Below are 70724 nucleotides of genomic sequence, written 5' to 3' on the forward strand. Positions count from 1 at the left end.
GCCTATTTCTGAGCTTGTCACCCTTCTCGCAGAGCTGGGAGAAAAGGTGAAGGCGCTGGAGCGAGACCTGGAGACGACCAAGGCAAACTTCAGCCAGAATGTCAAGGAGCTAGCCAAGTTCCATGAAGAGCGACATGCTCTTGAGGGGGAGCTTGGTCAGATTCACAATGCTGCCCAGTTCGTTGTCTCGGAAGTCTTCAGGTCAGCGCCAAGTACCAGCGTGCCCGCGGTTCAGCTGGCGGGGGTCCCAGACGCGGTCAAGGACCTCGTCAGGAGCAGGCTGTTTTATGGAGCATCGGGGGTGCTGACCTCGGTGGCAATGTACCACCTGAACCTAGACTTTGCCACTATCTGCGGCAGGTATGCTAAAGGTCTGAGCATGGAGGACATCTAGTCAATCGGGGTGAGCCTACTGCCGCACGCGTGGTCGGTGTCCGAGCAAGTCTCCGCTGAGTGGGTGATGGATGTTTGTCGTCAATACATGGCCCAAAGCATGCATGGAGAGGATACCTCTAAGCCTATAGATAGCATGGAGCCTGGCTTAGGGGGGAACGTCGCCTCGGCTCTGATCGAGCCAAACGTCGTGCTACCGGGGAGCGAGTAGCCTGGGCCTTCGTCGGTTGCGCCGTCAGTAGATGCCACTGGGTCGGTTTAATACCTTTTTAAATATAAGTAGTTAGTAAATGTAAGAAGTTTAAGTTCAGGAAGGAACCCCTGTGTAAAACGTTCATGTGTGTTTTTATGATTGCAATCGGTTTTTGTTTTTGTGATGGAGTTGCTCCATTCGGGGAAGCTTGCTCCCTTTCGTTCCTTAGTTCTCCCATAGCATAATTTTGTTTTAAATTTCTTTCCCTCTCGTACATGCCTGTTTGTCCCATGGGCTACAACTTTGTGAGCCCAGGGCATGGCCCATGAGGCTCGGCTGGTCACAGCCATAGGAAAAGGCGGGGTGCGATCAGTCGGAATGTTCTAAAGCAAAGCTACGTAAGGTAAAACAAAGGAACGAACTGCCCTTTTGTTTAGGTAGGAAGGAGTTTCTTCATACAAAAGTAAAAGAGTACTTAAGGTAAAAACAAAAATAGAGGGGTAGTAGAGCCCCCTAGTGGAGCCCCCGAGCAACCCGAGCCGAAAAGTGTTCGGGTCGGGGATCTCTTATAGGAGCGTTCGCTAAGTAAAGGTAAGACTAAAACTTAGGAAAAGAAGAAAAGACTAAAAGGATCAAGATGCCCAAGAGGGGGGTGAATTAGGCTAATTCTAAATTTTCTTGCAATAATTAAATCCTACGGTTAGCCCAATTAACCCCTTGTGCCTAGAAAAGTTTTTCTATTAATCTAATGCACAACAGACTTGCAACCTATGTTCCAAACTTACTCTAGCATGGCAATTCTATGAATGTAAAGACAAGTATTGAATTGCTCAAAGTTAATGCTCAAAGTAAATGCTCAAAGTAAATAGAGAGAGAGGAAGGCGGCGATGTTTTGCTGAGGTATCGGAGAGTCGCCACTCCCCACTAGTCCTCGTTGGAGCACCCGTGCAAGGGTGTAGCTCCCCCTTGATCCATGCAAGGATCAAGTGCTCTCTACGGGTTGATTCTTCGACACTTCGTCGCGGCGAATCACCCAAAGCCGCTCACAACTTGAGTTGGGTCACCCACAAGCTCCGTCGGGTGATCACCAAGCTCCCAATCACCACCAAGCCATCTAGGTGATGGCGATCACCAAGAGTAACAAGCATGAACTCTCACTTGACCACGCGAAGCCTAATGAGAAGATGGATGCACACTTTGCTACTCTTGATTCACTAATGAGGCTACTTTCTTGGATTCTCAAATCTCAATCACCTCACTAGGACCTTGCTCTTCTTAGCACTCACAAACGTGTTTCTCAGCTGTTGGAATGAGCAAAAGTAACTCCACACACGAGTGAAGCTTCTATTTATACGGCAGTCTAAAAATGAACCGTTATGAGCTTCTACGGGGTGACCAGATGCTCCGGTCATGTTGACCGGACACTTCGGTCAGTTTAACCCGCACTCCAGTGATAAAGTGTTGACCGGACGCTGGCAGGGTCCGATCACCACTGACCAGATGCGTCTGGTCGCATTAAACCCTCATTGGATGCTTACTGTACTTGACCGGACGCTGAACCCCCATGGTTCAGTCAGGACTGACCGGACACGTCCGGTCGTAGATTCCCTTCTCTGGAACCTTACTAGAGTCGACCGGACGCTGCCTCTCAGTGTCCGGTCACTTGACCACTCCAGCGTCCGGTCGCACCGAACACAATCACCTTGATCAAATGTACTGACCGGACCCTGCGGCCAGCGTCTGGTCGCACCAGAGCCAGCGTCCGATCAGCATTTGACCCTCCATTCACTTCCAACTCTCGAACATATGTGAATGAAGTTTGCTCCAAAGGATCTTAGGCATTCGTAGGAGCTACCTAGTGCTAGTTTTAACAAGTGTGCACCACACCTAACTCACTAGACTCACCTAGGTCAAGCTACCCGTCCATACCCCCCTTAATAGTACGGCCAAAGGAAAAACAAAGTCCTAAACTACTCTAAGTGCCTCTCCAACTCCAATTGACACTTAGAACTAGTCATCCTTAACCTTGTCGTCCATCCTTTGAAAACCAAAATGATTTCCATCATAGGGGCATGACCACCTCGATTGCCCAATCGATCTCCATTACCATGACCTAACTTAATTACCTCTGCAAAACACACGTTAGTCATACTAATCTTGTATTGACATTAATCACCGAAATCCAACTAGGGGCCTAGATGCTTTCAAAGACATAGTTGTTCCAAGGTCATCGGAGAGAGCGTCGTCGTCGTTGTCCTTCAGTCGGTAGGCTTCCAGTCGGATCACTTCAGTCATCTGGATCCTTGTCTGTTGTGCCCCCTTCTTCGGTCGCTACCTCCTTGCCTTTTTCTTCCTTTGGCCTGCCGGCCTACCTTAGCATGCGCTTGAGGAGCTAGCAGTCCTTGTAGAGATGGTTGACGGGATAGTTGTGGTTGGTGCATGGGCTCTCCATGAGATCATGGAAGTGGCTCGGACGGTCTTGCTGGGGCTGCGTGCCCGCACGATCGGCCACAGCGACCGACGTGAAGTTAGCCGGTTGGCGGCGATCCTTTCTATCCTTTTTTCCCCTCTATGTGGAGGGGCCCTCGTCTTGATCCTGGCACTTGGCCTTACCTTTGTCGCGGCCCCCGTTGAAGCACGGTGGAAAAGGCACTTGCTGGGGGTGTTGGACAAAGGTCTGTGGTTCTAGGCTGTCAGGGCTGGGACTCCGGTCGACGCTGTGCGCGTCTTGGTTTGGCTTGAGCTGCGCATAGATAGGCGGTCGGCACGGGGTGGTCATCAAGCCAAGACGAGGAGCGGTTGTGGCTTCTTGTGCCGTAATCGGTGGTTGAGACGATGATAGGGTGTAGTGCCCCATGTGTTGTGTCCCTGTTCCCTGGACAGGGAGCGAGGTCGCGAGTCGGTGTCGTGATATGGAGTACTCCACCTGTTGAACAGCGGCGGTCTCCAACAGTGCCTAGAGGTTCTGGTGGATTGCCCGTCCGTGAGGGTCGTTCGGCTCGGGCAAGTCACGCAGGAGCATTGCCATGGTGGCAATGTTCTGACTGGCCTAAGCGAACTATGGAGGGTCGGTTCCCCGAACCGGAGCATTGCGCTGGGGCTAACAAGCATGACCCCAAGCACCGCTCACTAGTCTATGCGCACGGGGCACAGTGTGGTGCGCCGAGCGTGTTGGTGTAGTTGGTGGCTGATGCGGCCACTGTCGTCGTAGATCCTCCCCATGCTCATGTGTGAGCTTGGGGGTCTCCACATGAGGGCCCGGCAGGGCATGGGTCCGGAAGGACTCCATTACCCTTAGCGATTTTTCCACAGAGTCCGCCATAGCATACTCCCAGGATCGATGGTGGCTAGGCGCCACGTCGCCGATGCTGGAGCCGTCGCTCCTGACGTCGTCATCCATGATGTCGAGGAAATAGGTGGGAGCATAGCTCGCCATCCCCACAAACTCGGATGTGAGAGGGTGCGGCGCTAGCACCTTTTGGAGTCCCCGGGCGTATGCGTCCGTGGAGGACGTGAGGCCATAGGGGAACCGGCCGTATGGCGGCTACGACGGGGACAACGGTAACCCACCGGGTATTTGGCAGAAGATAGAGCGTAGTAAGTAAATAACAGCATGTATATTACTCACAGCGGGGTTTGAGCAGAGAGTTTGCTCAGAATGAAGCGCAGATGTCGCGTCATCAAAGTCGTGCGTCCTAGAGTCGATGGAGGATGTCCCTCCGATGGGTGCCAGGTCGCGAGCCTCCTCATGGAGGTGGAGTATGCCAAGCTGATCAACGACGAAGTCTAGGCTCCCAAAGCGGAAGGCCTGGGATGGCTCGAAGATGGGTGGAACCCGCATCCCGGTGGGCGAGAGTGTGGGGAACTCCGGCGAGCCAAAACGAATTGTATCGCCTGAGCCCGCCACGGCGGGGGTGGCAAAGAAATGGGACATCTGATTACCAAAAAAGTGTTGAACATACAGCGTCCTCCCCATAGACGGCACCAACTGTCGGTACAGAATGTGACCAACTTAGTAAATATTTGTAGTTTTGTTGTACGTTGTGATCGGAGGTGGCCTAGCACTCAATGACACATGATTTATACTGGTTCAGGCAACGTGCCCTACATCTAGTGTGGGTCGGTCGGGGACTTTATTCCTGAGCCCAGGTGCTCAAAGTCTATAGTGGGGTTACAAACGAGAAGGAGAAAGGAGGGGGTGTATAAGAGGTTTGGTTGGCTCCGACCAGAAGGGTCATGGTCGGAACTGGGTGGTCCTACGGTTGGGAGTGTTGATGTCGATCTAGTGAGTCTGAACTTGAAGAAGTCAATTTCCCCTTGTTGGAGGGAGCGCATCCCCTTTTATAGATGAAGGGGATGGCTTTATAGGTGAGAGGGAGAGAGTACGGATGTTTCTAAGCCTTGCTGCCTACGGTGATGGAAACTGAATAATGGTTAACGCTCCCCAATACTGTTGATGTCGCTGTAGGATGTCAGATGTGCACGGGAGGTCGAGCTATCTTCTTCAGGAAGGATGACGCCGGTACCTACAAAATACTTCTTGATGCCTGGTGGCATGTGAGGAGCCACGCTATGTTCACCCGGTATGGCAAATCCTGGAGCCCATACTGCGATCGATGTCTAGAGACACATGGGGGGCTTACCATATGGGAGTTTCTAGCGGCCCCTACAATACTTTGTGTCAGGGTGGCTACAGAGCACTGTTTTGTGCAGGGCATGGTCCCTAGTGTCGTGGTTTGACTTGCGAGCCCCATCTTGCCTTCCTTCATACGCCTTTTAGTTCTTTTCGAGTGGGCGTCCCTAGTCGGATGATCCCTAGTCGGTTCTGGCACGCCAATCGGAGAATAGCGATGAGCAGGGTTTTCTATGAACCCTGGTCAGAGACATGGGGTCGAAGTCGGAGGTGGTCCATGGGTCAGGCTTTTTGAGTAGAGGCCGTGTGAAGGCGGCCAGGGCCTAACGCTAGCGCTCCAATCAGAGAGGCCATTCAGAGTTGGCATGAGCCTGAGGTGCTCTGGTTGGAAAGATGGGCCGAAGGTGGCCAGGGCCTAAAGCGAGTGCTCTGGTCTGTTGAGTTCAGACTCTTGGGCCGGTCCAGAAGAAGAAAAGGCCATCCTTCTGGGCCAAGCCTTGGCATGGAAGCCGGTCCTCAAGGGACCCCAGGTTTATGAACCCGACACATGTTATGTTGCCCCCTGATCAGTTGAAGAATAAGAAGTTCTGCAAGTTTCATAATGCTACATCTCATTCTACTAATGAATGCAGAGTTTTTTGGTAGCATATACATAGGTGCAAAGGAACAGGAATGGTTGCAAGTGTAGATGTGTTCGAGGCTAGAGCCCTCAGTTGGTATTTGAAGCCACGGAGCGAGGAGGTGGATGCCGCGGGACATGCAAAAGGCAACCGCAATTAATAGAAGGTGAAGCGCCACCTCACTAATACCAAAGAGAATACGGCGCTGGATGACTAAGGATAGAAGATCGAGGGGTTCTCTTGATAATAAAGGTCGTGTTTTCAGACTTAATTGGATTAAGGTTAGAAGTCTGGAATCGGCTATTTTCAAATTGACTCTTTAGCCAAAAGCAAGAAGTACAATTAGGCGATAAAAGTGTGGTTACCATTGATTCTACACAAGATATATGATACACGAATTACAAGTCTAGAACATCTTGGATTGCTTTCAACACTTCTAGCCGGATAGCATCAACTTCTGTGATTTGTTGCTTGTCCTCTTCGGTTGATCCAGGAATGCTCTTGAGGCTACTTCAGATGGCTCTGTCTTCTTTAACTTTGGCCAGTAGTTCTTGTTTCTTTTGTTGGATGGCATCGGGTATTTGAGTCAGGGTGGACTTATGACGATCAATGGCAGCCTTCATGTTTTCCAGCTCCTTCTCAAGTTTTGCATGCCTGACTTCTAGTTGAGACAACTCTGGGTCGATACTGAGGGAGGAATTCTTCAAATGATCAATCAACTATGTTAGCTCTTTAGGCTCTTGCCTGTTGGAGTTCCCCTTGGCCAATAAAGTTTCACGATTGAACATATTCCTCTAAGCCTATTTCACCTTTAGGACCTGATCTTCAAAAATAGATAAAGGAGACAAGACTCTAGAGAGAGCTGGGAATGGATTACCCTTAATGGCCAAGAACACTCTATGCATTGAATCAGTGTCTTGGACCCAATCGGCTATATTCTTCTTAAACATTGGCAAAACATCTCTTAGCTGATTTTTGGTCTCTTCTGACAAAGCTTCCTAAGAGGAGGTGGCTGATGATCTAATTTCATCTTCATCAAGATACTCCTTAAGATGGGAAGAGTAACTCAAGGCTGGAAGATTGAGTGTGTGTGAATAGGAAAATCTTGATTAGGAGGTTTAAATCAGTTTATAACCAATGGATGGTAAAGAGGATATAGTACCTTCTATGTAGTAGCCTCTATCTAAGGAGAAGGAATAGCTGATGATGCATCAATAACATCTGGTTGAATTAGCTTTGAGCTTTTAGCATTGGTATCTGCAATATCAAGGGAAATTTTTAGTTCATAATTGTTGCAGAAGAATAAAAGGAACATATAACTTCCTTACCATCAGTTGTATGCCAAACTAGGGAATCAACAGTCTGAGTGTTGACGGCAACAGGGTCATCTTCGACGCCGACAGGATCATTAAGTGGACTGTCAGGCTTCTACTCTTGCATAGGTGTTTCCTCAGGGAGTATCTGGCATGGTAAGAAGCCAGAGGAAGGATGAAAACTGGGTAAATCAAGAAGTTAAAGAAAATACTCTGACAAGCACCAAGGATAAAACTCATATTTTCTGCTGTTATGGAAGCATCGGCTATTTCAACCGAAATCAGCTCCATTTGAGGATCAGCCGATGGGGGTTCAGTTGGTGCTGAGTCAAATGTCTAGGATAGCAGTTTTGCACCTAGAGCAGACTGGGATGCAATACTCAATAACTATGAAGGAACGGGATCAGCAGTTGAATATCATTTTAAGAAGGAGATGAATTGTTTACCTAAGCAGCTGATGGTCTTGTTCTGTGGAGTCTCTTCCTAGTAGTGATTTTCTTGGTTGTCCCTTAAGCTACCTTGCGCTTTGAAGATTGGTATGTCACAATCATGGGGGCAGCATTAGTTTTCATCAACTTCTTCAGTGAAGGTGCGGCCGATCCTATTCTTGAAACTGGGCATGATGGTTGATAATCTATAGGACACCCCTTCCTATCCAAGCTTGGAGGATCAAATTTAGCATCCTAAAAAGGTTGGTTAGAATAGTTGGCAAGAGAATTCATCGAATAATTTTCTTAAAAGGAGATGGCAAGTTACCGCTCTGTCAGAAGCAAATTCCCCATCTAGGTCTATACACAAAGGGTGGACCAACCCATAGAAAAGATGGCAATGCCATTCTTGCCACCAGGAGTCAAAAAGAGTGGAAGAGAAGCTGACTCTGATCCAATCATACAAGCAAAGGGAAGAAAGATCTAATCCTAGTTGGAAAACTCTAGAGGCTTCTAGTACTTCATTGATGTCTTCTCTTGGCCTCAGTATATCCTTAAAGAAGAGTCGAGGAGGTAATTGGCCAAGACCAAACCGATGAGCTATGAAAGAAGGGTTGTAAAACTCATAAGTTGGAAGGTTGCCTAGGAGAAAGGAGCCTATAGCCATTTTACCACGACCATGACGAAATTCGGCTGGAAGGACATAGGGCTTAATAAAGGAATTAAAGATTACAGCCGCCGTCTTGTCCAAACAGCCAGATTCAAATCAAAATTTGAATGGGAAAATCAACTCATTGTTCTCATCCTCATCATATGGTAGCCAAGTTAGAATGTCTACATCAAACCCTCTGTAAAACTTTTTGAAGAAATGACCAACATCAATATGAATTGTTATGGCCGATGCAGCCTCACCATAGCTTGTACCCTAACGGGTTCTTCCTTCTTCGCCTCTATATTCCTCATCAAAGTTAAAGGAAGGGAAACTTAGGTTTCTAAGATCAGGCCTTACAATCTTGTGCATGTACAGGTTAAGCCACAGTTGTATCAGCCACCAAGGACCACTGATAGTATGCACTGGTTCATTCTTCAGCAATTGGGCAGCTACCTGGTACATCCAGTGTTCGCCTAAACAGATTAAACGGCCGTTTAAATGGCCAGTAAATGGTAAATGGTGGTAAATTGTTATGTTTAGGGGGTAAACGGAAATTAAACGGTCAAAAATGAGAAAAATGTCCTAAACGACCCAAACAGAATAGAGATAAACATCATTAAACGGGCTAAACGGCTGTTTAAACGGCTGTTTAGGCGAACCCGAGGTAAATCTAGTTCAGTTTTATATGGATAAATTTGTATACTTAAGTTTATTATATTTATAAATATGTACACTTGATATGTTACATGCATAAATAGCTATATTTGGTTCTTTTCACATGCATAAATATATATACATACCAAAATAATTGATTTTTACTCGGATAAATATGTATAAATACTAGAATACTTGATTTTTTACATGCACATATATAATTATATGTATTTTTTTAAGTATAAAACCGTTTAGACCGTTTAACTTCGTTTAAATACCGTGTAAACAGCCTAAACGTTAAACGAAGGGCGGCCGTGTAAAGACCATTTACCGTTTAGAAAAAACATTGGGTACATCAAATGATAAGCAGCTCCTAGCAGATACTTTCTAAGTGGGATGTCCTTGCCTAATACTAAATGCTCTGTCATGAGTTTATGATTGTAAATCAAACCATAAGATGACCCATAGAAAATGAATCTTTCTAACCACATGTTCAGAAAGGCCATATATTCTCTTTCGCTGACAGCTAATCCATCTCCAATGTGGTTTAGAATGTAACTGGCCCATCCGGTGCAGTCTAAAATTTTGGCTAATTTATTGGAACCGGCACTCAAGTACTCATAAGGCTGCATTGATCTAGTAATTCTAAGGCTGGTCAACATGTAAACATCGGCCAGAGTGATGGTCATTGGACCGTGACCAAATACAAAGGCATTCAGAGCATTGGACTAGAAATAAGATGCAAAAATAAGGAGTGAATCATTCCTCTCCATCCCAGACAATGAGGGTGTCAAGCATTGATTCAAATCATTAAGCTCCCTATCTCCACCCTTTTTCTTAGACACCCTATGGAACCAATTTCTCCATCCCTTAGACATTTTGGGTCAATTTCTGAAGGAAGTTTTGGTATTCCAAGAGGACAAATCCATTGTAAGACTGTTTGAAGGGGATTTGATTGGTTTCTTGACGGATAAAATCAGATGGATCAGGATCACCCATAGGCCTAAGAAAATAAATATTTGAAGCAATAGCTGATGGAATCAAGATTTCATTCCTCATTTCCTAGAAATCAAATAAAATAAATTTGAGGACAAAGAAAATATAGGGTAGCGACCGACACTTTGAGACTGGGAACTTGAAAGCATACCTCAACGACATGGTCGCTGGTCACCATTACCGCCGAGACAGATTTGAATCTAAGGAAGACCGCTTGAATAAAAGCTTGATGGGGTGGAATATTTGCTAGGGTTGAGGCTTTGGCGATGGCGGCATCGGGTGTTAAGGTTTGCTCAAGAAAAAAAGGGGAAAGCAAACAAGCTGAGTGAATCAGAAAATATATTATTAGGACATTATATAAGGCTTGGCCCGGAAAGTCAGGAGTCACGCGTATCTCAGAGCAAAACGGTTGCGGCATGGTAAACAGACAAATAGGAATTTTAGAATAAAATTATTTTTATCCCAAAATTGGGGGGCATGTGTTTACACCAAAATTTGGAGAGAAGAATGCAGGAGCTCGAAGCTTCCAAAATTGTGTCGATCAAGGACTTGATTGCATGAAGATTGATATCAGCTGATTCAAAAAAGACACAAGAATTGGCTCTCTCTGAATGACGTCAGCAGGGAACAATAATGGGCTACGTTTGGCATCGGCAGATGCATACCAGACTATACAAAAAGGGAAAGATTAGAGTCCAAGTTATCTTAAGATTAGGAATGTTCTCTTTTATACCAAAGTTTGTAATGAGTCGTACTCGAGTAGGATTTATGTTTAGGCTCCGGGTATAAATATTGGACTCCGGCTATTGTAAAAAACAACAATCAATTAAATACAAGTTACTTACTTTTTTGGCTCCGGCCACCCCTTAGGAGTAGGAGTAGGAGTAGAGTAGATCTCGGTGAGTTCTTCAATGAGTAGGGCTACATCAGTTCGGTCGACCTCTGGCTTGTCTATACGTTCTGTCTTGGCTTATACTTCTGTTCGTATGGCTGCATCGATCCAATCGACCTCCACTGTGACTCTGGTATAAGCTAGTTATTGATTCTTGTCTAGTTCAAGTACGGCTGCATCGATTCAGTCAACCTCCACTACTCGAACTAGATTAAGGTCAAGTTATCGGCTCTATCTAAGGGTGGCGTCCATCGGGTAGATTCATTAAGTTACCGATCTTGCTGATGTTTTCATTGTTATTAGTTTACAGCAACATCAATCCGCTCAGTCAAGATCAAATTAGATCAGCCTCATATCCTTTAGATCCGTCGTTCGTCTCGTTACAACACGATGTTATCTACCCTGAACGACGATTTATGCTTCATCGGCTATTTTTACTTCGATCTTGATCGTGCATAGTATGCGGTTGAGGCATGAACAATCTTGAAGAGGTTTGCTGGCTAGTTGAATCTGGTTTATAGTTCACCATTATGGCTGTAACGATCTAATCGATCCCCACTGATGGCACTATAGATTGGGGGATGCTAGTTAGTAGATCTGTTCCTGGTTAGGCGTGACCTTAGTTGTTTGATATGCTTGCATCAGCTAAATAGTCGATCGCCTGTGCATTAATGCCTACGGTGTGCGTCCATGATTCTGTTAAGCGTGAATAGATCTGTGTGCTTTGAGGGCTTGATTCATCATCTTTTTCATGGCTGCATCAATCCGATCGAACCCCACTGTTAGGGTTAGCGGGTTGAGTCTAAGGAGTCCACAGGTTTGTTCGTGTGAAATAGTCAATTGTTCACACGCTGTAGTCCCTTTCACCTGAATCAGCTATTTTAGTTGATTCATCCGAGCCTACACGAATAGCATGTCTTTTGGAAAGCCTGTCAAAGTATGGATGTGTTTGTGGATTCTTCGGTTTTAGTTTGTTACTATCATTATAGCTGTCATCGATCCGATCAAACCTCGCTGTTGGTAGTAACAGATTAGATTCAGAGCATTTGTAGATTCATTCATATCAGATAGTCGATTTGTTTGTGTGTTATATCTTTTCCTGAATAGATTCATCGGCTTAATGGTTTACACTAGCAATATCAGTCTAGCTCATGATCTTATTTACATATACATGTACTATACCTGTCAATATAAAATTAATCGTTACTCATAAGCTTTACAGTCTGTAACAGCCAATTTCTGTGCGGATTGGCTATTCAGTCGCTCTTACCGTATGGCTGCTCCCAATGCAGCACACTTAGAATTATCTGGGCATAGACCGGCATGTTCCACCTTAAATTACTGATAAACTTTCTCTCCTTGTCAATTGCAGGGTCAAATTAATTGGCACGTCTCGGGAGGAGTACGTAGGATCGATCATCCCTGCGTTGAAGCCAGGCGAATCTCTAGCTTCATCGAGTAGACTCTTCTGGCTTGCTCGTGTGCCCAGCACAAGATGAATTTTCGTGCCAACACTATCCCAAAGAATGTTATATTGCAGCTCAAGTCCTTTACGCTTTTCATCTAAGTCACAATACTTTTTCTTGAGAGCAATATTTTCTTTCTTTGTGATAGCATGGCCCCCTTGCTCTTTGGCCAAAGCCTTGTGCAAGGATTCCACCTCGCTTCTTTCTAATGCAAAAGCTTCCTTACTAGTAATGTAGAGATCCTCTTATTGGATAAGAGTTTCCTCTCTAGATTCTTGCTCAGCTTGGACACTCTAAATCCTCCATTAGCTTAGTGATGAATAATTTGGTCTTTTTATCCAAATTTTTAGTTATCATGTTTATTTCTTCATCACTAGAGCTATCACTAATATCACTACTAGAGATATCACTAGGAGATGGAGGTGGAGGTTTGGCCTTGGATTTAGATTTTACCTTCTCACCCTTTGCCATAAGACAAATGTGAGGAGAGTAGTAGTCATCATCGAACATGTTGTTGAAGAGCCTTGGTGTAGAAGATGGCTTGTGGATAGCTACGGTTGCAACTTTCTCATCTTCTTCACTTGAGCTCTCAATAGTTGAATCCCATTCATGCCCAATGTGAGCTTCTCCCATATATTTCTTGCTCTTTCTATGATCGGCCTTGTCCTCATTTTTATCTTTCTTGTACTTGTTGTCCTTTATCTCATGTGGGCACTTGGCAATAAAGTGGTCGGTGCTAGCACAATTGTAGCATGTCCTTTTCTTCTTGTTTGGAAATTTTCTCTTCACCACCTTGTAGCATTGCTTCTTTAGCCCTTTGTGAAACTTCTTCAAAAAGAGAGCAACATCATCAACCTTCTCATATTGATCATCACCATTTTCACTCTCACTTGAGGATGATGTAGTCTCTACTCTTTCTTGAACTTGCTTGGTTGCTTTGGGCTTGCTTGTTGATCTTGGACTTGCTAGTAGAGCCTTGCTTGATTGATTTGTTGGCCTTGAGTGCAACATCCTTGTTCTTGATGCCTTCTAGCTTTGCTTGCAAATCTCCAAGCTTCTTCCTCTCATTTGCTTCTTCTCTTTGCATGTCAAAGGTCAAGATTCTCCCAAGTACATCATTTGGTGTGAAGTACTCAAACTTCTTCTTGTCTCTAATTAGAGTCACTACGGTCTCATTTCTTGGTGAATAAGCCTCTAACGTAATCTTGATGACTTTGTGATCATCTAGCTCATTACAACCATAACCTCTAATCTTGCCAACCATAGTCATCAATCTATCGAACATCTCTTGTGGTCCTTCTCCATCCAAGATAACAAACTGGTTGAGCTTGGACATCATCAAATCAATTCTTGCCTTTCTCACTTTGTCAACCCCTTCATGTGCAAGGTGCAAAGTATCCCATATTTGCTTGGCAACATCAACACCAATCACTCTATTGTACTCATCACCATCCAAAGCACTAAGTAGCACACTAGTGGCTTGACCATTGAGGTGAATGATTCTCATTTCTTTCATTGTTGGATTCTTGGGATCAATTGGTGGCTCAAACCCATTGCAAACAACTTCCCATTGAGGTGAAAGATTAGCTCAAACACTTAGAAAATTTCTAAGCTTGTGGATAGCTAGATGATTCTATGTTTAGCAATTTATTTGGAGAGATTAGGTTAAGGAGTGGTGTAGTTCTATGATTCAATTTAGTAGTTTCATATGCCATCTTGAGTGTGGTGAAACCAGTTTAGGTTTAGGAGCAACGGTTTGGTCATGATCAGCGCTTTAAAATTTGGGCACGTCATAGCTTTGTGTTGTCTGGTGCCATGCGCGTGGTCACCACATGTGGCCGACCCATGTCACCGCACGGTTGTGCCATGTGCGCACATGTGGCCATGCACCGACTAGCCGTGGCCGCCATGGCCTTACCGTGGCTTGGCCACTCTGACTGCACCGCTAGGCCGCCGGTCCGCTCTGCACCCGACCGCCCCTACCACCGTGGCTGCCGCTGGTGCTGCTGCTACCTCCGCACCCACACCGTGTCAACACCACTGCCGCTACCATCGCATCGCCATGCTGCGCACTTGCCGCTGCGCTGCATCGCTGGCCCACCTTGACGCTATGGGCACAAAGCCATGTCGCCATCACCTTGCCATTTATGGCACTATGGCATGCGGGCCATGTCAGCAGCGAGTGCGTGGCCGTCGGCTAGCGCATGGTCGTGGTCCACCCCAGTCGTGCCAATTGCATCCTGCCAAGCACGCACATGTTGAGCCTCTGACCGAGTCCCCACCACCTCCCATCCACTCGCTTCTCTCCTGTCCGCCTCTCTACTGTCGCCGCCGCTACACCGCGCCAGAGTGCCTTCCATTTTTTGTTGCGCCCACCGCTCCACCCTCATGTCCGCTCTCTAACCATCCCCACCCCGCTTTGATTGTGGCCCAGCCGAGCCTCAATTTTGGAGCTTCGCCCCACCACCGCGCCGTTAAGACTCGTCACCCACCCACGCCATGGCCAGTCCTCCCCACTTAGTCCCGCGTCGAATTGGCAGCACCAATAGCTCCGCCTTGAGCCCCTCTATGCCATGCGCATGCTAGTCGCAGCTCTAGTGCCACCTCCTCGCCGCTGATGTGGTCGTGCCTTTGCAGTCCACCGTTCACCTTGCAACGCGCACATGGCCAGCCTCACTCGGGTCATCTACGGCCGAGCCGGCACCTCGGTTAGGTCACTGGTGAGTTGTCATTCCTTACCCGCTACACCTACTACCTTGTTGTTGCTGTAGCTCACTAGAATGTCGTTGCCATTGTTGTAGGCTGCCCGTCGTCATGGAGAGGTCCTTCTATGGTGTCTCGACTCATGCAACCGCTGCCCATCGCCTCTCGTCGACCCCTTTGGTGAGATTCGGCCTCTTAGCTAGGTTAGCAAGGGTCCTGGGTGGCCGGCGCTATCTCTAGTGCCATCGCTCGCCGTGCCAGAGCACGCGGGGGAGGCTAGGGACCATGCCGTTGTAAAGAGGAGAGAGTGCAAAGGCCTTTTTGCATAGGTGCTGTCTTTAGGAATAGTAACGTGGATTGCGGGTTGTTTTGTTCAGAGTCCAGGGGAGCTAATATGACAGGGCGCACATGGGCTCCTCGCCGTGGGCCACGCCTCGCGTGGGCCGCGTTGGGATTCGGTTATCTTTTTCGTGGAAAATAGAAATAGCTTTTCATTTTTATTTCTGAGCTAAACTTTGATAATTAATATAAAATGATATAGATGTCCAAAAATTATGAAACTAATTTTGTTGGGTTCCTAAAAATATCGTCTACCTGATTATAGTTAGTTCATACATATCTATGTGGATGCTAAGGAGTATTAAAATAGTTGAGATGCTTAGTATTATTTCGATTAATAATTATAAGAATTCTTGTGGTAGATTGATGATAGCAAAAATTCTAAAATTTTTATAGTAGCTTCATTGTATTATTATGTGCTCACTGTAATTTTTGTAGCCCTAGAATAGATTACTTAATAGGTAGCTAAATACCCATTAAGGCTAAAGGAATAATGGCATGATATTGATTTATAAAAGTTAATCACTTGTAGGGCGAGCTTGAAATCTATTTGGTAGAGATAATGATTAGCTTAGTATGTTAGTCATTAGAGCTAGCTTAGTAGCTTAGCATGTGTATTCTTATTTTAAGAGTTGTTGTTGCTAAAATACTAAGTGTTGCATCATCATTGCATGCATGTAGAGAACGAGTTGGTGGAGTTCGTGACCACCGGAGAGCAGGAGTATGAGGAGGTGATCGAGGAGTATGAGGAGGAGGTCCTCGTACAAGAGGAAGCCCCACAGCCATTGACGACTGACATAGCTGACAATCTGCCTGCCCAAGGCAAGCCTCGGTGCATAACCTATATTTTTTATAATCACTGAATATATATATGTGATGTGCATTTATGTTACAGGAATTTTATAAAAACCACATGCATAAATATATCTGTCCTAAGAGTCTTACTAGTGCAGGTTCGAGTAGATGTTATGCTTAGGTTTTCAGTAGCGTGAGTAACCTGCCGTTACTCACAATAGATGATTATTATAATTACTCTCATGATAAAATGATGAAAGGAAAAATAGAGACTGGGCAGATATATGGTATGGGTATTGGTGGGTGTAACAGGTTGTGTTCTCACGGCCAACGGGGCTTAGCTTGGTTACACTATTTTCCCTGTTCGTGTCTATTAAGGACCGTCCATTGCTGTGGATGGTAGTTAGGTCATAGACTTATTATCCTGAGCGCATATTTGCTTATAGGAGTGGGAAGGCTCATTACGCTCTTGTCATGGGTTCCGGCTCTTTTCGGACCAACTGATTGGAGGCAAGGAAAGGTAGAGGTCTAAGCACCATACTGAGATCGGGTCTCAAGTGTGGGGGCCTGGAGTCCAAGTTTGGACAAGGACCTAGACCCCGTGATAGGAGTGGAATGGGTTGGTATTGTTTGTGCTTCCACTTGGCAAAGTTAGTCCCATCGAAATGAGGTAACTTGCCCATAGGCATATTGATGAAAGACTTATGATCATAGTTAGTCATAGACATAGAGGAATAGTTAAAGGATATGGCGGCATATTTGTTGTTGTCGTCATCCTTGCCCTTTCCTTTCTTGTCCTTCCTTCTATTCTTGATCACTTGATAGGACTTATCATCATCTCCATCTTCGGAACTACTTGATAGCTCACTTGAAGATGCATTGGTTGCTTTTGCTCCTTCTTCTCTTTCTTCTTCCTTGCTTCTCTTCTCTTTCTTCTTGCTTCTCTCTTGAACTTTCTTTCTTCTTTTCTTTGCTTCTTGTCTTTTAACTGTTGCTGCTCCTTCTTCTTCTTCTCTCTAGCTTCTCTTTTGAGCTTTCTAGCTTCCTTTCTCTTTCTTCTCTCATCTTCATTGAGAGCTCTTTTGGCATCGGTAGCCTCAAGATGCAGGAGTGTGGTGTTGCTTGCTGTCGACATGCTTATCTCGCTGTTGTCGGTGTCATGCAGATCAACCCACTTCGGATCAACATCTACCGGCTTCACGCCACTAGTTCCTCCTTCAGGCTCCATACCTCCCACGATGAAGCGTACACGAGGTAACCTGCTCTGATACCACTTGTAGGATCTCTGGTTAGCCTAGAGGGGGTGAATAGGCCTATTAAAACAAAACTCAAGCAGATGTCAAATTTCACCTACGGCACTGTCGCTCTGACCTCGTAGCACTACCGGGCTAGAACAGCGGCACTGCTGCACCTACTGACAACTTTGAGTTATAGTTCAAAATCAGTGAATGGAAACTTAGATCGAAGAAATTCCTTAGCTTCCTATAGGTAGGGAATTCATAGATTGAGAGCTAGAAGTGGTAGGAACACCACACACAAGTAGATCGACCACAAACTCTAGAAACCACCTCAACAACAATATGAAATGCAAGTGAAGTAAATCAAGCTCAAGGTGACACAATGATTTATCCCGTGGTTTAGCTCGCCACTAAGGCTTGCCTAAGTCCACGTTGTTGAGGTTAGCCACTAAGGCTTAGGGCATTCTAACCCTTCCTCGTTCTCAAGTCAAGAGACTTAACTCTTGAGATGAGGGGTGAGTTTACTAGGTTTAAGAGTTGGTTACAAACCTTCCGAGGCTGCCACATAAGTTGGCAAGCTCCACGGGCGATGCTTTAGCCGGCTAGGAGCCAAGCTCCAAGAGTAATAAACACAACCGTCGACCAAAACGTGAACCAAGTGCTCTTTAAAGTTTGGGAATTAGTGGATCTGTGCTCTAATCGAGTTTGGCACCTTTTTCTCTCAAGGATTGATGGAAAAATCAATGGAGAAGCTTGGGAGCTCAAGATCACCAATGGAGGAGAGAGAGATGAGCACCTTTCTGTTTTCTCACGAACTGAACGGTTAGATAGAGTAGAAGCGACGTTGGGGAGGAAGGGGAAAGGTATAAATACCCCTGTCCCCAACGGTCACTTAAGTCGCGGTAGTGCCATGGCTTAAGTGCAGCAGTGCCGCTGTAGGGTAGTGCCTCTCTCCAGGTGCAGCACTGCCGCACCAGGCAAGATAGCAAGGGTAAAAGTGAAGTGCTAGTTGTCTTAGTTGTGAAACTAAGGATGTATGTGATACATTAAGCACTTGATAGCACATATTGGCTTAAGCATTATGTCCTCCTTTATAGTATGGCTTTTCCTATACTCAAATTTAAAATATAAAAGAATTTAAACCTCCTTTGAGTTTGAAGCCTTCAATATTTGTAATTAGGGGCTCCTCCTTTTCGTATAACATCCTTGAACATAGATTTCTTGTTTGTCATTGCGATAAATCTCATTAGTTCTCTAATTGTGCGGTCATCATCACTAAAACCCATAATTAGGGCTTGATTGCACTTTCATCCTCGCCTGAGTCGGAGTTTCATGTGCCCATGCGAGGCCCACGCCACCCGCGCTGCCAGACCACGTGCGAGGACTGCTCGCGTCCCCTCCACTTCTCACATGCATTGCAACATGTGAAACACCCAGTCTGGTTTTGAAATATTCAGATGCAACACTTACAATATTCATCTGAAGATAAATGAAACACTTGAAACATGCGTATGAAACACTTGCAAAAACACATAAAAACACTTGAAACCATTACAAACATACACAACATCTAGATAAAATACTTGCAACATATGCGTGAACAATTTGCAACATCCGAATAAACACACTTGTAACATGCATCTGGAAAAAACGCAGATGAAACATTGGGAACAGAAACTTGCAACATACATGTACAATCATTGCAACATGTGTAACATCTTGATCTCCTTTTACAACATCCGTATGAAAACAATTACAACATACCTTTGTAACAATTGAATCGTACGCTTAGAACATGCGCTTTCAGTGTAATATTTTCTTGTTGTTCCGGAATAGAGGATAGTCGGCGTGTGGAGTTCACTAGTGTAGAGCTCACTGGTGGCACAGAGCTTGCCGCTCCGGTGGAGAAGGCCGCTGTGGGTCCACACGCTCTAGAAGGCCGCGACGGATAACCAACTCCACGCGAAAGCCACTCTCGCATCCCTCCCGCGCGGCGGCGCGGGTCTCCGTCACTATGCTCGTCTCCCGCACGTCGTTCGCCCCCGCTTGCACATAGGCCTCCAGAGTCACCGTTTCCTCCCACCACGATGCCCTCGGAGCTGTCGCTGCCTTGCTCTCGCGCCGGCAGCCGAACGTGGGAAGAGTAGTGGTCGTCGAAGATGCGGGCCGCAAGAGTGTAGAAGGGCCACAAGACGGTAGCCAGACGTCGGAAGCGCAGTGGTTGCCTAAGGGCGGGCCGCCAGATCCCTACCGTCATGGTGCTTGGGAACGGAGATGCGCTGTCGTGTGCGAGGTGGATGCCATTGCCTTTGTGGCTGCATCGCTGACCCCACACCACCGCCATCGCATCTCGCCTACCTCCTGGCTCAGTGAATAACGGATGAGGCTAGCTTTCTCGAATGGATAAGGCCACACCGGTCACCGCTTTAGCTTGGTTTTTTTAGAGGTGGTCGTTGGGCTAGCGTGAGCGGCCCGGTCAAAACAAGTACTTTTGTTTGGGGCAAGGAGTAGGGGCTAGCTTGTAAGCCACGACTTAGTACTACGAGGATTCTGGCGGAGAAATGCGCAGCGGAAAAAGTGAGAAATGTTCTTTCCAATGAAGAAGGCTGCTAAGGTCAAAGAAAACATACACGCCAAGGTTCGCTTCTATAGATGTTCCTGCCTACAAATAATCGTTTTTTATTTAAGGGTGGCCGGTCAATCTCCATCTCTTTTATGGCAGATTCTTTTTTCGAGGACCTGGCGACAACTCTCTCTCTGGACGGTAGGGGAACCCCAGTGAAATCAGTAATCAACGCACTCCCACTCCTCTTGCTCCAATTCCCTCTCTTCCTGCTAAAGCTCCAACTTATCCAGACTGGTCAACAATTCTTCCTTTGTTCTTCTAATCTCTCTATTCACATTTGCACTCCACCCCTAAAACACTTTCTCACCATTGGGAGCGTTCGGATGAACGCACTATACCCAGAATTACCGCTACACAAAGCGAATATTTCATCTTCGAAAACAAGGACATGTTTGGATAATCTTTTGCAACTTTAATTTGGAAACTTGTGAAGTTTGTAAGACACGGAGTAGTAAGAGTTAAACAAAATCACGTTACTGGGCCTATGGCGTAGACGCGTACAGTACTATGATTCGCATTTCGAAACGCATTATTGTTTCAGGGTGCCAGTACAACATTCCAAACATAAACGAGCATGGCCATTGGTCACTCATTTGTGTTTTGGAGAAAATATCGCTCCAAAAGCAACGTGACACACAAACAGCACGTGAAGCGTGTTGGCTATTGTCGTTGAGGCACCAAGCGGACCCACCCCACCCCCAACTGCCTACTGCCCAGCGCGGCGGCGCCCGCAGGCCGCAGGTGCGGCCGCCCGTGCCTCACACCCTTCAATAATTCACGATCACCAATCACATTCGCAAATCGCACGCAGGCCGCGGGTGCGGCCGCCCGTGCCTCACGCCCTTCAATAATTCACGATCACCAATCACATTGGCAAATCGCAACGAGCCTTTTTCTGATGTGCTATTATAAAAGATGCCCCATTTCTACGTGTTATTAAAAAGATTAGATAGATTCTAGTGTCATGACACTAAACTATTTTGTCCAACACGTCATTCCGTCTTCATTCTGTTTGGTTTTGACCGTTTGGCAGCTCTTACATGTGGGACCGGACAAGAAAAATATCCATGTTGTCCTTAAGGGCATCTCAACTTGCGTGTCTTTTCTTTTCCTCTTTTCTTTTCCTCCCCACTTGCGTGCAGGCAGGCAACTTCCACGACCACACCACTCGCATGCCTTTTCTATTCATCCCACGAGTGGGCCCACCCCCACCCTTCACTCCACCTCTATGGGCCCATCGGTTAAAAACATTTGCTCTCTCCCCCCACCTCCAGTCCACCACCAGCATCCCCGTCATGATGGCAACGCCCTCCTCCCCGCCCCCCTCCCGCTCCCCGTCCTCCTCCTACTGGTGCTACCGGTGCGACCGCTTCGTGCGCGCTGCCGCCGCTCTCGCCTCCCCATCCCCCGCCGGCCCTTCCTGCGGCGGGGGCTTCCTCGAGGAGATGGGCGCGCCACCACCACGCACAGCCTACCTCCACCGCCCCTGCGCGCACCACCACCACCACGCCCACCACCATGTCGTCGCTGACCTCCGCCCCCGCCGCGCCCGTCGCGGAACTAGCAGCGTCAACGACTCCCATGCCTCGTCGTTCAACCCCGTCATCGTGCTCCGCCGCTCCCCTCCCACCGCCACCACCGACGCCGCAGACGGCTCCTCCTCCCCCATCGTCGTCGCCAACACCGGTGGGAGCAGCTTCAAGCTGTTCTACGACGATGAAGCGGGGTCGGGCCTGCGCCCGCTGCTCGACAGCGACGCCGATGCCCGCTCCCGTCCCCAAGGCGCACCAACCGCGAGCGTCCCCCCCCCCCCCCCCCCCGCGACCACCTCAACTCCGATGCGGAAGCTGACGCCGACGCCGGCACCGCCCGCCGCGCCCTTCCCCGAGGTGTCGCGACGAACGTTCCCCAAGCTTCCACTCCGACTCGGACGCTGACGCCACCGGCCGCTCTCCGTCCCTGAGGCGCAGCCGCGAGCGCACCCCTCGCCTCCACTCCTACTCCGACTTCGACAACTCCGCCGCGGCCGCCGCCTCCGATGACGACGGCGTTGGCGCCTTTGCCTAGCCTCTCAAGCCTAAGGGCATCTAAGTCATTTGGCTGCGCCGTTGCCCACCGTTAGAAGCAAAACTGGACAGAATGGTATGTTTGAACAAAAGAGTTTAGTGTTACGGTACCGGGATCCGTTTAAACTTTTTTGGTGACATATAATAGAGCAATCTCTCGTAATGGCACCTGTGGAATAGAAAATGGGAATTTTGCCATCATCAACCTCTGGGCTTCGCTTGTTTGCCATTATGTAAAAGGGATTCGTCAGAATGCCATTATCAAACCGGGTGCACACGCTGAAATGCCATTTTGCTGATTTCACTCCAATTTTATTATTATTTTTATTTCAACCAAACTTTAATTCCTGTTTTACCCTGCCCCAAAACTCAAAACCTTATCTCTTTCATCCTGTTCATCTCCCTTACACGCACACACACCAGCAGGCCGTTGTCGCCCCAATGCACACTGTGCCGCCCCGACACCAGCACGCGCGGCGCTACTCATGGCCATCCCACCGCCGCTGCCCTTCCCTAGGCCGCCGCCCGCCCCAATGCCAGCCCCACCGCCGCACTGCCACCACCCCGCTGCCGCGGCTGTCCAACGCTGCGCCGCCGCCGGCTGACGCCGGCTCGCCGCCTCCGAGTAGGCACGCGCCATCGTCCATGACTGAGTAGACGTCCGCCCCCAGCTCGAGCCGTCCCATCACGGACCTCCACTGCACGACATCGCCGACCTCCACCTGAGCACATCAAGCACAATCGGGGCGATGCTCTTCGTGGCGTTGGCATGCGGCCACCCGTGCAAGAGCAGCGGTGACGGGCTGGCGTGCGTGTGGTGTTGCGGTAGGCTCGCGTTGGGGTGGTGCGGTGGCTGGTCCCCGTGAGAATGAGATTGGTGCGGCTGCTGGCCGGCATGCGTGCGTGTGTGAGGAGAGAGGAGCAGAGGGAGATGTGCGTGCGAATTGTGAGGAAGAAGTAAAGTCGGCAACGGTATGTCAGTTCCATTGTCTGAGTTTCCTAATAGCATTGGTTTACAGTTTAAACATGTATGTCAGTTCTTTGGTTTTCAATATCTTTGGGTGTTACTGTTCCTTTCATGTCTTCAATTGTTTACATGAGTTATATTGTTCTGTTGTTTTCTTCCTTTTTTATCATAGAGATTTTGAACTTTGGATCAGTTTTCTGGAAATGATTGCTAACTGTCTGATCTATTATCCAGGATACAAGTGAACAGATTGTGTCAGAAGACATTGCATTTCCAGCCAAAGTGCCCCCCTTAGCACCTCCATTGTCTGAGTTTGTTCATTCCTTTTTTGCGAAAGCGCCTTCACTTTCCCAATTTCATGAGAAAAGAGACGGAGTGACAGAGGAAAAGTTGGTCGACAAGGATCAAATTTTAGAATCTTTTGGTTCGTTGATCATACAAGAAATGGCAGGCACACTGACAAATGCTGGAAAACCAATCCAGTCAGACAAGCAGGATCCAGTTGATGCAAAGCTGCAGAAGAAACTAGGCTTGTTAGATTCTGCTCACCCTTTGCATTTCAAAGATGATGTGTTCCCTGACAAAGAAATTCCACAATGGAATGGTGCTAAAAAAGTTATTGGAGTGATTATATTTGTATGCTCCATATGAATGTCTTTTCGTTTTAGTATCGCATCTGACATGACCAATCTTTATGCTGGACAGTGTAATAACCAAGAATCAGGTAGTGCTGGACAAGGTATGAAAGCCTGGACCATGGTGGCTAATACAGACAGTCTTCTTGATGACGAATCTAGGAAGGCTATTATGCTGTTAAGAGGCCTAAAAGGAACTCATCTGTTCATACCGAGGATTGGTAAGTTCAGAGCAAATACAACTGTTGTAAATGTTTCAAATTTATTCTGTTATGCTCCCGTCACCAAATGTTTTGAAATTTGAACAAATGTCTGCTTGCATGCATCATTCATTTTGTTGCCTATGATACTCTATACAATACTCCATCTCAACAAGTCAACCTATGCTTATAATGTCAGCAATTTAAGGGCTGTTAGCTTCTGCATTTTTTACATCTTAACTGTCCTTTCAGGCTGTTAAGTGATGCTTCACGGGCTTTGATTGTTATTTCCTCCCATTTTACGAATTGGTTTAATCCATCTTGCCTGTGATATCTGCATTGCGTGCCCCTGTTTGATTGTGGCAGAGATCTACTTGCACTTGCCCACTGAATTACTACTAGTGTGTGCTACTTGCAGTTGCTAACTGAAGTACTACGCTTCTCTTTACTGTCTCCACAGTGATTAGGGAGTTAGATTCCATGAAGCAGCGGGAGGGCACGGTCAACAAAGGCGACCACCATCGACTGCGCCCTCGTCTTCAGCAGGCTCCGGAGCGACGAGAAGGTTGTCGTCCTGTCCAACAGCGTCACGCTAAGATCAAAGCCATGGCAGAGGTACGGTACCACCACTGTGAACCATCATCACTTGCATTCAGTCATTCAAATGACCAATGTCCGCTCTCTGTCTCTGCTGGGCATTGGAACTGAAACTGCTTGGTTGCACGCGCAGGGCTTGCCTTGCGAGGGAGCGAAGGAGTTCCGCGAGTCGCTGATGGACCCGTCGTCTAGGCGGTTCATGTGGGCGGCCAGCGCACCGCGGGGGTCGACGTGGTCGTGCCTGGACGCGTCTGCCCTGGCGGAGAACTACTACAACAGCCACCACCACCACGCGATGAAGCGGAGGGTGGTCCCGGCGAGGCCGCCCAGGCCGCCAAGGGCCTGAACCCAAGAAGAAATGATGGATGAGGCAGGTGGGGCAGGGGTAAAACAGGAATAAAAATTTAGTTGGAATAAAAAAATAATTAAATTAGAGAGAAACAGAGAGAATGGCATTCCGGCTAGCGTTTCCAGTTTCATAATGACATCCTTAGCGAATCCTATTTATACGATGGTAAACCAGCAAAGCCCAAATCTGATGACGGCAAAATTGTCTTTTTCTCCCTGTGGAAAAGCCCCAATCGCACTCGCCGTCACGCGGCATCAATCTACTGGCGCTAACACTATACTATAGCGAACTCCCGATCGGAGCAGAGCATATCAGAGCAGAGTCGCAGAAGGGGGATCGATTTCGAGCACGAGCAGGCCCTGATGGCAGCGACGACGGCGACGAACCGGCGGGTGATCCTCAAGGAGTACGTGGAGGGGTACCCACGCGAGGAGCACATGGAGCTGCTCCGGGGCGCCGAGGTGCCGCTCCGCCTGACGGGGACCGAGCCGGCGGGGTCCGTCCTCGTCCGGAACCTCTACCTCTCCTGCGACCCCTACATGCGGCCCAAGATGTCGCGCCCGCTGCGGGAGTCGTACACGGCCGCGTTCGTCCCGGGCGACGCCATCACGGGCTACGGCGTCGCGCGCGTGCTCGACTCCTCCGACCCGCGCCTCGCGCCCGGGGACCTCGTCTGGGGCATCACCGGCTGGGAGGACTACAGCGTCGTCACGCCGCCCGTCACCAAGTTCCTCGCCAAGATCTCCCACCACGGCGAGGGCGTGCCGCTGTCCTACTACACCGGCATCCTCGGCATGCCGGGGCTCACCGCGTACGTGGGCTTCCACGAGATCTGCGCGCCGAAGAAGGGCGAGACGGTGTTCGTGTCCGCGGCCTCCGGCGCCGTCGGCCAGCTGGTGGGCCAGTTCGCGCGGCTGGCCGGGTGCCACGTCGTCGGCAGCGCCGGGTCGAAGGAGAAAGTCGAGCTCCTGAAGACCAAGTTCGGCTTCCACGACGCCTTCAACTACAAGGAGGAGCCCGACCTCGGCGCCGCGCTGAAGCGCTGCTTCCCGGACGGCATCGACATCTACTTCGAGAACGTCGGGGGCGCCATGCTCGACGCCGTCCTGCTCAACATGCGCGTGCACGGCCGGATCGCCGTCTGTGGGCTCATCTCGCAGTACAACCTGGCGGACGAGGAGAAGGACGCCGTGCGCAACCTCGGCGCCGTCATCGCCAAGCGCCTCCGCCTGCAGGGGTTCATCGAGCCCGACCACAAGCACCTCTACCCGCAGTACGAGGCGTGGGTGCTGCCCTACATCAGGGACGGCACGCTCGCCTACGTCGAGGACGTCGCCGAGGGGCTCGAGAGCGCGCCCAAGGCGCTCATCGGGCTCTTCCACGGACGCAACGTCGGCAAGCAGCTCGTCCGCGTCGCCGACGACTAGTCGGCGGCGTGAAACCGGCGGCTCAATTCAATTGGACCAGTCGATCGATGTGTCACTACTGCTCTGTTTCAATTTCCCCCCTTTTTTCATGAATGAAATAATTAATTGTGGCAATCGATGATTTTGTTTGGAAAAAAATACGTGCCGCATTTGGACAATTTGGGGGGGAGATAATTGCAGGGAAAGATGGGGATTTGGCAGTGGGGTTTTGATAGATGAGCCGAGTACGCAGAGTCGGAGATTGCTGGCGCGGTTGGCGTGGTGCAGCTGGTACAGAGGTTTTCGGAGTCAGATTCCATTCAAAAACGTTTATAAAAAACAAGTGCTCTCCAGTTCCACGGTTGTGCATGATGGAGTGTGATGATCATCGTTTTGAATTGATCGAAAAAATAGAGTGCACCTTCAGCTATTGTAACCCATAGTAAACCTTGAGTCCTTGGCAAAAGGAAAATTAAGCTCCTAATTCTGAGCAAAGTTGTTCTCTTATGTGATGCATATTACAGTCAATTAATCCTTAGTGTTTCTAACTCATATGAGAAGTAAAAGCCAGAAAATTATGCTCAATCACACTAAAAACTCCCTTTCATACAAACATTTCTTTTGTCAATGGTTGCCGGATAATAAAAATGGATGAATTTAAGACAATTGGATCCTACCGAAGGAGATTTGTTCATTATTATTTTTTTAGATGAATACCAATGCAGGAACAAACTTCATAGAAAAAAACCCATCTCTCTTACTCTCTTTGTTCTAAATTGTAAGTCGTTTTTGCTATGCATCTAGATATACTATATATCTAGAAAAGCCAAAATAACTTACAATTTGGAATGAATGGAGTATATTGATTTTTCCATGATGTATCATCAAATTGGTGCCCAGTTTCAGCATAGCAACCAAATGGGGTAATTGGTAATGCTTCCAAACAATTTATGCATTTTCTTGTTCTCGTTGGATTTTCAGTAACAATTCCGTTAGATATGATTCTGACATCTGAATAGGCCGAGAGCCCAAGGTCCATAGTGTCAGCATCCGAGAAATCCGAGAAATACGAAATGGATTATACACCCGTTGATGCTTTATGCAACTATGTATAACTTGACAACGATATCATGGGCTCATGGGCTCATGGCCTCATCCTTCTCTGTGTTCTTTTTTTTTTTTATAAACCGACGAGAAGCGGATCCGGGAAAAACAAAACAGAAATAGCAAAAAAAATTAGCTTAACGTATAAGGACTTTTGTGAAAGAAACGCAGAAAGGTACCCCTGATGAAGACAGGGGAAGTAATAAAAGGTGAAAACAGGAGCAAATGAAGCTTTTTTTTTAAAAGAAAAGGTTTGAACAGCTGGGACCTTATCCTTTGCGAAAACATGTGCAGCGGAATGGAGCTCTGAAAGGGCTCATGGGTTTAGTCGAAATAAGGATATCTCATCGACTCATCGTAAAAGGAAAACATATGGATCAAGTTTATATGTACAATTACCAACTGCTGAATAATTTGAATTCTGAAACGGCCATGAATTTGCTGACAAACAGTCGTCTCCTCTCCATTTTTTCGATTCCAGTAGAAGATACGAGCTGGCATGGGGCCCACCGGCCTGTCCTGGGGATATTTGTTCCCGGCCGGTCGCTAGCCCAAAGGGCCATTTGACTTGACCCCATAACGAAACACTGCAGCCACTCGGCCCACTCCGCCACTCCTCGCTTCAGCGATCCGCCCCCTGTGCAGGGGAGGAGGCTACCACCACTACCCGTCTAGTAGCCCCCGAAGCCGCAAGTCACGCGCACCTTTACCGCACGCCGAGAAGGATGGCGTCGTGGTCGTCGCCCTCAGCCGCCGCCGCCGCCGCCGCCTCGGGCGCCCGATTCGGCCCCTTCCCGAGCCGAGCGCAGCGGCTCGTGCCGTATCCCTCGCTCGCCCGCGGAGCCCCCGCCTCGACGCTCGTCCTCAGGCCCCAGCCCCACCCGGACGGCCGTGGCCATGGCCTCCTCGCGCACACCGGCTCCTCTCCCTCCTCGCGGTGCCGCGCCGTCGCCGCCGAGGTCGAGGGCCTCAACATCGCCGACAACGTCACCCAGGTCACACACACTCTCGGACGCGTGCCCTACCGTTGGTTCATGGTTCATTAATTCCTTCGTTTCCCTATGATAAATATTTGCTTCACTCAGGTAGCTGCTTAGGTGTTGGGATTACATGTGTTAGGACTTATAGTAAGAGCAGGCAGTGCAACTGCGAGGATCCTGCTTTCTCGCTGATGGCGCTGCTTCGATCAATAGATGCCATACACCTAGTAGCAATAAAAGGGGGGGTGCATCAACATTTTGTTCTGATGATTGACTGTCCAATCGCAGCTCATCGGCAAGACACCAATGGTGTATCTCAACAACGTTGTCAAGGGCTCCGTCGCCAATGTTGCTGCTAAGCTCGAGATTATGGAGCCCTGTTGTAGCGTCAAGGACAGGTATCCTTTGTCTTCCTCTCCTTTTATTGGAAGGGAGATTGGCCTTTTGGTTATAGCTAAACACTTCCAAACCCGTTTGGTTTCAGGATAGGGTACAGTATGATAAACGATGCTGAAGAGAAGGGCTTGATTACTCCTGGAAAGGTGATTTGTATGCATAGGCACATTTTGGCTTCATTCACATATTTCCTTGCTTATTAGTTATCCTGATATGAGTACAATTGTCGAAATCATTTATACTCATCACTGAAACAAGAGTACTGACCAAATGTGAGGACACGTGTCCAATGTGAGATTAGTGTATAGAGGTAGCCACAGGTGCCTTAGTGATGTTTCTGACCAGTGTTGAAAATAAAATCATGATAACAGCCTCTTCTTCTGCCTTTCCTTGTACCCTGGATGACTTGTTTCCCTGTCCCATGTTTCTGCTCAGAGTGTTTTGGTGGAAGCAACAAGTGGAAATACAGGCATTGGTCTTGCCTTCATTGCTGCATCCAAAGGATATAAGTTGATATTAACAATGCCTTCATCAATGAGCATGGAGAGAAGAGTCCTACTCAGAGCTTTTGGTGCTGAACTTGTCCTTACTGATGCTGCAAAAGGGATGAAAGGGGCCTTAGATAAGGCTACAGAGATTTTAAATAAGACACCCAATTCTTACATGCTTCAACAGTTTGATAACCCTGCCAACCCTAAGGTAATGGAGAGAACGAACCGTGTGGCTCTACCTATATGTGCACTCTGTTTCTAACCTGCTGCCCACTGTTTGTCTTCATTTTTTTTCGAACAGGTACATTATGAGACTACTGGTCCAGAGATCTGGGATGATTCAAAGGGGAAGGTGGATATATTCATTGGTGGAATTGGAACAGGGGGGACAATATCTGGTGCTGGTCGTTTCCTAAAGGAGAAAAATCCTGGAATTAAGGTTTCTTTACATTTCGCTCAGCAAAATCTCCTCTGTTATATGTGCTTTGTAGTCCTTATCGTTATTATGGTCACCTGTATTTAGGTTATTGGTATTGAGCCTTCTGAAAGTAACATACTCTCCGGTGGAAAACCTGGTATGTTTGTGAGTGTTGCCTTTTGTACCTGTCAAACTTTTGGTTCTTTCCTTACAAGTTGTAACTGTTATCCACTTTTGTAGGTCCACATAAGATTCAGGGAATTGGCGCAGGATTTGTTCCAAGGAACTTGGATAGTGATATTCTGGATGAAGTAATTGAGGTGTGAGCTTAAACCAGTGTTATATATTTGTTGAGTATAATCCGACATTTTTTTCTTTTCTGTTCTTTTTTTTTCCTTTTTTTCTTTTCTTTTCCTTTTTTTTTCTCGAACGGTTTTTTTAACACAAGGGAATGAAACAAAGTCAATTGTCTTGTCAAAATCATCTTATTTGTTTTTGTTATTGCACTATATCTGCATATGCCATAGAACATTATTTACAGAAGTATATCCGCCTAAGCGACTAAGCTACATAACTACATTGGTATAGTTCTTCCCTTGGGGTAGGGTAACAATCCTATCCTTTCACTGCCTTGTACAGAAGAGTTGTGTGGATTGTTACAGGGTTATGTTTGTTCCTCTTTACTTCTAGTTGTTTATACCTTACTGTTTATGTTGCAGATATCAAGTGATGAAGCTGTTGAGACAGCAAAACAGTTGGCTGTTCAGGAAGGATTACTGGTATCATAATTTTGAAATGCTGCTTCTTTTTGTCTTGTGCCTAGGACATTGTTTTGACATATCGTTGTTTTTTGAGACATCGTCCCTGATTTGCAAGCATTCATATTTTTAGCACAGGCAAATCATGAGGCAAGACAGGCCTGCTAATGTCCTCCTTTTTTCCCCATTGTGTTGCTATTTAAGTGCATGCACTCGCTTCTCAAATATGTGTATAGAATCAATTTATGGGCACCAATTTTTAGCCTTACCTTATGTATTTATTAAAAATTAGTATGTTTAGTGGCTAACTTGTTCAAACCTGATATTTTGTTCTTAAGACCATAGGATTCTCCTGTCAATTTTCACTGTTATATTAAAAGTAAACACAAAGTAGAACAGTTGGAATTGGCTAGCAAGATCTGTGACAGTATATGAACTTAGGAACTAACAAAGCCATCTTCTAGTAATGTTGCACTTGGTAGTTTGTTTGATCTACAGCCAAGAGCATCAATTTTTCTTTTGAAATGAAACTGAGAATTCTTGTGCCATATAAAGATGAGTGGATACTGTGTAGGTTGGAATCTCCTCTGGAGCAGCTGCCGCCGCTGCCATAAAGGTTGCGAAAAGACCAGAAAATGCTGGAAAGTTGATAGTGGCAAGTGCAGAAATGCCATCTCTTCTATAGCCCTTTTGTGAATACTGTTACATTACATGAAGTATGGATGTTGAGTGCACCTAGATTATTGATTTATATTCTCATATTGTTTTGGTTCAGGTTGTGTTTCCGAGCTTTGGCGAGAGGTACCTTTCAACTGTCCTCTATCAGTCCGTAAGAGAAGAATGCGAGAACATGCAGCCTGAGCCATGAGGGAGCCGTCACTTTAAACAGCATAATAAATGTTTCTGAAATAGGATGCGTGGCCAGCATCGGTGTGCTCCACTTGGTATCATTTGGCCATGCTCACGCTATCCTTTTGGCTCTATGACCAGAACGAAACAGGCGTGTGAGAAATGTCCATGACTCTCCCAACTGCCACACTTCTTAATTGTCTATACGATTCAAGCTGATTTGATTGGTAATTGTAAACAATTTGTCTTTGAATCTTTGAAGTCAAACAGAGTCAGTTGGCTGAATCAGCTGGATTTGTTATATACGTTTTTTGTTGTGTGTGTGTGTCGCTATCACAGCATTATGCATCTCAAACAGGTGTCAAATGATGGAATAAGGAGGATGTATCGCAGCGTTATGCACCTGAATGTTGGCGTATGGCAAGCACGACAAAGCGTGACAGAAGGGAACAGCTAGTGTGCAATCGTGTGCATGTCCATTTGTGCGCAGTTTTTCCCCCTTGCGATAATGATGACATGGAGGTTGAAGTGTCGTTTCTTCTGTTGAATGATGTAACGTGAAAAAAAAATCAGAATGTAATGTGAAGTCTTTTATGTGAGCTTGGAAATATGTCCGATCCGCAGGGTGCTTGGATTTCTGTTGTTTCCCCATGTATATATTAATATATATGGATATAAATAGTCCATTGAATTTTGCTTTGCACATACATTCATGTTCATGGCATGGGTCAAAAGTCAAAATCCGAGTAGTATCTGACTATTGCTGGCTCACCAATCACCAAGCGTTTTTGGTGGTCAATTTGATGTGTGTATAGTCATGTGCCCATGGCAAACTGTAGGAGAGAACAGACGGATTAACGCGCTAAGAACGTGCAGCTTGTTATTAACACATTAGCAACCAAAAAATTACCACATAAAGTCGGAATTGAGCGCGTCCGGCAGACAATTGCAAAGCATATATGATTAGGCCAGTCTCAGGGAAGGTGTTATGGACATAAATAGAGTGACACTCCATCAAAAATAGTTAACTTGCAACAATATTAATAAAGAGGGAGAAGATAAGAGTTTCGTGGAGATGAAAACGAACCAACTATGTTCTCATGGAAAAGTAGATAACACTTCGTTTGCCATGATCCAACGCAGCTTGTGGCTACTATTCGCACATTTCGTATTTATTTGTTGATGTGGAATTTCAAATATAAAAGATGACCATATATGATAAAAAATATTTTTTTTGTCTTTATGACTATGTTTTAATATGCTAATACGTAGAATAACATAAAATGGTTATATAGTTTACATTTCATGTTTAATCACAACACATCAAAGGATTAAATGTGGCATTATTCTATGAAAACAGTAAAACTATGGCCCCATTTGTTTCAGCCTGTCAAGGGCTCCGGCTCCGGCATGCAACTACTCAGCTACACTGCACAACACTGTAGCTAGCAAAAAACAATGTGGAAAAGAAGAGGAGCCGTCAGAGCCATCACCATGTTCGCTCGATTGTATCAGCCATGATATAGTGTTTTTCTCTCACAACAAAACAGCATCAGCCGACTTATAAGCCACAGAAACGATCAAGCGAACAGGGTGCATGGTTTTGGGGCTCCGCTGAGCAGGAGCCGGCCGAAGCCCCTCCAGACATGGCCTAGAGTCATGTTTCATTTCTAATGCTCCCATCGAAAGACCTACTTTTTGCTACAACCTCTAGCCGCAAAGTGTTTTGCTATTAGTGTGGTTGTTGATGTTTTGTAGCTGCTAGTGCCCTGACGTCCATGGCTGCTCTCCGTTTCTTGCTTCTGCACCATGCCGTGCACCCTGCCTGCTCGGATTCCGTGTTGCCTGGATGACTTGGCCCACCCGCGTTGCCCGCCCACATGCAAGGTTGTTCGTGCCCCTCCGTTACCTTGCTGAGCTTGAACTAACGCGGCGAGATGGAGGGAAGGGAAGGGAATGGAGAGGAGGGGGAGGAGAGGAGAGTGTGAGGCGCACCGCGCGAGAAAGGCGCCAGGCAGGAGCCGAAGCCTAGCAACAGGCCGCTATTCACCAGGCATTGGCGTTCTTGCAACATGTGCAACACCCGGTCTACTTTTGAAACATCCAGATGAAATATTTGCAACGTACGTCTGAAGACAGATGAAACACTTGAAACATGTTTCTGAAACACTTGCAAAAACACCTGAAAACACTTGAAAACCCATTGCAAAACATATGCAACATCCAGATAAAACACTTGCAACATATGTGTGAAGCATATGCAACATCCAAATAAATACACTTATAACGTACGTCTAAAAAACAGATGAAACATTTGAAGCAGACTCTTGCAACATAGGTGTATAGCCATTGCAACATATGCAACATCCCAGTCTACTTTTGCTACATCCATATGAAACACTTACAACATACCTCAGGAACATCTGAAACTCTTGAAACAGACTCTTACAACATAGGTGTATAGGCAATGCACCATATGCAACATCTCGATCTACTTTTTGCAACATTCATATAAAAGCACTTGCAATATACCTCCAAAACAAACACTTGAAACATGTGTTTTTCACCATTCTTCTTCTTTTGTACGACGCAGAGCAGAGCCAGGAACGGCCGGTTCCGGCCAGCTTGAAAGGTCCTAATGGCTAAAGGGGGATGAATAGCCTATTAAAAATTTCTACAACAACACTTAACAAACCGGTTAGACAATTATGAGGCGAAGCAAGTGTTGCGCTAGCCTACTAAAAATATAAGCCACCTATCACAATTCTAGTTTATATATTTTTTATCCACACAATGGCTATGTCACTATACTAAGTTAGTGCGCTCTCAAATGCTAACTAAAGAGTCACACTAACCAAACTAGCAAGCTCTCATAACTAGCTACACTAAAGAGCTTGACAACTAGTTTGCGGTAATGTAAAGAGAGTGAGCAAGATGGTTATACCGTCGTGTCGAGGAAGGAGCCAATCAATCACAAGAATGAATACCAATGAAGACCAATCACCTCGGAATCAAATGATGACACAAAGATTTTTTACCGAGGTTCACTTGCATGCCGGTAAACTAGTCCTCGTTGTGGCGATTCACTCACTTGGATGTTCACGCGCTAATTGGCATCACACGTCAAACCCTCAATAGGGTGCCGCACAACCAACATAAGATGATGATCACATAAGACACGAGCAATTCACTAGAGTACTTTTTGACTCTCCGCAGGAGAAAGGTCAAGAACCTCTCACAATCACCACGATCGGAGCCGGAGACAATCACCAACCTCCGCTCGACGATCCTCACTGCTCCAAGCCGTCTAGGTGTGCGGCAACCACCAAGAGTAACAAGCGAATCCTGCAGCGGAACACGAACACCAAGTGCTTCTAGATGCAAACACTCAAGCAATGCATTTGGATTCTCTCCCAATCTCACAAAGATATTAAATCTATGATAGAGATGAGTGGGAGGTCTTTGGCTAAGCTTACAAGGTTGCTATGTCAATGCAAATGGCCAAGAGAGTGAGCTTGAGCCGACCATGGAGCTTAAATAGAAGCCCTCACGAAATAGAGCTGTTGTCCTCCTTCACTGGGCACAACACGGGGTGACCGGACGCTCCGGTCGGATCAACTGGACGCAGGACCCCAGCGTCCGGTCGCCCGATGCTTGCCACGCGTCATCGCCTTTAAACGCTGATCGCCCAATCTTAACGGTCATCAGTATATTTAAGTAGTGACCGGACGCGCTGCTCAAAGTGACCGGACGCACCAACACTAGCGTCCGGTCGTTTCCAGTAAGGTACTAGAAGCGAAAAATCACGACTAGACTCATGAAAGGACCTAGGATGCCGCCTAGAGGGGGGTGAATAGGCGTTTCTGAAAATTAACACCTTTAAATGCGGAAATAATTAGAAAGGGGAGTTTCCAAAATGGAAACTCCAAATCAAGAGTACTACCACCCCTCACAAGTTAGCCACAAAGTAAACAAGGTATAAAGAATATATCTAGAAGCTACAACCCTACAACACCAAGTTAGAACAGAGAATAAATATTTTCAGTGCAGGCAGGAAATACCGGACGTGTCCGGTATACACGATTTCTGCAGATCAGCCCCGAACTTGCTCCTTTCGATTTCTATCTTCAAACCAAACTGCAGGCACCTAATGGAGATGACAATATACACAGAGAACCTGCAGCACAGCTAGAGCAACACAAATATCAAATGGAATGCGAATTAAGACACGATATTTGTTTTACCGAAGTTCGGACTCGTTCGAGTCCTACTCTCCATTGAGGGGGCTGCGGGCGACCCAGCGAAGGTCAGCCCTAGAGGGTACCACGAAGGTCACTCTAGCCGGAGTCTTTTCCAACTCCTTTTCCTCCTTCCACTAAATGATTCCGAGGCGGCAGAATCGACCGTTACAAACTTTCCGAAGCAACCACAATCTCTCGGTTGCTCTCCGGCAACGCCTAACCGTCTAGGACCGAAGAGTCCAAGAGTAACAAATGCGAATCATGAGATTGACAATATGCACAAGTGCTCAAGTGGTGTCTTGCTCTCTTTTTCAAATTCTTTCTCAACCCACAAATTGATTTTGCAATTTGGATCACACACTCACTAAGAGAGGGTTTAGGAGAGTTGGCAAGGCTCAAAAACGTGTGCCTATCTCAGCAGAATCAGCAGCCTCCAAAGGTGGAGGCTTGGGGGTATTTATAGCCCCCTTGAAAAACTAGCCGTTTTATAGCCGTTGCAATACCGGACATGTTCGGTATGCATACCGGACACGTCCGGTATGACTCACACTTCGCCAACGGTAACTAAGTTACAGTGAAGTTGTGAGGTGTTGGAACTCCCGATGAATGTCGGGACTCCCGACCGTCGGAACTCCCGACTCACGTCGGAACTCCCGATCCTCAGCATATTTGAAAAACATGTAACTAAGTTAAGGTTAGTGAGATGTCAGAACTCCCGACGCATGTCGGAACTCCCGACCCTCACCACTTTTGAAAACTAGCCGTTGGCCTCTGGTCATCCATACCGGACACGTCCGGTATGAATACCGGACACGTCCGGTATGACCAGGACAGTGAACCCTCCAAGTCAGTTGAAGTGCGAGACGTCGGAACTCCCGACCCATGCCGGGACTCCAGATCGTCGGAACTCCCGACCTACGTCGGAACTCCCGACGAACCAACCCGAGAACAACAGTTTTACTGCTGCTGGACAAATACCGGACACAAGCTTCTGAGTAAGTTAGGGATATATAAAAAAATGTATGGATCGAATACTCAGTTGAAACACAATTAGTGTTCTGGTCCAAGCAATACCGGACATGTCCGGTAGAATACCGGACACGTCCGGAATACACAGAACAGAAACACTAACTGTCTGTCCCTGGCCATACCGGACACGTCCGGAAGTAATACCGGACACGTCCGATAGGTTGAGGACAGAACCAATTAATTCACTGTTTGTAATTTTAGCTCTAGTATTTATTGTAAACTTGTATCTCAATAAATGAATTGCTTTACTAGAGAGCCGTTAAAAGCATCATATGGCAAACATGATAAATCTCAAGTGAAATTAATTAGCCACTTTCATTATTTCATAAATGTACCTATTTGTGAACTATATAGAACATGAAATGAACAAGGTGGCTATACTAAAAGGTTTAGGTACTTGTTACCAATGGTGAGGATGAAATATATGAGATGTTCATTGAATTATCTTCGGGTCAACCATATAAGGGATTAAGATAAGAATTGGTTGATAGATTGAGTGAATATAGTCAAATTGATTGCTCAACCACCCCGAAGTTTTCATCTCACCACCAAGTACCTACATTATCAACCTAAGCACATTTTGGTACCCAACTCTTGTTGGGTCCTTTTGGGTTAGTCAACAAGTGCTTAGGCACCCAAATGGCCTTAGTACTAGTTTGTGATGAACACATCACCTTGCTAGTGCTAATTCCATTTGTGGTCTTCCTAAGCATATCATGATAAATAAATGTGTTTGGCTTAGGTGAGTTACCATTTGGGCATTCATAGCTTAGATGCCCCTTTCTTTTACAAGCATAGCATATGCGGCCTTTGTTTGCTCTATGCTTGTTTTGCTTGTATGGACATCTATCAACCTTGTGGCCCATCTCATTGCACCCATAGCATCTTCTAGTTGCAACTTGGGTTTCCTTTCTTGCCTCTTTGTACATTGGGCATTTCTTGGTAGAAGCCTTTTGATTGGCGGCTTCAACCTTGTCGGCCCAACTCTTGTGTGGACACATAGCCCACTCATGTCCATACAATCCACAACCATAGCACATCCTTTTTCCATGTTTCTTGCTCTTGGTTGTGTTGGCCTTGCTTGAGATGTGATTCTTTTGTTGGGCTTTGGAGGAAGCAAGGTTTGAACCCTTCTCAAGCTTCTTCACCATGTTATCATGGTTATCTTGAGAAGGTTGTGCTTTCTCCTTACCCTTCAACCGAATCACATCTTTCTTTAATCTTTGCACTTCTTCTTTGAGCTCTATGTTTTCTATAAGATTTAGCTCAATCAAAGATTGGCTTGCTTGAGGAGCACATTCATTAGTACAAGAAATATTTAATTGAGATGGTGTACTAGTGAGCGAATGTGTGAGAGGTTGAGAGAATTTTACCGATGTAATCACAACCTCATGAGCCACCTCAAGCATGATGCTTGATTCTACTACTTCCTCATGAGAGCACTTTAGATGAACATAATTTGCTTGTAGCTCATTATACTTGCTTGATAGTTCATCTAGCCTTGCTTTGAGCTCGAAGTTTTCCTTCTCTAGTTGTGAAACACTAGAAGATGAGTTAGTAACTAAAGCATGCTCAATTGACAATTTTTCATACCTCTCATTTATTGCCTTTAGCTCTTGCAATTTGGAGATGAGAAACTTTTCTTGATTTTGAAGCGATTGCTCTTGCTTCTCAATCTCTTCTTCAAGCTCATCATTCTTTTCAACTATCTTCATGATGATGAACTTGTCTTTATGGTTGAGATGATCAAGGTTGTAGTTGTCTTCAACTTCAACATCACTCTTATCTTGATCATCTACTTGTGCTTTCTCCTTTTCTTGATCTTTCTTGTTATTCTTCTTCTTGCTTTTCTTGGCCATGAGACACAAGTGATGAGTATCATGAGATACTGAGGTTGACTCATCACTTGGTCGCCATCGGGCTTGAGCATCGCTGCAAACAGCTGGTTGCTGGTCTGCTGCCTCGGCAATACCGGACACATCCGGTAGGCATACCGGACACGTCCGGTACATGCAGGCAGACAGCAGGTCATGCGCTGCTTGCGCTTCTAGCTCCGGCTCGGCACTCTTGAGGTCTAGTAAGGCTTCTTCGCTGTATGAAGACACAATGGACATACTTTCCATTGACTCGATCTCAAGTGCATCATCACATTTGGATTTTCCATATAAATCAAAAAGTCTAGTCCAAATGAGATGAGCACTCTCCGGAGGTGGTTGTCCATTGAATATTGCCTCATCTTGAACCTCTACACTTAATGTACTCAAAATGACATTAATAGCTTGAGCATTGAGTTTCACGCATATCTCTTCCTCTTTTGACAAATTTTTGTAGTTGCTCCAATCAACTATAGGAAGAGGTATGCTTGCATCCACAATATGCTCAACAAGAGGACTAATATCTCTAAAAGCATTGAGTACATTAATTGACCAAGGTAGAAAGTTTGAACCATTATTTTGGAGAAGCACCGGCTCCAACTCGATAGGCGTCGACATCCTTTTCTCACGGCGGTGAAGCTTTAGGTGAGAACCTTTCTCTGATACCAATTGAAATGACCTAAGATGCCGCCTAGAGGGGGGTGAATAGGCGTTTTTGAAAATTAACACCTTTAAATGCGGAAATAATTAGAAAGAGGAGTTTCCAAAATGGAAACTCCAAATCAAGAGTACTACCACCCCTCACAAGTTAGCCACAAAGTAAACAAGGTATAAAGAATATATCTAGAAGCTACAACCCTGCAACACCAAGTTAGAACAGAGAATAAATATTTTCAGTGCAGGCAGGAAATACCGGACATGTCCGGTATGAATACCGGACGTGTCCGGTATACACGATTTCTACAGATTAGCCCTGAACTTGCTCCTTTCGATTTCTATCTTCAAACCAAACTGCAGGCACCTAATGGAGATGACAATATACACAGAGAACCTGCAGCACAGCTAGAGCAACACAAATATCAAATGGAATGTGAATTAAGACACGATATTTGTTTTACCGAAGTTCGGACTCGTTCGAGTCCTACTCTCCATTGAGGGGGCTGCGGGCGACCCAGCGAAGGTCAGCCCTAGAGGGTACCACGAAGGTCACTCTAGCCGGAGTCTTTTCCAACTCCTTTTCCTCCTTCCACTAAATGATTCCGAGGCGGTGGAATCGACCATTACAAACTTTCCGAAGCAACCACAATCTCTCGGTTGCTCTCCGGCGACGCCTAGCCGTCTAGGACCGAAGAGTCCAAGAGTAACAAATGCGAATCACGAGATTGACAATATGCACAAGTGCTCAAGTGGTGTCTTGCTCTCTTTTTCAAATTCTTTCTCAACCCACAAATTGATTTTGCAATTTGGATCACACACTCACTAAGAGAGGGTTTAGGAGAGTTGGCAAGGCTTAAAAACATGTGCCTATCTCAGCAGAATCAGCAGCCTCCAAAGGTGGAGGCTTGGGGGTATTTATAGCCCCCTTGAAAAACTAGCTGTTTTATAGCCGTTGCAATACCGGACATATCCGGTATGCATACCGGACACATCCGGTATGACTCACACTTCGCCAACGGTAACTAAGTTACAGTGAAGTTGTGAGGTGTCGGAACTCCCGATGAATGTCGGGACTCCCGACCGTCGGAACTCCCGACTCACGTCGGAACTCCCGATCCTCAGCATATTTGAAAAACATGTAACTAAGTTAAGGTTAGTGAGATGTCGGAACTCCCGACGCATGTCGGAACTCCCGACCCTCACCACTTTTGAAAACTAGCCGTTGGCCTCTGGTCATCCATACCGGACACGTCCGGTATGAATACCGGACACGTCCGGTATGACCAGGACAGTGAACCCTCCAAGTCAGTTGAAGTGCGAGACGTCGGAACTCCCGACCCATGCCGGGACTCCCGACCGTCGGAACTCCCGACCTACGTCGGAACTCCCGACGAACCAACCCGAGAACAACAGTTTTACTGCTGCTGGACAAATACCGGACACGTCCGGTATGAATACCGGACACGTCCGGTATTGTCAGACCAGCAAAAAAAAACAGTTAGCACTTTTGTCGCTCAAATACTCAAAACTCACATGGGTTGGCTTGAGCACTTATGAAACATTATCTATCAACATGATGCATCCCTCTTAATAGTACGGCATACCTATTAAACTCAAGATAAACGGAAATATGAAATTGTACCACTTGAGTTGTTCTTTTTGAATTGATGCCGTCCCTTCCAATCTTCATCAAGTAAGGGTGCTAACATGTTGATGTTGATCTTTTCACTTGAGCACAGCCATCTTGAGCATGTGACTTGATTCCATTCATCAAGTTTGAATAATCCCAAATGTATCAAGTCACTTCCATCAAATACTTCATTATAGATTTGATCCTTCATATCAATATGATCATCTTAGCTTGATTAGTACCTCAACTAAATGCAAGTACTTTCTTCTTCACCCTAGCTAGGTTCTTCGGCCGCCAAGCCGTCGCTTGTCCTTCACCCTTGCTTAGTACCTCGAAGCCTTTCCTTGCTATCTTCACCATCTCAAGCCATCAAGTCACATCTTGTGTTGAATCATCCATTCATGTATTGTTATCATTTTCATTTCAATCTAGCAAGCTTCAAATATGAGACCAATTCATATGCAATCCCTCATGTCTCATTAACTAATAATCACGAGCTTGCTTTCACATAGTACATGGAAATCCCACAATAATTAAGCCTTAGCATGAATTCCATTTGCATTGTTGTCTTGTGCTTGAACTAGATTGTTTATACAACAACACACTATTTTGGCTTTCATTAAGTACCTGTGAGATAACCTATTACCTGTTCATACTTAGCAAACGGGTTAGTCCTTTAATCACGTTGTCATTCAATCAACCAAAATCCACTAAAGGGCTAGATGCACTTTCAACTCACCCAGCGTCCGGTCACTCAACGTCTCCCCTGTGCGCTGCATATGTCGTCATACGTCGTACTGACCGGACTCAGGCCCTGAGCGTCCGGTCATGAGACCGAAACCGCACGCTCACTGCTGTCACTGACCGGACGCGCCGGTCCTACCGAGACCAGCGTCTGGTCACTTACAGTGACCTCCATTCACTTGGGTTTAGCCACCGGATACATCCGTTGTGCTCTGTAAAACCCTATCTTTTCTGTATAGTGCGCCGGTGAAACTTTCTTACCCTTGCTCAAATGTGCCAACCACCAAGTGTATCATCTTGTGCATATGTGTGTTAGCATATTTTCATAAACATTTTTAAGGGTGTTAGCACTCCACTAGATCCTAAATGCATATGCAATGAGTTAGAGCATCTAGTGGCACTTTGATAACCGTATTTCGATGTGAGTTTCACCCCTCTTAATATTACGGCTATCAAACCTAAATGTGATCACACTCGCTAAGTGTCTTGATCACCAAAATAAAATGGCTCCTACCACTTATACCTTTGCCTTGAGCCTTTCGTTTTTCTCTTTCTTCCTTTTAAGTCCAAGCACTTGATCATCACCATGAAAACACCATCATCATGTCATGATCTTCATTTGCTTCACCACTTGGAGTAGTGCTACCTATCTCACAATCACTTTGATAAACTAGGTTAGCACTTAGGGTTTCACCGATTCACCAAAACCAAACTAGAGCTTTCACATCCGGCGCCCGAGGATGGTGGCGTGGCCTGGTAGCGGCCAGTTGCGCCTACACCTAGCCTGGGCCCCTCCAGCGACGACACCTCTCGTGGCAGTCTGGCCACATGCAGCGGCCGATCGCTGCGCGGTTGCTGCTGGGTTGGCCCAGCCAGCCAGCAGCAACCGCGAGCGGCCAGACCCCAGTGGCAGCAGGCGGATGCCGTAGCGCAGGCGAGCGGCGTTGTGGAGCACGGAGTGATGGAGGTGGGCGACACGGTGGAGGTGAAGCGTAGTAGAAAGACGGGAGCACGACGCGGTAGCAAGTGCGGGGAGCTGCGTCCGTCAGTCCGGATTACGGTAGCTAATATTATTAGAGTAGCTAGCTTAACTGATCAAAGTGTAAGGTCCTATTTGGTGCCATTTTGGCTTCGGCCTCGCCGGCAGCTCTGTCAGCGTGCCTGGGAGAGCCGCACCAAACACGGACACGAGGGAAAACATTTCTGGGTGTCGAGTAGAGGAGCCGGAACTATTTTAGATGTACGGAGGTGGAGGTACGTTTTAGTGCTCCGGCCTTCGGCTTGTGAAGGTGCACGGTCGCGTCTTTGAAAACAAAAATAAACCTCCCAGCGACAGCGAGAAGTCCCCAGCGAGAATGGCAAGTGAACCACGCGCTCGGACCAGCCAGACCAAACTGGCCGAACCGTACCATACGTGCTGTGTGGATCTGTTCGTCATGACATAAACCCCCCTACACCCACTGACCTACACCGTTGTTATGTCGTGGACCTAGGGACAAAACCGGAATTCTGCAACTCCGAGGGGACTCAGTCGACTTGGGTTTTTCCCCCTCCGTCTTCTCTCTCATCTCTTGCCCCCCCGCGATTCTATTCTACACCGCTATAATCAGTCGTGCGGCATCGTCGGCGACCTTGCCGCCGGCGACGCGGTTACACAACTAACCCGGGCTTTGAGCTACAGCCTTCTCTTGTGGCTTGTGGGGAGGCATCCCCGTCCTCTTCTTCGTCGTCGCCGCCCTCTGCTGCGACTGGACTGGCGTGGAGTGGAGATCCATCCACCCGCACTTGCCACGATCTCTTCCTTACCGTGCCGGTAACGCCCCCCCGAGGTTGCTTGGACGGATTGCTCTGGGGACTGGCTTTCTCGCAGCCTAATCTAAATCTTCCTCTCTCACCATTCAGTTGGTTGCGGATTTGCTTGCTTTGGTGCGTGCGCCGCCCGGCAACCCAATCCTGGTTGGGTTCGATTTGGTTCGCCTCGTCTTTAGCGCTCAAGATCAGTTCAGCCGAGGTGCTGGCGCGGTTTGGTTGTCCGGAGGCTTTTAGAGTTCAAGTGGAACCCCCATGGCCCAAGTGAAGTCCGGCTACGATGGCGCCGGCGGGGACTACATTAAGTGGATGTGCGGCGCCGCCGGCGGCCGCCCGGGCGGCGCCATGGCCAACCTCCAGCGCGGCGTCGGCTCCCTCGTTCGTGACATCGGCGACCCCTGCCTCAACCCCTCCCCAGTTAAGGTTGCTATTGGCCTTTATAGTAAATCACGTCTGCTGTTTAATACTGCTATGGATTGCTTGATAGGTATTGATACTCCATGCCGGTGCCCATGCGAATGTATCTGTTGCTCCCTTGTCAGTAACATTGGCTGACACCCCAACCGGTGCCACTACACCCCTTGTGTGATGATCATTCTCGGCAAGGAATGGACTGATGACATTACCTTAGTGGCACTAATCACATTTGGCATAGTGATAGCTCAATGCTAGTACTATTTGGTAATCACTGTGCATGGTATAGACGGCGCCTAGAGTAGTAGTATTTACAGTCTTCCTTTTGTTCTTGAGTTAATGCGTGTATTGCCTATATTTAGTATTTTTCCATGACACTATTGAGACAGCATGTACTATAGCATTTGTGCAGCTTGTAGAGCCACCGATCACTTATAAAGTTTATTGCGGCATAAGATCCATGGCAGGGTAAAATCTTTCCTAAATTCTCATTGCTATTTAGGATGCTATAAATGTTCTCCCATTCATCTGTAACCCCAAATAGACTGTTGTGGCGGTGTGGCCACAATGATGCACTCCCTTCGTCCCTTTATTAAATGTCATAATTTAATATGAATTGCAATTTTTCAAGGAGGGCACATCCTGAGCACAACTACTAATCTGGAATCAGAAAGCTGAGGATGACAACACTATTCACCATCCAATTTATAACCTAGTGAACCATAATGAAAGAATGGTCGCATCAATTTGGCTACAAGAGTACATGAAACTATTAGCAAGTAGCAACACATGTCACTTCATATTAACTTCTCTCCTGCACTATTGACAACATTTTCTTCTATCTGCAACCGTACAGGGAAACAGAATGCTCAAACCAGAAAGATGGCACGCATGTTTTGACAGTGATGGGAAGGCTATATGTTTTCGTAAAGCCCTTAAATTCATTGTCTTAGGAGTGAGTTAACTATATACTTGTTATTTCAGGAACTTACCTTTTCATGTTCTTTTTGTTGTTTTCTGCCTTCAAGCTTTAGACTCAGGTCACTCAGCACATACTAGTATCAGTTCTGTTATAGCTAGGGTCATTTTTTTTTTGTTTTCTCTGACTCATTGGGTCAACTCAACTAATTTGATTGAACTAATCTGGATTTAAAGGCAAGGAAATGGGAATATGGGATATAATTGAACTAATAAATTGACTCAAATCTACCCATCGGTGTTGCCACTTGCATCAGCGGATTTTTGTTATGAGCAAAAGGATGAATTATGAAAAATGCATGAAAATGGCCATGTAATAAGTTCTATCTCCATTAATGATGTGCAGGGTGTGGATCCTTCTGTTCGAGCGGAGGTTTGGGAATTTCTTATTGGCTGCTATGCCTTAAGTAGCACGTCGGAATATAGGGGAAAACTAAGAGCTGCTCGAAGGTTTGTAGTTTTTCTTTTCTTTTTTCATAATACAATGTTTGCATTTTATTTTCTAAAAAGAATCTTGTGGTAGGCATCAGTTTGGTTACTTTTATATTGGTAAATAAATTGCTTTAGCCAAAATTCCCTAGCCTTTTCATTTTTATGTTCACCTATATATGAAACATAAGCTTTAGTGCCAAATTAGTGTTCACCTTACATTTACAGCTAGCACAGAACATAGGAAACTGTTGTAAAAATGATGTGTCACCATGCTTGCGTGGTCTCTGGATTGTCTTGACCCTTTGAACTGGTTTCCAAGATAGTCCCTTTTTGCACATATTTCTCCTTCCATTTTCCTTAATACTACCTTCTGTGCACACTCTTTGGGGGATAAAGTGGTTTTGTCAATGCACCCTATTTGTTTTCTTGAAACTGTATGACTTCTCTGACCCATTTGATGTAACTCCCTTAACTCTATTTTATTCATATTCTTTGCTATTTTCCAAATGTTTTCGGAACACCTCCCTTTCTCTGGGCTCCATTTTTTATTAGCATTATTAATTTTAAACCTTGGAGACTAGTGTTTTCCTTTGTGGTTCTACACGTGCATTATTGGAAATCTTGAAGGCTCTAACTTTATGCCTTTTTCCCCTTCCTATCTAGGGAGAAATATCGTTATTTAATTAAGCAATGCCAAAGCATGCATACAAGCATTGGTACAGGTGAGCTTGCATACGCTGTTGGATCAAAGCTGATGGATGTCAGGACCTTGCCCAAAGAAACTGAATGTGGAGAAGTCAGCACAAGTCAGCAAGCTGCACATCAAGCGCCTTGCAGTTTAGCAGAAAATTCAAATTTGATTTATGGTTCTGATGGCACAACTCAGCCTCAGAAAAGGAAAATTTGTAGTAAATCAGCTGAAACAGTTGGTTTCAATGAACATAATGATAGCTCTAGATGTTCTGGAGATTATGATGACATTGGTGAACCAAGGTATGACAGTGAGGCCTTCATCGATTTCCCTTCCCTAACTGGTACAAACTTGTTCGCAAATGGTGATGGGGATAGCAATGGAGTTGAAGAAAATCATTGCAGTTTCTTGGTTCCTGAAGATAGGGTAAGGCCCCGTGATGAACGCATGCACAGCTTCCAGATCAATAATAACATAGATCTCATAATAGAGTCAAATACATTCTCCAATGATATATTTCGACCTAGCAGCAGTGACTCAGCCATCTTTCTGTCGGACGCGTACAAGCAGGATAGATGGTTAGGCGATACTGGCTATAGTAAAGAAATTATAGATTCCTTGAGGATATCTGATGCACCAGAAGCAGATTTAGTTGATGAAACCAAATCAAATGGTTCTATAGCTGACAAAGATAGAGTCTCTGAATGGCTTTGGACACTGCATCGAATTGGTATGTTTATATTCTTAATTCACACAATTGCAGTGGTCTCTTCTGACTGTATTCTAATTAGGGATAAAAAAAAAACTTCTGATGCAGTGGTTGATGTGGTGAGAACAGATAGCCACCTTGATTTCTATGGAGAATCAAGGAATATGGCTAGAATGTCTGATATACTTGCTGTTTATGCATGGGTTGATCCTTCCACTGGATACTGTCAAGGTTTGCATGTTTCGAGGAGCCTTATTTTGTACTATCATTTTATTATTCTTGATGTATCTAAAATTCTAAATACATAAATGAATTAGGTATGAGTGATCTGCTGTCACCTTTTGTTGTCATATACGAGGATGATGCGGATGCCTTTTGGTGCTTTGAGATGCTACTGAGAAGGATGGTAACTTGCATCTGACATGAATTACAGTATAATGTCCATTTATTTGGTCTTTACATTAGTAATCATGATGGATAATGTAAATCTCTGCTGCTCAGCGTGAAAATTTCCAGATGGAGGGACCAACAGGAGTTATGAAGCAATTGCAAGCATTGTGGAAGATCATGGAACTGACAGATGTTGAATTATTTGAACATTTGTCAGCAATTGGTGCTGAAAGCCTTCATTTTGCTTTTCGGATGCTGCTAGTGCTTTTTCGTCGAGAGCTGTCTTTTGAGGAATCACTTTTGATGTGGGAGGTCTGGATCTTCAAGATATCTGTCTTATTTTGGACATTTTGTGCTCAACTAGTTGTTGCATGAAGTTGACATGAATATTCTTTGAAACAGACATAGGTGAAATACGGTGAATCTTTAATTGTAGTTTTGTACTTAAAATCTTCAAGAGGCCTAAATAGTTCACAAAGAAGATAGTTAGCTTTATAGCAATATAGCTACAGTAATTTACTTGAACTACATAATGTGAAGATATTGTATGTGATATTTGGTACCACACATAGCCATAATGAAATGTCCTTTTAAAATGGTTACTTTATTTCAATGCTTATATTATTGAATCAATAATATAACGCATTGCACAGGCGAGGGTAAGGCTTGCCACTAACACCCTTCCCCAGACCCCGCACAGAGCGGGAGCTCTCTGCACTGGGTACGCCCTTATATTATTGAATCAGAATCTTGTTATGTTAGACAACTGGTGTTCTTGTCTTCAGATGATGTGGGCTGCTGATTTTGATGAAGAAGCAGTCAGGCGTTTAGAAGAGAACTGTCTAGAACCACTGCTAGTGGATCTGAGCAATGGCTTATCATGTGAAGTCAAAGAAGTGCATCGGACCAACAGTTCCACAAGAAGAAAACCCAAGACCAGGAAATCCCATCGTAGAAATGGTGAAATCTGTGGAGCTTGCCACCCTGGAATGAAATCCAGTACGAGAAATAATCTCTGTGGCTTGTCAGGTGCTACAATATGGGCAAGGCCTCAGCAGATGCCACATCCAAGTGCAAATGTGCCAGCAAAGAGTGGAGATTATGAACTGCCTATATTCTGTGTGGCGGCAATCTTAATAATCAATCGCAACAAGATAATAAGAGGGACTCGCTCAATAGATGATGCGATCAAGGCAAGTTCCAACTGCTAATTTATTCCATTTTATTTAAATTATTGCCTCTATGTAATGGTTAGTTATAGTTATTTATTTTCGTGGGTTTTCTTTAGATGTTCAATGATAATGTGCTCAAAATAAATGTCAAAAGATGCGTACGCTTGGCCATCAAGCTGAGGAAGAAGTACTTGCACAAGGTAATTTTTTTTATTATATATACACATTTAGTAGCTTTTCATTTGTTTAGTTCTTTCTTCTAAACATCTGCGCTGTCCGTTTTAAGGTTGGTTTCTGAGTGTTCTACCTTTATCTTTGAAGCGCAGTCATTGAAAGGAGGCTCTAGTGATGATAAAGAAAGTTGAAGAGCCTGCATTTCCCTTGTACAAAAAAAAAAACCCTAGATATTTCTCCATCATGCATTGCTATCTAGGTGTGGTGGAGCAGTATTGACCTGAAGTCTGGTACATCTCCAAGATCCGGCATTATTCAGGATTGCAAGGTATGCTGTGCATCCTCTCACTTTGTGCGTCAATTTGCTGGCAGACTGGCTGGCCAGGCAATGGTTCTGCTATACATCTTATCTTATAGGTGGGAGTATATGGCAGATGGTTGACGTATCTGTTGTTGCCTTGTTTCAGGAAATCTGTACATATTATACTTGAAAACAACAGACGAAGCTGTGGAAGTAAAGAAAAGAGATCAGTCCACCCGAATGTCTGTATTTCTGGTGTTGTCATTGTTTTTATTGTTCCCATTTGGCAGGGTCCCATGTCCTCTATGATTGTATTTATCGATCTCGAGGTTTGAGTGGGGTGTAGCCTGTTCATGGCATGCCAACCACACCTAATAAGAATGAAAAGAAAGAGGTAGAATTGTACACAGTATGAACGGAGCAATGCATTCTTTGGAGCAAGTGCGCCATTGGTGACCTTGACTTGGCCGCCCCTGTTGCAACGCATCATTGCTTTGTAGCAGACACGAGCGTTGAAACGATGATGCCTTTGCAAACTTTTGAACTCTAATGCGAAAAATGAGCCATTTTCATGTGGCATGCTATCCTTTCGATGTTTTAAAAACAACTGCCTGCCCTTTGTGTTAGTGTCTTCCCTTTGTGGTGTTAGTGTCAGCTCAGTTGCGAACTACGATTTTGACTGAGGGAGATGTGCACAAAAGTGGTCTAACTGCGAAACTGATGCCGGAACATAAGTAGCGAAGTGACTGTCTCGAGCTCAGCCATCCACAGAATTTGTTATGCGGTCTTTGGGCCCAAGGCCCAAAGCCTTTCTATTACACCAAGGCCCAAAACCTGATGTCGGCTCGCTCGCGCTCTTTCCCACTTCTGTTCTGCAGACACCGCCGCCGCCGCCACAAAAACTCCTTCGGCGAACTCACAGCCGTCGCCATCGACTGGGTTGCCTCACTTGAGGGAGGCGGCGGCCGGCACAGGAGACTCCACCGAGCAGCCCGACGACCGCTCGCCCTCCTCGCCAAGGTGAGCCCCAACCCCAACCGTAACTCACCTCGAGGCTCGAGCGGAGCGCGTCGACGCGGGCGAGCGCGTCCGGGAAGGGAGCGCGGACTGCGGGACGAACGCGTCTGGCGCGGGCGAGCGCGTCCGGCAAGGGAGCGCGGCGGCCCCGGCGCGGACGAACGCGGCAGTGCGGGTGAGCATTGCCGTCGCGGGCCAGTGCGGTGGCGCGGATGAGCGCACGCGGGCCCTGCTGGTTTCCTTTCCCCCCAAGGCCAAAATCATCGCTTCTTCGTGCCTCGATTCAATTTCGTTTGCTCGGTTTTCTCTATTTTTCCTCACCTTTCTCATTAATTAGCGCCCTGTTCGCTTGAACCAACAAATCAGTGACTTATCAGACGCAGAAATCATAGGGCGAACAGGACTGCAAAGTTGACAAGTCATTTAATTAAGGTAGAAACCACGATTAATTCCCAATCTTACTTAGGTCTCCGACTCTCCCCTGCGGGCCGCGGCACGTGTAGCAGCCGCCCACGGCCCACCTGCCTTCGCACCTGCGACGAGATCCGGTGCCGCCGGTGAGCCCCAGCACCGGCGACGAGCTCCGACAGGCAGTAGCTGCCGGCGACGCACGCCACCCTCGCCATACACGTCCCGGGGGCGCGGGGAGTGGTTTGCACACCCGCACGAGAGCGAAAGTGCGAAACAGCCCGGGGCGAGCCCAAGAAAAGTCAATTACCCCTCTTCGGTTTAGCCCAGCTGCGGCCCAAACGAAAGAGGTCTCCTTCAGCCCAGCCCGACCCGGCCGTTCCACCCTAACAGAGGCAGGCATCACAGCGCGCTCCCTTCTGGACTCCCGACTCCGGAGCGAGTAGCGACGACGGCGCCTGCGCAGCTGCGCCGCGCCTCCGTCTTCCGTGGCGGCGCCCCTACCCCTCGAACCCGTCCGGCCGACCTCGCCTCCTCGGCTAGCCACCTATCCCCCGTGCCCGCCAGCAGGCGCCCAGCCCCCAAGAGGTCGCAGTGCCCCCTCCAGGCTGCGGTCTAGCCCTTCTGCCCTTGCCCGGTTTCCCCCTGCTGCTGCACAGTGAGCCAGACAGTGAGTATTTTTTTAATGATTCGTGATTATTATCATTGCATCAACACATCCTGTTTTAATTGATGACTGCCAATTGTTATTTTCTAAAATTTGCATTGTAATATTTCATACCGTAAGTTATATGATCTCTTGGCTTCTTTATTTGGTCCACAAATGTTGTTCTACATGTTGCTAACATTTTCAATCGATGCCACTAATTGTTCTCTTCATTAATCGTCCTCGGATAAATCAATTGCTAGAGTTGTCTTAAGTATTTTTTTTTAAATGACCCGAGTTTATAGAGAAGAGCGCTAAGATTTATGAAACCAAATTAAAAAAAAGGGCGTACCCAATGCAGAGAGCTCCCGCTCTGTGCGGCGTCTTGGGAAGGGTGTCAGTGGCCTAAGTAGCACGGATACGGATACGCGTATCGGTATCGGAAGGATACGGATACGCGGATACGGCAATTTCTTAAACAACCCGATACGCGGATACATTTTAACTATTTTATTAATAAATAGATAACAATGCATATTAAATTGCAAAATAGATGTTCAAGTTCAACATAGAGACATTTAAGGTCTATTACACTCAGAATAACATGATCCCACAGCGGAGCCTTGATATCAGTTGTTTCTCTGGACCCAGATCCCACACTACCACTAGCAGTAGCACTAGCACTACCTGCACTACTCAAATTTGGAGATGCCATACTGGACAATGAACATTGGACAAAATAAAAAAGGCTCTAATCAGTAATCAGGAAGGGGTAATGGCCTTTGGCCTAATGGGGCATGGCGCACTGGCTCAGCTCTAAATTGGATTGGGGAGGGAGAGGAACTCACCTAAGCATGGGGCTCCTTGTCGCCGGCGAGGGCGGAGGCTGGTCGGGGATGCCCTTGTCGCCTGTTCAACGGAAGGCCCGCCCGGACCGTCTTCTCTTGGAACGCGCTCGTCGGGGCATACTCGTCCTGGAGCGCTGGCGAGGCCTTGCGGGTCTACGGTGCCATGCGGGCGTCAGCGGCCCCGGGATCGGCGCCCGACGGGTGCACGCTCGCGTCCGTCCTCAAGGCGTGCGTGGCGGAAGGGGACGGGCGCTGCGGGGACAAACTGCACGGGCTGGCGGTGAGGGTGGAGGCTGGTCGCCGGCGAGGGCGGAGGCGGACTGGCGGCCGGCGGGAGGCGGACCTGTGCGAGGCGGAGGCGGCTGCGCGTGGGAGACTGGGAGGGGTCGGGAGACGGGAGTAGGGCAAAGGTGGGATGGTGGTAAGCTATTGGGCCGGCTGGGCCGTATCGACTGGGCCGAAACGTTTCCAATCGTTAGTTTCCAGCCCAAATAAGCTGGGATACGCGGATACGCCGCGGATACGTATCCCGGCCGTATCCCAGGCGTATCCGTATCGGATACGTATCCGATACGGGATACGCCCCTTCCCAGCCGTGTCCGTGCTTCTGAGTCAGTGGCAAGTCTTACCCTCTCATGTGCAATGCGAGGAGATTGCGACTCGAACCCAGGGTGTCAGTGGCAAGTCTTACCCTCGCATGTGCAATGCGAGGAGATTGCGACTCGAACCTGGGACCTTCCGGTCACAGGCGGTAAGACTCTACCGCTTGCACCAGGCCCGCCCTTCTTATGAAACCAAATTAGTATCATTAATATATTTTTTGTAATGTGCTCATTTGGTGCCATAAACATTTGTGCTCTTTAGTATAAATTCGGTGAAACATAAGAAAAAGGTTTTAACTTAAGACGACTCTAGGAATTGATTTATTCAGAGACGAAAGTAGTATATTTTAGTTTGACTGTAGTAAGACTAGATTTCTAGCCTTTAATTATTTAATTGAACGTCCCTTCCCTCATTTCTGGGTCCACCGCTGCCTGCCCACAGTAAATCGACGGTGAGTCGGCTGCAAGTCTGCGTCGAGTTTCTTCCCTATTCCTTCTGTCGTAGTCAAATCGTTTGGTCACTTGGTCTGATTGTGAAGGGGGAGCCAGCAGCACTACAGCAGGTGGCCTGACCTTGGCTGTCCGAGTGTTTAGCTTATTGGAAATCTGGAAAAGAAGAGCAAAACAGCACAGTTTCAAGAATGGACGACAATTTTAATGTTCTTGCTACGTTGCTAGTGCTACTGCTTTTAAAAGTTTAGTATACCTCAGTATTTTTTTAAAAAGACTAAAATGTATTGCTGTCATCGCTTTTTTTATAATGTATGCACATATCTTCGTCTTTCTGATAACAGTACTTATATCTGTATCTGTGCTACATAGGTGAATACTGGTTTTGTTTCAACTTTGAAGTCTCAAGAGATTTTACTGTTTTGTTTTGTTTTTGCAACAGGCAAGCTTTGTTTCTTTCCATTCAGTTCATTGTAGTGTGGAGATCAAACTAGCCAAGGGCAGCCCAAATTTGGGATTTTTCAAGTGATCCCCTGTATAGAGATAGTTCGAAGATGATGAACCAGCACAGAGAGGAGGATGCCTTGAGAGGTCAAGCAGTCAAAAACCAGAAGGTGCTGACCCCACCTTTGCATCTTGGTATTATCATGTGCTACATATATCTAATCCTATCAAAATTCTTACCTTTGTTTGATTTATGCTCCCTCAAGGCGATATGGGACAAGACCCTGGAAATGAGATTCTTGCTGCAGAAGGGATTTTCCACTTCCAACAAGTTGCCCCAGGTTGTAGCAAGCATATCCCTAGGTTCTTCTTAATTGTTCCCCTTTTGATGCAGGATTGTGGCTAAGTTGAATTCTAAACTCCAGTTTGTTCTCTATTGTGCTGTTGCAGGAACCCATCAGAACAAGGTTTTGCAATCATGATAAGCAGATAGAGCAAGCCTATGATGATCTGTTGAATTCAGTCGAAGAAGACTTTGAGCAGCATGATGGAGCTGCAGGAGGTTCAGTTAGTTGCACATATTGTTTTCCTTTCACTCCTATGACTTTTCCTCAATATGATCGAAATGTTTCTTTTGCAAATAATGATTGAAATGTTTCTCATTGTACTCAACCTCTAAAACTACCTATAGGCTTTGCTCGAGAGTAATCAGGCTACAAAGGGTGCCAATGGTATTGCTACTCTCCATACTGTTCTTGTTCTACTGTAAAAATTAGGCATGCCATATATATGTTCATAACACAACTCTTTACTTGATGCCAGAAATTCCTTCTGCCTCAGATGGAGACAATGATGAGTGGTCAGAAGTACAGAGATTGCAGACAAGGTAAATTTTGTTTTAGAAATAACTAACCAACCATCAGTGCTTGAAAAAAAAAATCGACCAGGGGAGGAACATCCCCCGATTTTGTTCTTAAGAAGGTTGTGGCAGCCTTCTAACCTGGACTGGTGACTGGGCCCAGGGGGGTTTCATCGACCCTTGGGCTTCAATGGTCTAATCAGTATAACTTAGGAGAAGTTGGCTAGCGCTTGAAAAACACTGAAGTACACTAAGAATTTTTTTATTTGTTTATTTACAGTTGCCTACACCCCTATGGTTTCAAGGAACTACTTGTCTACTTGTGATAATCACTTGAATATGAGTACTTGAAATGCTTATCACATCTCGGCAATTGCATTTCTTTTGTGCGTAATTGAAGTCTGCTCTAGCTTCCTAATAGAGTTTATTTATATTTTTTTATACAGAAACCACTCTAAGATAGCCACAATGTAGTAAAAGTAGCAGCTAAGAGCATCTCCAAGAGTACCCAATATTTTTATTGTAAAAGCATGAAGCTTTGCAACTCCTAAAAAAGTATTAGGAGGAATAAAGAAGGCCATCTCCAAGAGTTTCCAATATTTTTATCCCAAAAAGTTTTTTCTGCGCCACTTTTTTTTTTCCACGATCCCGGTCCCAGATGTATGATGTTTTGCATCAGGAACCTTGAATTTGTTTCTATACCCGTTTAAGCCCTCTCACTAGATCTTTCTCTCTTGTGCTTTTCTCACCTAGAACCTGTCTTTCCTTATTTTCCTTTCCCACTCCCTCCTACTTCTCAGGCTCGCACGCGAGGGAGGATACGCGGAAGCGCAATCGCGCGTATCTTTGCGCGCTGGGGGGCTCAGTTTTGCAAGTGCCAAAAGATTGGGAGGTGGGTTTGGGAACTGTTGGAGAGATGCTTTTTTTCAATTTTGCTAAAAATCCTATATTGGGAGAGTGTTTTGGAAACTCTTGGAGATGCTCTAAGTTACAAAAAACACCCATGCAAAAAAGAAAAAAATGAAACTTGAATATTCATTTTGTTAAATACGGAAATACCTCTATGATTACCTCTATGATTTGGCGATAGATTCTTTTACCATCCTGCCAGTAGCCCGTAGGTCGTTATATGAGTCTCAGCCATCAAATTGCAGTGCTAGTTGCCACAAATCCAGTTTCTTATGAAGGTATTGGCTGCGCAACAAGCTAATTGCTGCTCTCTGCCCAATAAGTTATACAATTGGGTCAGAGGTTGCATCCAAGGTTACTTGTTGGTATGCCTTTCTTTGCCAAGCCTGGTAGCAGGAAAGGTATGTAACAAAGATCTTGCTTGAAAACTAGAATACAAAGTAACTTAAGTGTAAATGATAATAGTTGATGGAATCTTTTTTTTTTAATTCTTACTTAACTCCTTATGTTTGAAGTAGATGGGAAGAAGGCTAGTTAATCACATAAGAAATTCTAATAGAGTAACGTGACATCTTTTATTAAGGTGCTTGGAATTATTAAGTGTCTTGAATTTTGCATTGTGCTAACATCCTTCTAGAAAGCTGGTTCATTGTGCTAACACGTGAAGAGAAAACTTCAATTAGATCTAAGGGTACATTACCATAACATGAAGATTCTGAGAGTTATATGGACACTCTAGAGCTTTCATCTTGCATTTGCACATATGCTGCTTGGTGTTGGTACTTGGTTTTATGTGCTCATGCAAAATGAACTCTGAGTGTGGTAAATTATTTGTGTACAGGATAGCAACATTCAGAAATACTGAGATAGATAAATGGCAGAGGAAAATACAGGTGACAACGGGTGCTGCTGCACTTAAAGGAAAGCTACATGCATTTAATCAGGTTGCCTGAATACTTATTTAGCTACTTTGTGTAATTTGTTACTGTTTAACATGTCAATATCTAAAGCTCAACTCTTCCCCTTGTATGAGAACAGAACATTAGTGACCAAGTTGCTGGTTACATGAGAGATCCAAGCCGGATGATTAACAGGATGTACTTGACCAACTCTACTGTTAGTGTATTTGGAAAGGTATGTTAGATGCATCTATCATTAAGGACCACCAGTCATATTTGTGCACCTGGCAAACTAAAGTCTTTGCCATTCATATTTCAGGATGTGGGAGGACCTGGAACAGCTGAGGAGGTTTGAGCATTTACTACATTGTTCTCTTGAAAATATTTCAAACCTTTGGTCTCCTTCAGTGTGCTGAAGTTAACAGCCTGTAGTTAATTGAAGCTAATTTCTTCCACTGAGTTGATTTCCCTTTTTTTACCATAACCTTAGTTATTTATCTGCCACACTAACATTGATATCAGAATGCTTTTATTTATACAATTAGAGGATATAATGCAGACTACACTTCCTGGGCTTATTTCATCGCCTTTGCTGTAAATTAGGGGCACATTATGGAAGGTGATCCTGAACTTATTGATGATTCTGAGTTTTATCAACAACTTCTCAAGGAGTTTCTTGAGTCTTGTGATAGAGGGGCATCAGGTTAGTTCATTTTCAGCTATTGCACTTATTATTATTTATTTACACACATAGGCCTTCCCCAGCAATAAGCAATAAATTATCAGATATTTACCTCCTGTGTAAGTATATATCTCAGCTAGCCTTGATTATTCAGATCACCCTAAAACCTGTTGCAATTTGAATTTACCTCATATTTCTATCTTTTGAATTTTGAAAAATGCATTAAATTTATCTGCATTTTCTTTGTATATATATCTCAACGTGCATACTGAAACCTGGTTCATCTAACAGAAGATACATGTTTCAAGAATATTGAAATTTTATTTGTATATATTAATAAACTGTTACCATTCTAAGGATTGTAAGAAAAGTATATGTTTCTACTTTCGCATTGGGTGTCCATCAAATATCATTTACTGTATGCAGAGTCTGCATTCTATGCTCTAAAAAAGCAGCAGGTTAAAAAGAGAAAGCTTGTTGATCGTCGCGCTTCAAAGAGCAGAAAGATACGGTGCAATCTCTATCCTCTGCTGTTTGCTGACGTTTGAAAATTTCCAATAACTTTCCGTTCGGTAATTGTGCTCATTTCTGTTATGTGATTTTTTTCAGGTATCATGTCCATGAGAAGATTACTAATTTCATGGCCCCAGAACCCATGGTTCTTCCGCCAATGGCTCCGAAGTTGTTTGAGAATTTATTTGGGAATGGCAGCTAGAAGCCACTAAGGCTTGGATTCAGATTTCACATTACTTGGTGCAGCATTTTGGTGCTTCTATAAATTGCAGTATGTATAATGTCACTAGAGTTGAGACTGAGTTGAAAGTTTTGATGGCCTCATCAGTTTTGTGCGTAGACAAGCAGATGTAAGCCTAGTTCACCAATTAAATTATACTTCGATTTGGGCCTGATGAGTGCCATGGACGATATTGTGTTACATAAATTTTGGAAGCAGCGCATCTTCTAGAAATCTTATCTAGAAGTTCAAGAACAAGCATTCTCAAATTTGATCCCGTTCACCGGCGATCAGCGAAATATACCGTTGTCACTGGTTTACAGCAAAATTTATGATCGTGCAAGCTGTGCACGTAGAGGCATTGCCACTGTAGAACAACGAAGCTTTTGGGAACTCTAGAACTCTGTCTTTTTTTTTTCACATAATCTATACTATAGTATAAAGAGCGTGCAAGCCGCCGAGTTCCGTCTCTCTCACAGATCACTGTTACTGGCACAGTCAACGTGCGGCGTTTTTGCGATGTACATATACATCAACATACATAGTGGGCTCTAGGCCCATGGGAAACTATAGACAGCCCAACACTCCCCCTCAAGATAGGTGATAGATATCTATCCTACACGCTAACTCACACTCTTTTACACCCAAACCTTTGTTAGACAATCAGCTTATTGTTCTCTCGAAATTACATGACTCAACTCTAGTGTACCCTCGTCTATCTGCTCCTCGATAAAGAAATGATCAACCTCAACATGCTTAGTTCTATCATGTTGGACTGGATTATTGCCAATGTTGATAGCTAACTTATTATCACACCAAAGCTTCGAAGTACCTTTTCTTAGTACATTTAACTCTGATAAGAGACTCCTTATCCACAACATCTCACAAACAACAAGAGACATAGCTCTATACTCTGCTTCCGCTGTTGAACGCGATACAACAGCTTGCTTCTTGCTCCTCTAAGACACCACGTTCCCCCCAACAAAGACACAATATCCTGACATAGATCTTCTATAATCAAGGCAACTAGCCCAATCGGCATCACAATAATCATCCACGTTCAAATGACCATAAACTCCTGAAGCAAAGTCCTTTTCCAGGTCAACTCTTCAAATAGCGTAAAATTTGATATACTGCATCCAAATGTCCACTCCTAGGATCATGCATATATCTACTCACAACACTCACAGCATAAGAAATGTCAGGCCTTGTATGACATAAATATATCAATCGTCCAACAAGCCTTTGGTAGCTTTCTTTGTTCATCTTTGTTCATCGGGTTACCTGATTCAGCACATAACTTATGATTGGAATCAATCGGTGTTGATACAGGACGACATCCAAGCATGCCTGTTTCACTAAGTCCATAACATATTTTCTTTGTGATAGAACAATACCCTTTGGATTTCGTGCAATCTCAATACCAAGAAAATATTTAAGTTGACCAAGGTCCTTGACCTCGAACTCCCTACTTAGATTCCCCTTGAGACATTTGATCTCTGCTTCATCATCACCAGTAATAATGATATCATCCACGTATACGGCCAACACAGTGATCTTGCGCCCAAAATGTTTATAAAATATGGTATGATCTCCATTGCATTGTTTGTATCCCATTGCACATAAGGCACGTCTAAACCTATCAAACCATGCCCGTGGAGATTGCTTGAGGCCATATAAAGACTTCTTTAGCCTACATACCTTTCCAACCATCTTGGGCTTAGAATAACTAGGTGGAACCTCCATGTACACCTCCTCTTTGAGATCACCATGCAAGAAAACATTTTTTACGTCTAATTGATGCAAGGGCCACCCAAAATTCGCCGCACAAGAGATCAAAGTTCTCACCGTACTCATCTTTGCCACCGGGGCAAATGTCTCATCATAATCAATGTCATATGTTTGGCTATAACCCCTTGCAACAAGTCGAGCTTTGTATCTTTCAACCTTACCATCAGGAGTTTGCTTCACAGTGAACACCCATTTATAACTTACAGCTTTCTTTCCTGTAGGTAGTTTTACAAGGTCCCAAGTTTTATTCTTTTCAAGAGCTCTAAGCTCCTCCATCATGGCCTCACGCCACTTGGGATCCTGTTTTGCTTCTCTCCAATCTCTAGGAGTATATGCAAATTGTAATGAAGCAAGGAATGCTCTATATGCAGGAGACAATGATTCATATGAGACATAATTACTTATGTTGTGCTCAAAGCCATACCTTGCTGGAGGTTTCCCAGCGGTACTCCTTGCTTTCTTTCTTAGAGCAATAGGTCAACCAATGGAAAGGTCGACTTCTTCTCCCCCTGTTTCAATAGACTGCTCAACCTCATCATCACCAATTTCAACATCACTAGGTGAAGAATGTTGTTGCTCCACCAATTGTGGTTGCTCAACTTGCTGCTCCACAGACTGCACATCAGTGGTTTTCTTTCTTCTAGTATAAACATGCACAATGCCTGGTTTTTGCCTTGCATCCATGTTATCAATATTTCTATTTCCTTGCCTTTCATTCGCATTAGAATTATTCAGATGGACTGGAATTAGTCTACTGATAGCTTTTGTTGCCCTTGGTTGATTGTCTTCCTTCTCTTGTAATATGTCCATATCATCCACTCCTTCTCGATCATCCACACTCATGCTTGGATCACCAAGCTCAAACAAGGAGTTCAGATCAGTCTTCTCTCCGTAATAAGGTTCCGATTCCCGAAATGTCACATCCGTACTAACAAAGAGCCTTCGTTCAGTAGGACACCAACAAGTATACCCTTTTTGACTTGATGAATAACCCACAAATATACACTTAATTGCTTGTGGATCCAACTTTCCCACAGACGGCCTATGATCCCTGACAAAGCAAGTGCACCCAAATACCTTCAGTGGAACAGTAAACACATTCACTCCTTGTAACATCTCATAAGGAGTTTTCCATCGAAGCAATCTAGAAGGTGTACGATTAATCAAATATACGGCTGTCATCATGGCCTCACTCTATAGAAACTGAGGCACATTCATAGTATACATAAGTGATCGTGCAATCTCCAAGATATGATGATTTTTTTTCTTTTCAGCTACTCCATTTTGTGGAGGTGTATCAGGACATGTTGTCTAGTGCAATATTCCATGAGCTGATAGAAAATTGCCAAACTCAATGTTCACATACTCTGTTCCATTATCTGTCCTCAACACCTTAACTCGAGCATCATATTGATTCCCAACAAGTGAGCAAAAAATCCGAAAGCATTGAAGTACTTCACTCTTGTGTTTCATGAGATATATCCAGGTCATACGTGAATAACAATCAATAAAGGTCACAAAGTACTTCATTCCACTAATAGAGGTAATAGGGCATGTCCACACATCAGAGTGAATAAGCATAAATGGAGATAAGCTCCTTAGACCCCTGCTTACATATGTCGATCTCGTATGCTTTCTATATTCACATGCATCACACACAAGCTTTCTCTAGTCCACCTTCCTCATCATCTCTAGGAACACTTTTACCATAGTATTAAATGATAAATGGACTAATCGACAATGTTGGAGCATCACTTTAGCTTTGTCATCATTCATACTTGCTATTAGTGCAGCGCCCAAGAACCTGTCATCTTTCTTTTGGTCTAGGAACCAAAGCCCACCATTCCTGATGCCAAATGATGCAATTTTCCTGATCAAAAGAAACCCAACAATCCATTTGGTCAACTAAAGCACTTAATGATAGTAGGTTAACTAGAAAGGATGGGACATGCAAAACCGATGACAGTGTAATTGATAGAGAGCATTTTACTGAACCAACACCTTTAATAGGTTGGCATGTTCCATCAGCTGTTTGAATAGTCTCACTATGTGTGGATGGATATGCACTATATGATTCAAACTCACTAGATGCACCCATGACATGCCTAGATGCACCTGAATCAAGTATCCAATTTGCATAAGATGTACCTTTCTGAAAGCTCTAGTTTGATTTTAGTGAATTGATGAAACCCTAAGTGCTAACCTAATTTATCAAAGTAATTATGAGATAGGTAGCACTACTCCAAGTGGTGAAACAAATATCATGACATGATGATGGAAATTGCCATGGTGATGATCAAGTGCTTGGACTTGGAAAAGAAGAAAGAAAAAACAAAAGGCTCAAGGCAAAGGTATAAATTATAGGAGCCATTTTGTTTTGGTGATCAAGACACTTAGTGAGTGTGATCATATTTAGGTTCGATAGCCGTACTATTAAGAGGGGTGAAACTCGTATCGAAATGCGGTTATCAAAGTGCCACTAGATGCTCTAACTTATTGCATATGCATTTAGGATCTAGTGGAGTGCTAACACCCTTGAAAATGTTTTGTGAAAATATGCTAACACACATGCACAAAGGTGGTACACATTGTGTTTAGCACTTGGGAGCAAGGGTAAGAAACTTCACCGGCAGAGTGTCCGCCCATAGAGTGTGGATAGTCTGACGGTGCCACCGGTGCCCTGTACAGAAAAGACAAGGTTTCACAGAGTGCACCGGACGCTGGTCTCAACTAGACTGGAGTGTCCGATCAGTGGAAGCAATGAAGACACTAGCGTCGGTCTTTGACCGGACGCTGGGTCACTTCGTGATCGGATGCTGGCTGGCTACGTCTGGTCCCGCTGACGTGGAAGCGCACAGAGGAGACGGTGAGTGACCGGACGCTGGGTAAGTCCGGTCGGGCATGACCGGACGCGTCCGATCGTGAGTGGAACCTTACTAGAAGTGGCTGAACGCTGGGGTCCTATGTCCGGTCGAGATCAAACTGACATGTTCGATCGCGAGTGAAACTTTACTAGAAATGACCAGACGCTAGGGTCCTGCGCCCGATCACTTTGAGCAGTGCGTCCGGTCATGACTTAAATGTACTGATGATCGTTGAGATCGAGCGATCAATGTTTGAAGCAGGGGCCACGTGGCGTGCATCGTGCGACCGAACACTGGGGTCCTGTGTCCGGTCGATCTGACCGGCGCGTTCAGTCGCCCTGACTTTTCAGAGAACAGAGAGCGAACAGCTCTATTTTGTGGGGGCTTCTATTTAAGCCCCATGGCCGGCTCAAGCTCATTCTCTTGACTATTTGCATTGATATAGCAACCTTGTGAGCTTATCCAAAGCCCTCACACTCATCTCTATCATAGATTCAACATCTTTGTAAGATTGGGAGTGAATCCAAGTGCATTGCTTGAGTGTTTGCATCTAGAGGCACTTGGTGTTCGTGTTTTGCTGCGGGATTCGCTTGTTACTCTTGGTGGTTGCCGCCACCTATATGGCTTGGAACAGCAAGGATCGTCGAGCGAAGGTTAGTGATAGTCTTTGGCTCCGATCATGGTGATTGTGAGGGGTTCTTGACCTTTCCCCGGTAGAGAGCTAAAATGTACTCTAGTGAATTGCTCGTGGCTTGTGTGATCCTCATCTTGTATTAGGTTGTGCGGCACCCTATTGAGGGTTTAACATGTGATGCCAATTAGCGCGTGAACCTCTAAGTGAGTGAACCGCCACAATGAGGACTAGCTTGCCAGCAAGCAAGTGAACCTCGATAAAAAAATATTGTGTCATCATTTGATTTCGAGGTGATTGGTCTTCATTGGTTTTCATTCTTACGATTGATTGGTTCATTCATCGACACGACGATATAACTATCTTGCTCTCTCTCTTTATATTACCGCAAACTAGTTATCAAGCTCTTTAGTGTAGCTAGTTGTGAGAGTTTGTTAGTTTGGTGAGTGTGGCTTTTTAGTTAGCTTTTGAGAGCACACTAACTTAGTGTAGTGCCATAGCCATTGTGTAGTTAGAAACAATAGAAATTAGAATTGTGGTATGATGGCTTACATTTTTAGTAGGCTAGCGCAACACTTGCTTCGCCTCATAATTGTCTAACCGGTTTGTTAAGTGTTGTTGTAGAAAATTTTAAATAGGCTAGTCATCCCCCTATAGCCATTAGGACCTTTCACTTTGTCCGAACGAGCGAGATTGATGAGATTGCCGATCATAGTTGCCTTTTATTTTCCTTTGGAAACTCGCTCCCCCTTGAGCTTCCTTGCAATTGTTCCATCTTCTTCTTCCCATTTGACTCTTCTGTAGCTAACAAAGTCCTCACCAAAAATAATTGAGCCAACTTCACAAGTTCCTTAGCGGTGAGGATTTCAGCCAACTTCTCAAACATCTGCTCAATCCTTCCACTTTCTGCCATTGCTTAGTTGCTACTATCACTCTACGTAGTAGTAGCAGTATCAATATGTTCCCTCAGTAAGGGCCTGTTCGGAACGGAGGATTGTAAAACAGAGGAAAGGAAAAAAACACAGGAATGGGAAATGAATGTATGGGCAAAACAGAGGATTGGAAAAAACGTAGGAATTCTATATGAATGGTGTTTGGAACACGTAGCAATTGATGATATATATTAATCCGGAATCAATAGTAAGAGGATCATTAACCGTTTCCTTTAACATAGACCTTGAATGATACCAGCTATTATTAAGACTTAATTGGACGAGCTGTTGAGTAGATTATCCAGCCCAGGAGGCATGTGATGCACGGGCCCATGGACCAATTCCATTTAGATAAATTCATACAGCGCAGGGCCCACTGGTTCTTATCTCCCCTGCCTTCTTATCTCTTTTACTACTCATCTTCTCGAATGTGCTCTCCTCTGCATACCACGCCGCCGCTCACGCCTGCCGCGCATACCGCCGCCGCTCGCTAGCACGCCGCCGCCGCGCCATCACTGCACAGCGATGTCACCGGCTTGTCACCAGTCAGGGCCATGGTGCGATGTTCTTTGTATCCGTGCAGATCTTACTTTGATGCCGGTGGATATGATTATATGAAAGAGTTTGCTTCCTTCAGCTTCTTTAATCCCTGTTTTTCAGGCGCGTACATCCGTCTCACCTCGGGCATCCGCCAAAACTTTGGGTTGTAGTGGATGTTTTTGTTCCTGTGTTTTGTGAAGGGATGGGAGCCTTTCCGGAGGAACGGGAATGTTCATTCCTCCAATCCAAACGCCCCCTGACGTCAGCAAAACGCTGGAAGTGTATTCCTTTGGATTTCCTTTGATTTTCCTGCAATCCAAACGAGCCCTAAATCAGTGGCTTAGCACAAGCTACAACTTCTCTCTAGCCTCTTCCACCAGCTAGCAAATCCGATCCCCTTTCTTTTCTCCTTTAACCTCTCATAAATCTTGTACAGTATGGACTCAATTTGAGCATCACCACACTACACCTCCTCTTCCTCAAGCACTCAAACCTCCACTAGCTAGCAGCAGCACAACTACAGTGTGCTTCAACACAGTTGCTGAAATATCAAATCCACAGAGGTGCTCCCTCACAGGACGACAACAATTTCTCCCTCACAGTGCTCTCCTCTATTTTCCCAAATCAGAAGGAAGCACCAAATCCACCCAGGATTACCTTCGATTGCAGTCCTGCAACTGCTAAGCAGTAAACTGCCACCAAATTTCTCTCCTATTAGCAAAACCAGCGCCTTTCTTCGGTCCCTGCTCCAATCCTCCTCCTTACCACTCCCAATCAGTACCCAACCATAGTGACTCCCTGTCTACTCTCGAGCAAGCAAGCCACTACCAGAAACACCACTCTTTCTCTCCCTTCAATCCACAGCTCGAGCTTCCCTTCTTCCTGATGGAGGCTCGAGCTTCCCTGCTTCCTGATGCAGAGCAAGCAAGCCTTTGTTGCGCCTTTCTGCCGTTGAGGACTGCTGCCTGCAGATTGACCGTCCGCCATGGCCAACTTCCCCAGAAGCAGAACACTCGAAAATCAGACTTGTGGCTGCTCTTTCTTCACTGCGCAGCAGCCTACTCCACCTCGAACTGCAGGAGTTGCTCCTAATACTCACCAATGTCTTCCTGCTTGCAGCACCACCGCTCGATTTGGAAGCTCCCCTCGCCGATTCCAATCAGCTCCGCCACGGCCCTTCTTTGCCTGCTAACGCACACGCCGTTCCCACGAGCAGTGCTGCAGGAGCCCTTTCTTGTCTGCTCGCACGGTCTCACCACGCCGTAGTCGCTGCGACGGTTGCCACCGACGTCGCCCAGCCAGGCACCGATACCATGTAGAACAACGAAGCTATTGGGAACTCTAGAACTCTCTCTGTCTTTCCTTTTTCACATAATAATATACATATACAACGATGCTATTGGAAACTCTAGAACTCTCTCTGTCTTCCTTTTTCACATAATAATATACATATACACCAACATACATAGTGGGCTCTAGACCCATGGGAAACTATAGACAGCCTCACACCAGCGAATCACTCCAGCACCTGAAGCTTGAGCTTGATCGACATGCAGCTTCATCGGAGCTTCCTGAGCTTGACCTGCGCGCCGTGCTCTGGCTGGAGCAAGACGACGGGGAACGGCGCGTGCGAGTAGGACGGGGAGAGCTCGAACGCGAAGCTCCCCAGGATCATGGCGAGCCCTATCTTGGCCTCCAACAGCGCGAAGGTCTGGCCGATGCAGGTCCGAGGTCCCCAGCCGAACGGGAAGAACGCCGGCGGCGCGTCCCCGCCGGACGACGCCCTGGCTATTCCCTCCGCGAACCTCTCCGGCCTGAACTCGTCGGCGTCCGCCCCCCACGCGTCCTTGTCGTGGTGGATGCTCAGCAGCGGCAGCATCAGCATCACGCCTGCCGGGTACCTGACGCCCCCGAGCTCCATGGGCTTGTACGTCCGCCGGTGCAACGCCGGCAGCGGCGTGTAGAGCCGCAGCACCTCGTACAGCACCATGGTCACCTGCAAATGCGATTGCGATTACGATCACATTTCACAAGACACTGAACGAATCAATCAATCAAGATTCAGAGCCTGGTATGCAAAATGAAGGTGCTACGATTTTGAGTCGGCTGAGGCCGTCGTAGTCCGGCACTGTGCAGGTGCCGCCGAAGACGCGGAGCACCTCCTCTCTGGCACGATCCTGCCACTCCTGGTGCATGGAGAGCACCAGCATGGTCCACGTGAGCAGCACCGACGTGGTCTCCATGCCGGCGAAGTAGAACAGCTTGCACTCCCCAATGACGTCGTCGGTCGACATGCCGCTGCCGCCGGAGCTCGTCGTCCCACCTTCGCCTTCGCCCCTGAACTGCTCCATGTTGGACTCCAGGAGAAGGCCGAGAAGGTCGTCGCTCGTCGCCTTTCCTGCTCTCAGCGAGCTCTCCCTCGTCGCGATCATCCCTCTCAGGATCCCTTCAATCTCCTCCGCGATCCGCTTCATCCGCCGGTTCACCCTTGTAGGCAGCATCCTATACGCACGAAAATTGCAATTTTGTAGTACATCAATTCCCCATGGCAATTAACAAGCAAATTAATCAAAATGGGGTTTGATCAGAGAGTGAGAGAGCTGACATGTAACCAGGGATGTGTATCTTGTTGGCGACGAGCATGGCGAGGTGCACCTGCTCCTCCTGGAGCTCGAAGATCCTCCTGCCTTGCAGGTAGCTGCTGCCGAAGGCGACGCGGGAGATGACGTCCCCGGTCAGCCTCTGCATCTCCGGCCAGACGTCCACCTCGCATGGCTCGCCGTCGGCCGCGACCACCAAACCCTCCCATCTGCTCACCATGTCGGCGCAGCACGATGCGAAGGCCGGCAGCATGCGCTGCAAGAGAATCGATCGAAAAGCTCGGATCGAATCCAATCAACTAGTAAACTACTGATGACGTGATGCATGATGAGAGATGAGACCTTGAGCTTGTCGAGATGGAAGGCGGGGTTGATGATCCTCCGGTGCTTGGCCCACTTGCTACCCTCGTGTGTGCTCACGCCGTAGTGCAGCAGCCGCGTGAGCTGCCCGAAGCCGGCCTTCTCGAAGTGGCCAAACTTGTTGGACAGCACCTGGCGCACCAGCTCCGGCTCCGTGATGATCACCCTCGGCGTCGGCCCGAACCAGGTCACCGAGTTCTTGCCTGCGCGGTGCCCAGGCCACGCGTGGTCAGTCCACAGTGGATGAGTCATGATCATGACCGAGACATGACAGTGAAACAGACCGTTGGTTCGTTGCCGTGGTAAGACCGGCAAGCATACTAATCAAGGTAGTAGATCGACAGTTACAGTCAACGACGACTCAGCGCGACAAGAGCGAGAGAGAAGTTACCGTGCTCGTTCATGGCGTGGTGGACGAGCGGCATGGCCCTGGGCACGATGGCATGGCACCCCGGCGGCAGCGGCGGCCTGGACCTGGCCTCGCTGGGCGAGCCGGTCGGACAGCGGCGCGTCGCCGGCCAGCGGGCGGTACGCCGTGCCACGGATGCCCTGCGCCCGCAGCGCCCGTTCCAGGCGCCGCGGCCTCAGCCACGCCCACTCCGCCGCGCGCGCGGCGCACCACGCGACGACGGCGAGGACCGCCGCGCACAGCGGCAGAAGCAGCTGCTGCGCCTTCCACGGGGAAGGAGCCTCGCCGAGCAATCCCAATAGCACGCTCGTCGCCATGGCTCGGCTAGCAGCCGCCACTGAAAAGTAAGACTTTGGACTGCTGTGCAGCGGAAGGGGAGATCGAACGCCAAGAGCTGCTCGCCATTGCCGTCGTCTTATAGAGTCTAAGTCAGGGGCAGAGGAGTGCGTGTAATCTTCTTGCTGGCGCGTGACGACGACTAATCTTTGCTCCGTGAGAACGACACGATAAAAGCAGAGCGGCGTGAGCATGAGCATGAGTATGATCTGTCTGTCGCATTGCAGGTCGTATGTACTACGACCTTCGTCCAAAAAAAAATATACAATTCTTCAAGAAAAAAATATACAATTCTAGATTTAGATTGAGCCAAACCTCTTTAATTTTAGTTAAGTTTATAAAAAATATTAATAAAATTTTATGGCTCCAAATAGATGTATTATGAAGATATGTTTCATAATTAATTTAATGACATGAACAAGCAGCATGAATGACTCACTGGTCCGATGAACCGATGGTAGCTAGGAGGAACTTGTCGTGGCAAGTATCGCCTCGTCCCGTCAGCAGATGTGCTGTGAGTGATGGTAGGTGTTAATACCAAGTGCCAGTGACAGATCTAGGTTTTTACTTCTGGATATACGCAGCAAAAAAAAAACATTTTCAGCTGGTTTGTTGTAAGAGAAAAACACTGTTCAGCTGAATGGATGAACAGTGTCACATGAGAGGAACCAGCCGGCTAGCTGATTTCCTCAGACCAGCGAACACCACCTAGATAGCAACCGATACTTAGGCCAATTAAGCTTATATTAATTGTAGGCTAGTTTCCGTGGAGAGTTTCACTGTGCTGTTTTTAAGATTGCCATGTCATATAGAATAAAATAAAACTTGGATGAAACACCCATTTTTAATGTAAATTTTTATTCTAGAGTTTGATAGACATTTAATTCTGAGACTCATAGAGAGTTGATAATCGTGCCAAAAGAGTTTTATCTTCATGAAACTTATTTCTTCTCTCTCTTCATTAAAACATTATCATGTCATAAAAAATACATATGCGACAGGCTATTAAATGCAAAGAAACTCTTGTAAAACTTTCACTGAGACTCACCTTAGTGATTAAATATTGGTTATAGGGCCCTAATTGTCAGGAGCCCACGTGGTTGCGCCACTTACGCCGTGCAATGTACGGCTCTGATGCTTTGTAGTAGGATTTGACTACAGTGCACCGAGCAATCCCGGCGACAGTATGATCCATGGAACACTAAAATTGGGTCTAGGGCTAAACCCCAGATGAGCTGGCTTAAATTATGAAAAGTCTATATAAATCACCCATTCACCCTGTATTTTACTTTTATCAGACCACCCTGACTCTAAATCTTAGATACGCTAGTCTCTCTCTTTCTCTCGTTATCTTCTCATTTGGCCTAATTTGAATTAGATCCATTGTGGCCTTACGTGTGTGTGCTGATGTGAAATTATTGGATTTAATTTCACTTTGGTTGTTAAATTAGGTTAAACCAGCAATATAAAGCTTCTAGATGTCCATAGCACAAACCTTAGGTTAACTCCTCTACATAAATCGATGATGAAAGAAGAAAACATATGCGGGTTGGTCAAAATGTGTGGTTCACAATATAAAGTTGATCCGAGTCGTCTGGACTAAGCAGGACGTAGGACTTTTACACATTGCCAAGAATATGAATCTAGGTAAATATTGCATCCAGTCGGCTCCTTATAGGGGCTAGCCTCACAGGGATGGTGATATACTAATTTGCCCCTTGTAGCGGTCTATCACAGATAATAGGATCCAGAAGCTGAGATTCCCCACGACTTATGTCCATCGGCCAGATTCATCAAGAGCATGTGGACTAGTTTGCTCAGGCCCAAAGAGTATGAGTGGATGATCGATGATGATGCTGAGGACACCAAATGGAACAAGAGCCTTGGCGCCTCCAAGTCTATATTTGTCGACTCTAGGCTCATTAAGGGATCTCTAGAGTTTTACTTGGAGAAGAGGGTCCAATACTCAAGGCTTTTGACAAGATAATAACCTCATTGGTCAGGTATGTTTGTTCCGTGCTTTGAGTTTACCGAGCACACCCTTGGTGGTATTCTCGATTGTAGTCCTAAAAGGATCTAAACAATGCCTAGAGGGAGAGTGAATAGGAGTATCTAAAATTTTTTACGTAATCTCAAAGTCAAATGTTAGTGACAGTTGGAAGTCCCGATAGTTTGGGCCGGAACATCCGGCAACTAGAAGTTCTGACGCAAACAACCGAGAGTTTTGGCACCTACGAGAATAGCACTACAAGTGCTAAAACAAACTTTGAGTGGAAGATATCTTACAACCCCACTCCCTAATGGTAAGATGAAGTGTTGGAGTTGCTCCTTTGACGTCGGAAGGTCACCACTCTGTAGATCGAGTCCTAAACCTTAAGAGGAGAGTTAGGAAGGAAGACAAACCAACAAGAACAAATATGATAGCACAAATCAGAACAACAATAAGCACGCAGGACACAAGAATTTATCCCGAGGTTCGGCAACCCCACAAAGGAGCTCCTACGTCCTCGTTGTTGAGGTAACCACAAAGGTCGGAGTCTCTTCCACCTCCTTGCCTCTCTCAAAGCAACCACAAAGGTTACTTGAGCTTTCTACTAAGAAATCGAGGGTAATATAAACTTCCCATGGCTCTTCCATAAGATGGAAGCTCTTGGGCGACGCCTAGCCAGCTAGGGTTCCACGAACCCAAGAGTAATAGATGCAAATCCAACTGGCTTGATGAAGAAATCAAGTGATCAAGCTTGCCAAAGTGATTCTCTCACTCAATTCACTATCCTTTCACTCAAAACCCTAGGGGAATCGAAGATTGGAGCAAAGAGGAGAGGAGAGGGGAGCCTTGAGTGCTTGGGAGCTATTTTGTACGAAGGCTGGTGAGCAATGAATAAGTGGTCCTAGTTAGAATAGAGGAGAGAGCTATTTATACTCAAAGGTAAATCCAACTGTTTAGATCTGAGTTGAAAGTTCTGTCATAGATCGCCTGAACTTCTGGCTCAACACAAAAACACTGTTCACACAGACAGTCCACTAGGCTTGCTCGCATATCGTCGGAACTCCCGGCTATTGCCAAGACTTTCGGCTTTAGTCGAGACTTCCGACAGACATAGCGAGCCAAGCGACTAAGTCCCAAAGTGTCAAGACTTCCAACAGGAGCTGGGACATTCAGCACCCGGAACTCCTGACTCCCTTCGAGACTTTCGACAGGCGAAGGTGCGCAGACGCGCTGTGGCTAAGTCGGCAAGCAGTGGGTCTTTTGGCACCAAACTCATTTTGGGCTCTTTTTGCAAACTTCTTGAAGATGCCATATACTTCACTCTTGTCACACAAAAAGAATACCCAAGTGAAACAAGAATAATCATCAACAA

General features: G+C 46.0%; 4 protein-coding genes, 1 long non-coding RNA gene and 2 pseudogenes across 9 annotated transcripts; 5 read left to right on the plus strand and 2 right to left on the minus strand.

Annotated features, from left to right (window-relative positions):
- Positions 1–16891: 16891 nt before the first annotated feature.
- LOC136454440 (uncharacterized) lies at positions 16892–17305 on the minus strand. Its single transcript, XM_066454865.1, has one exon. The coding sequence runs from the start codon at positions 17303–17305 to the stop codon at positions 16892–16894; it is 414 nt and encodes a 137-aa protein (XP_066310962.1).
- Positions 17306–23681: 6376 nt separating this feature from the next.
- On the plus strand, positions 23682–24675 carry LOC136451835 (uncharacterized). Its single transcript, XR_010758659.1, has 3 exons — positions 23682–23830; positions 24270–24424; positions 24540–24675. It is a non-coding gene; the product is annotated as an uncharacterized lncRNA (long non-coding RNA).
- A 318-nt stretch (positions 24676–24993) lies between these two features.
- On the plus strand, positions 24994–26296 carry LOC136451836 (2-alkenal reductase (NADP(+)-dependent)-like). The gene has a single exon (XM_066452520.1). The coding sequence runs from the start codon at positions 25118–25120 to the stop codon at positions 26180–26182; it is 1065 nt and encodes a 354-aa protein (XP_066308617.1). The 5' UTR covers positions 24994–25117; the 3' UTR covers positions 26183–26296.
- Positions 26297–27847: 1551 nt separating this feature from the next.
- On the plus strand, positions 27848–31442 carry LOC136449727 (cysteine synthase-like). Its single transcript, XM_066449887.1, has 10 exons — positions 27848–28260; positions 28534–28643; positions 28730–28787; positions 29077–29340; positions 29434–29571; positions 29656–29707; positions 29791–29870; positions 30270–30329; positions 30883–30963; positions 31084–31442. The coding sequence occupies exons 1-10, from the start codon at positions 27991–27993 to the stop codon at positions 31174–31176; spliced, it is 1206 nt and encodes a 401-aa protein (XP_066305984.1). The 5' UTR covers positions 27848–27990; the 3' UTR covers positions 31177–31442.
- An 11447-nt stretch (positions 31443–42889) lies between these two features.
- LOC136449729 (rab GTPase-activating protein 22-like) lies at positions 42890–48856 on the plus strand. Of its 5 annotated transcripts, none has more exons than XM_066449889.1 (12): positions 42890–43161; positions 43235–43564; positions 44412–44510; positions 44880–44983; positions 45629–46386; positions 46474–46596; positions 46683–46771; positions 46867–47067; positions 47541–47948; positions 48044–48127; positions 48254–48429; positions 48569–48856. In XM_066449889.1, exons 2-11 carry the CDS (start codon positions 43397–43399, stop codon positions 48290–48292), a joined length of 2073 nt encoding a protein of 690 aa, XP_066305986.1. In that variant the 5' UTR covers positions 42890–43161; positions 43235–43396; the 3' UTR covers positions 48293–48429; positions 48569–48856. The 5 variants fall into 5 exon arrangements, with proteins under 5 accessions (XP_066305986.1, XP_066305985.1, XP_066305987.1 ...); XM_066449888.1 differs by having other exon boundaries at positions 42890–43145; XM_066449890.1 differs by having other exon boundaries at positions 42890–43145; positions 43235–43558.
- A 1031-nt stretch (positions 48857–49887) lies between these two features.
- On the plus strand, positions 49888–57128 carry LOC136451837 (uncharacterized; annotated as a pseudogene).
- Positions 57129–64989: 7861 nt separating this feature from the next.
- On the minus strand, positions 64990–67479 carry LOC136451838 (cytochrome P450 CYP72A616-like; annotated as a pseudogene).
- Between the last annotated feature and the right edge of the window lie 3245 nt (positions 67480–70724).

Source organism: Miscanthus floridulus, chromosome 5, assembly GCF_019320115.1.
Source record: "Miscanthus floridulus cultivar M001 chromosome 5, ASM1932011v1, whole genome shotgun sequence".
Classification (NCBI taxonomy): domain Eukaryota; kingdom Viridiplantae; phylum Streptophyta; class Magnoliopsida; order Poales; family Poaceae; genus Miscanthus; species Miscanthus floridulus.

Bases quoted from the DNA above. Each gene is read 5' to 3' on its own strand.
- LOC136454440 (XM_066454865.1), bottom strand. From the start codon at position 17,305: ATGGAGCCTGAAGGAGGAACTAGTGGCGTGAAGCCGGTAGATGTTGAT.
- LOC136451836 (XM_066452520.1), top strand. From the start codon at position 25,118: ATGGCAGCGACGACGGCGACGAACCGGCGGGTGATCCTCAAGGAGTAC.
- LOC136449727 (XM_066449887.1), top strand. From the start codon at position 27,991: ATGGCGTCGTGGTCGTCGCCCTCAGCCGCCGCCGCCGCCGCCGCCTCG. The intron at 28,644-28,729 runs GTATCCTTTGTC...GTTTGGTTTCAG, and splicing joins TGTTGTAGCGTCAAGGACAG to GATAGGGTACAGTATGATAA. The intron at 29,572-29,655 runs GTTTCTTTACAT...ACCTGTATTTAG, and splicing joins AGAAAAATCCTGGAATTAAG to GTTATTGGTATTGAGCCTTC.
- LOC136449729 (XM_066449889.1), top strand. From the start codon at position 43,397: ATGGCCCAAGTGAAGTCCGGCTACGATGGCGCCGGCGGGGACTACATT. The intron at 43,565-44,411 runs GTTGCTATTGGC...GCAACCGTACAG, and splicing joins TCAACCCCTCCCCAGTTAAG to GGAAACAGAATGCTCAAACC. The intron at 46,772-46,866 runs GTAACTTGCATC...TCTGCTGCTCAG, and splicing joins AGATGCTACTGAGAAGGATG to CGTGAAAATTTCCAGATGGA.